Source organism: Cebidichthys violaceus, unplaced genomic scaffold (genome assembly GCF_023349555.1).
Source record: "Cebidichthys violaceus isolate CVI_PGR_0920_01 unplaced genomic scaffold, fCebVio1.0.p SCAF_31, whole genome shotgun sequence".
In the NCBI taxonomy this organism is placed as follows: domain Eukaryota; kingdom Metazoa; phylum Chordata; class Actinopteri; order Perciformes; family Stichaeidae; genus Cebidichthys; species Cebidichthys violaceus.
Window position 1 is genome coordinate 1,795,866 of NW_027176495.1, and position 66,455 is coordinate 1,862,320.

General features: G+C 44.4%; 6 protein-coding genes across 8 annotated transcripts in view; 3 read left to right on the top strand and 3 right to left on the bottom strand.

The window, feature by feature from the left end:
- Positions 1-5,602: 5,602 nt before the first annotated feature.
- On the top strand, positions 5,603-8,466 carry fam110c (family with sequence similarity 110 member C). Its single transcript, XM_068724588.1, has one exon. It carries the CDS (start codon positions 5,685-5,687, stop codon positions 6,720-6,722), a length of 1,038 nt encoding a protein of 345 aa, XP_068580689.1. The 5' UTR covers positions 5,603-5,684; the 3' UTR covers positions 6,723-8,466.
- Positions 8,467-10,034: 1,568 nt separating this feature from the next.
- On the top strand, positions 10,035-17,933 carry fbxo25 (F-box protein 25). 2 transcript variants are annotated; one of them, XM_068724590.1, is made up of 11 exons: positions 10,035-10,118; positions 10,807-10,986; positions 13,547-13,650; positions 13,839-13,888; positions 13,999-14,091; positions 14,176-14,269; positions 14,489-14,673; positions 14,956-15,138; positions 15,494-15,637; positions 16,567-16,593; positions 17,046-17,933. In XM_068724590.1, the coding sequence occupies exons 2-11, from the start codon at positions 10,868-10,870 to the stop codon at positions 17,133-17,135; spliced, it is 1,089 nt and encodes a 362-aa protein (XP_068580691.1). In that variant the 5' UTR covers positions 10,035-10,118; positions 10,807-10,867; the 3' UTR covers positions 17,136-17,933. The 2 variants fall into 2 exon arrangements, with proteins under 2 accessions (XP_068580691.1, XP_068580692.1); XM_068724591.1 differs by lacking the exon at positions 16,567-16,593.
- A 608-nt stretch (positions 17,934-18,541) lies between these two features.
- si:ch211-225h24.2 (uncharacterized protein LOC564539 homolog) lies at positions 18,542-30,948 on the bottom strand. The gene is made up of 4 exons (XM_068724648.1): positions 30,533-30,948; positions 25,774-25,830; positions 21,861-21,976; positions 18,542-20,912 (listed from the first exon to the last, which is right to left on the bottom strand). The coding sequence occupies exons 1-4, from the start codon at positions 30,617-30,619 to the stop codon at positions 20,474-20,476; spliced, it is 699 nt and encodes a 232-aa protein (XP_068580749.1). The 5' UTR covers positions 30,620-30,948; the 3' UTR covers positions 18,542-20,473.
- Positions 30,949-41,560: 10,612 nt separating this feature from the next.
- Positions 41,561-49,691, bottom strand: cmtr1 (cap methyltransferase 1). Of its 2 annotated transcripts, none has more exons than XM_068724610.1 (24): positions 49,524-49,691; positions 48,245-48,349; positions 47,830-47,981; positions 47,527-47,685; positions 47,112-47,204; positions 46,943-47,014; positions 46,691-46,785; positions 46,501-46,573; positions 46,213-46,411; positions 46,014-46,132; positions 45,817-45,913; positions 45,592-45,724; positions 45,048-45,227; positions 44,908-44,964; positions 44,759-44,816; positions 44,560-44,628; positions 44,324-44,455; positions 44,033-44,158; positions 43,731-43,822; positions 43,526-43,594; positions 43,297-43,344; positions 43,095-43,207; positions 42,877-42,985; positions 41,561-42,729 (listed from the first exon to the last, which is right to left on the bottom strand). In XM_068724610.1, exons 2-24 carry the CDS (start codon positions 48,342-48,344, stop codon positions 42,594-42,596), a joined length of 2,481 nt encoding a protein of 826 aa, XP_068580711.1. In that variant the 5' UTR covers positions 48,345-48,349; positions 49,524-49,691; the 3' UTR covers positions 41,561-42,593. The 2 variants fall into 2 exon arrangements, with proteins under 2 accessions (XP_068580711.1, XP_068580712.1); XM_068724611.1 differs by lacking the exon at positions 49,524-49,691 and adding an exon at positions 49,286-49,433.
- Positions 49,692-51,440: 1,749 nt separating this feature from the next.
- On the top strand, positions 51,441-54,355 carry hebp2 (heme binding protein 2). Its single transcript, XM_068724529.1, has 5 exons — positions 51,441-51,527; positions 51,805-51,908; positions 52,169-52,304; positions 52,817-52,997; positions 53,123-54,355. Exons 2-5 carry the CDS (start codon positions 51,834-51,836, stop codon positions 53,319-53,321), a joined length of 591 nt encoding a protein of 196 aa, XP_068580630.1. The 5' UTR covers positions 51,441-51,527; positions 51,805-51,833; the 3' UTR covers positions 53,322-54,355.
- Positions 54,356-55,391: 1,036 nt separating this feature from the next.
- The window catches only part of LOC137882371 (NHS-like protein 1), an 83,874-nt gene continuing 72,810 nt past the window's right edge, over positions 55,392-66,455 (bottom strand). The window contains 5 exon segments of the mRNA XM_068724649.1: positions 55,392-57,803; positions 60,587-60,719; positions 61,880-64,072; positions 64,075-64,341; positions 64,344-65,120. Of these exon segments, the coding sequence (XP_068580750.1) occupies positions 57,125-57,803; positions 60,587-60,719; positions 61,880-64,072; positions 64,075-64,341; positions 64,344-65,120 (4,049 nt within the window). The 3' untranslated portion in view covers positions 55,392-57,124.

The window sequence follows — 66,455 nt, forward strand, 5'->3', positions numbered from 1 at the left end:
GTTGAACCATTTTGCAAAGAGTGGTTTCAATTTTATTTGTGGCTGGCTCAACGAAAACATTAACTTGATCTTGGAAAATATGTTCCAAATGGACTGAGAAAACCAGTAAATAGCAGCTTTTCATTGCTGGTCGTAACCTCTCATTAGCGAGTTTACGTTCTTAAAACCTTGTATGCAGTGCACAACAGCTCTGTGTGGGCAAACGTGATTGTATTGCTTTGTACCCAAACCAACATGCAGCCCTGTTCTGTCTCACAATTACCCTCCACCTTCATGTGCACATCTGCAGCATGCTAAAAACATCTGCAAGCCCTCCAAACTGTTACAGTTGTGGTCAAAATCTCACAGATGTATGGAATTAAAGCCAAACTGGAACTTGAGCTCTTTTTGTGCGTTATAAATATAAACAATATTGATGCAGCTTTACAAAACAGTAGCAACAACTGCTCAACACACACTTGAATGCAGAATCAACGCCTCTCTAGAACAGTTTGAATTATATCCTTCACAAAAGGGATTTATTGCATAACAGTTGAATTAGAATTAGAAATGAGTTTTAGCTACGTGTGCCTAATAAACTGGCAACTGAGTCTGCATACATTCTGAACATCAGCTATTCGTCTTGATCGATCACAAGCATTCCCTTGTTGTCCCAGAGTTTGATTTTTGTTAAAATCTGCTTCACATAATGAGATCATCATTATCATATTATCATCATGATAACAGATAGGGAGGGAGGAAAGCTACAGATGTTCTTCAACAGAACTTGTCCGTCTGCCGAACACTTCCATTTGATGTCACTGACTTTATATCCACAGGGTTGTCTGGGAATGTGCTTCTTGTTAAAGCGAGCTTTTGTTTTTATGCAGAACACGTCTTACTTTCAAAGTCTGGATCTGACGTCGTCGTGTCACTGGATCATATTCCTGGTGTGTTGCAATGTTTCACTGCAGTGAAACACTATAATCAATTCATTGTGAACACGGCTGAAAGAAAATGGATTGGTTGTATTCCACAAAGAACTTCCTGGTTGTGTTTGTGCTCATTATCCTGCAAACTTTATATACACACCAAAGTGAGATTCTCTTATTTAGATGTTACATTAGTTTGGACCTGTTCTGAGTAGGACATAATTATCTTCTGATATTGTGACAGCTTAATTTAAATAATCACCTGTCTTGTCTTCATTGGAGATTTTATCTTTGATTTTGTTATTTGTACAGTTTATGCTGACCTCCAGTGGTTCCTCAAAATGCAGCAGTGTATGTGTGTGTCAACACAGCATGACATCACAGTTGGGTGTGGTTACAGGTGCAACAGAGCACGCCTCTTATGCCACCCATCAGTCATCAGTTGATGTGCACTTAAGGAGCCAGTCATGGTAGGGGTTTAGAGGAACCTGGTTTCCCCAGGAAGACTTCTTCTGCCAGATTTCTCGGCCTTGTAAGTGAACAGGTTCCTGATCAGCGTTATACTAGCATGCATACGCAAAGACCCACAGACAGGTAACAGACAGCAGAGCGGCTGGCTAACAGGAGAGATAATTACAGTGTCCTTTATTTAAAATAATCCCGTCCAAAGTCCGACTGCAACTGAAACTAACACAAAGTGGTGTAAGTCTAAATTAGTAGGTCACCATTGACTATTGACGAGTTAGTTGTGATTTGTGAAACAGCTTTGTGCTTCTGCCTGTCTGTCCTCTCAGCATCGTCAATCTCACAAACACACCAAAGCAGCATCTTCTACAACGCATACTGTTCAAAGTCAGCCCTGCTTCCACAGCGAGGTCCAGGGTACGGGAGGTTTCTTCTTCAGTTTAATTTAGTTTTGTTTATTTCCCAGGTTTTATTTTTTACGAACCTAACTCTTCCTAAAACATCCCTTTTTTTAAAGATCGCCAGTGCCAAAGCACTTCAGCTGACCTTTGTATTGAGTGGCAGCGCTACATTTCGAACCAAAACAGCAAAGAGTGGGCCGTAAAACCAAACTATGAGCTGACATACGTTCAAAAGGCTCCATAGAGCTGAGAGGAACTGTAGAGTCAGATAACGGTTCTCTGTGGCTTCATCATGCCAGTGACCCATGTCATTCATTCTATCAGTGTAATATAAAAACAGCAGTTTTACATTTTGACATTTTATCGTCTGTGAATAAAATGTATTCTCCTCACCGTGTTCGATCATTGAAGAAGAGTATGGTACGGTCTTCAGGCCAGAAGGAAAAGATGAAGTAAAACCGTTGATGAAAAAACACAGTTGTTTACTGAAATACAGTAAGATGAGCTTGTGATTAATAGACACAGACTAATGGAGTGGGAGGTGACCTTATATTCTTGGTAATTAGCGCTGCATACATAATCAACAATTATCAGTTGCTTTACATATGAGTCAAACAATAACTGCAAGCAAAAGATGCCTGCAGCAATTACATTTCATAATTTGCCAGCCTTTTTTTAATTGAGTCAGCCAGTTTCATTCACGGCTCAGTGATGAATGCTAATCATTGTGAATGACTCAATAAAAACACAATTAGCAGATGATGCAGTGTCACATTAAACTGTAGAATATGTTTTTCCAACCAGCAGCATGAGTTCCAAATTAAATAAAAATGAGAGGGCCCCCGGGGAGAAGTGACTAATGGTGACAGTGTTCATGTTCACTCTGATCCCCTCCAGAGTTTTTCCCTCTCTCTTTTATACGATTAAGAAGAAACAGATTTCCCCAATAAGTCAGAACACATGCCAAATGATTATAAATGCTGTTACTGCACTTAGTTTCAACTCCAACACTTAAAAGAATGTGACATGGGAGGTTTTTTGAAGTCGCGTTTCCTCAGATAGAGGGCAGATAGGTGTGTGTGTGTGTGTGTGTGTGTGTTATATTTTGAGATGCTTCTTTTCAATTGCCCCTTTTTTTTTTTTTTGCCATGCAGGTGGCTAGATGGCATCCCAACGATTCAGCACGCTTTTCATCTAGAACCATGATCAGACCATTATCAGACGAACCCAGCAGCGGGAGCTCGGTGACTGTTGTGGCCCCTTCTTTGCAGAGACCTGGCTCCATCGTGGCATCCTGGATTAAGCTGCGGACCTCAGGAGAGAGCAGGACTCCAGGGGGACGAGAGGAGGCGGACTCTGTGTTTACTTCAAGGATGCTTGGTAGTTAAAGTTTAACGTTAAGATATCTGCCCAGGGACTTGTTTTTGTTGCTGCTGTTTACATTCCGCCTTGTGCAAATAAAAAAAAAGAAATGCATTACAGTTTACTACTGTTTTTGTTTTGTTCTGTTATATTCATCTTGTGTAGCCAATGGGCTACAACTGCGTTTTGTTGTGCAACTCTGTGTTGCACAACAAAACGTACGTACGTAGTTGCACATATAAGACGATTGCATTGAAGCTTGGACTCGTAGTCCTGTTCAGCCAAGGAGCCAGTTTAAACACATTCTTCAGAAGAATGACTTGTGCTCATTGACAAAGACACATGTTGCATAGCGCTGCCTGAGCACCAGACCTCAAAGTCTGAGAACATCTCTCAGGGGCGTCAGATCATAATTCACTTGAAGCGGAGGTCGAGGAAGGATAAAGTACAAGTAAATACTGAGAATCCCCAAGTGAACTGTTCAGCCTGGTTTTAGGGAAGCCAATCAAAAGAAATCATAAGAATGAATAAATGCAACACCACAAAAAAACAGATGTGGTCTGATAATTATGTAAAAACATTGAAAAATGAGCTAAGCGATTTGAGGGAATTCTATAAAAGTGCATAAAGGTTGTTGGTTTCTGTTGGCGGTTTCTGTTGGGCCTGTTACACTAACAAGCATATGAAGTGTTGGCATTGAATATTATAATAAACACACATACAAGGTTGCATAAATTTATGGACATGCTTCTTTCTCTCTTTTTCATCTCAGCCCTCAATCAATCTGCCGTGTCCTTTGAAGGCTACAGCTAGAACACGTTTTCAACTCGTTAAGCAAAGAGATGGATGGAAATATCACCTGAGCCACCATTTCATTCAAATTATGTTCTATTCAGAAAAACTACACAGGCTTGTTCAAGTTACATTATTACCAAAGCAAAATGACATATTATTTAATAAGTACGTTTTAGACAAGAAAAGTAAAAAGATAATAACAAGATAACAAATATACTCTCTTACAGATGTAATCCATCAGAATCATTTAGTACTACTCAGGCCTGTGACATTGCTCTAGTTTGGTTTGGTTTCGGGGGCAGCATTGCCTGGAGGGACCACGTTTTAGGCTGAAAAACCCTCGGCCGGGTCAGCGGTAAAGCCGAGGAAAGTCGCCAAAGTGCAGTCACTCACTCAGCAACACTTGGTGGAAAGTGTGCGAAGAAAGAGCTCAGCTGTGCTGAAATGGAGCATTTTTGCTGTTGTTGCAAACTCTTATTCTGTTGCCAAAGTTTTAATTTTATATTTTGGTCAATTATCATCAATCGCAATTCTTTCATAACACACATGTTGCATATTTGTTTGATCAGCTGCTCTGGCTCTCCTTCAAGAGACCACTATGTGACGCCACACTCACAAATGTTTACAACGTTTACACACACACTTACACACGAACGCAATTAGACCTCATCAACGATGATTTTAATGATTTTATTTGTGTATTTATTTAGGTTACTTATATGCACATGTGGAAAAAAAAGCCAATATGTTCTGGTTCCGCAGACCAACAAGGCAAGTGCAAGCAGAGTCCAATAGCACATTATACAGAACACAAAAAGAAATGGACTATTCCTTGGGGAGTTATTGTTATCTTTATGAGCATTTGGGAATGTTGGAATCTATTAGGGTTTGTTGTCTTATATTATAACTGCTTGTACTGTTGCTTTGACACAATTAATATTGGTATTGCTAACCTTAAAATAGGAGAAGCGTACAAGACAAAGAACTACTGGTAGATTGCACAAATATCAAGTTAGTGTTTTATAGTTTTTAATAGTTAGGGTGTTTTTAAAGAGTGTAAATTTCAGGATCCAATCGAACCTCAAAATCAAGTTAGGTTCATTGTTTTTTCAAGACCAGTGGACTCAGTCACTGAGCAAATACAAAACCAAAATCTTGAAGTAATAACCCGTCAAATGTGTTTCCTCTTTGAGTCTTTAGAATTGCACGATTCTGTCTGTTTCGATAGCCTCGACAGATAAAGTCTAACGATATCAGAGGGAGACAAACTGAAAAAGAAATGTAAAGATGAGTTGGCAGAGGAAAGCATTTATTGCACAACATGTGCACCATATGTGAGCGGCAAGCCTATTTGATGAGTCAGTGTCTCTGGTGAATGTGTCGGTAAAGCAGAGAGTACTTTGGAGAAACATGCCATTTCACTTGGTACAAGATCACATAAGATGTGTATTGAGCAACAAGGATGAAGGCCCGCATTTCCTCCAGGACGAGAGCAGAAAATCTCTGCAGCAGTGTCAGCTTTCACTGTTCTCACCTGTGATGGTATCAGGTGTACTTTGAGCTGGCTTGTGTTTGGTTGAAACTAGCCTTGCGCAGGATGGGTGGGGTAATGTGATGTGTGTTTGAACAGACAAGGTGAAGTCTCCTGTTGTAATACGTGCTCAGGCAAAGGACGGGCTTGAATGGAATCTTATTCCTGGGAAGAACGTACGCTTGAGGATTACCCACTCTTTGGAAAGAACTGATTTGAATGTTGAGTCAAACCACAATGGAGGCAACCAGTGATACCACAAAAATCCTGGAGAAGGGTCCTGAATACCTCCGAAAACAAATGGAACTGGAGAGCGAGACAAAAGGAGGCATGACTGCTGTGGAGAGGCTCGCTGCGAGCAAACTGAAATATGTCAAAAGCAAGCAGGTGGTCAACTCAACTCAGGAGCCAGTGATCAGTCTTGGATCAGCCTCTGTGAGCAGCACTGGGTCTTCCAACCGGAGCTCGAACCGTGGTGGGAATCTTAACTTAAGAGCGGCTACATGTGGTGCACAAAACTCCAGCTCGCCAGGGCAGGTACGTCGGTCCAGCTCCAAAAAACGGCCGGACTCTCTGCTGCTTTACAGGCAGAAATGTGAGTTACTGAGAACGTCAACGAAGGACCGGAAACACCACATAACACGCAAGTTGCTGCTCGGCTCTGTGCATAAAAGTGTACCTGAGGCAACAGAAAAGGAGCGGGAAGGTGAGCGCAACAAGGAAAAAACCACCACACCCGAGGGAACAGGGAAGGAATGCAGCTCACATGCAGTGACCTCTCGGTCAGAGAGCAGGAGGAATGGAGCAGCAGAGCAACGCAGAACAGAAAACAGGGATTCTGGGTCAAAGGGGACGGCGGGTCTCCTAACAGTTCCTGAGTTTGAAACGAGGCCTGGCAGAGGGGTCAGCCGGTCCCACTCTGACATCAGCTCCAGGTACTCCAAAAACTTTGCTGACTTTGATGCTTTTTTCAAGTACTGTGGGCTGGGCGGTGAGGTTATTGAGTCGTTGGGGAAGGAGAACTTCTCGGCGCGCTCAGCCGAAATTGCAATAAACACCCGGAGTGTCAGCGTTTCTACATCAGACGACGGCTTCTCCAGGAACAGCGGAGACAGCGACGGACTGCTGGAGGACGAGTTGCATGAAACCATACGTCAGGGGACGTCAGTTATTGAGCGCAACGCAAGGATTATCAAATGGCTGTACAGCTGCAAAAATGCTATAGAAACTGGAAAGAAGTTAAGAGACCTCGACTGAGAGGCCTACCTAAGACCTCCACTGCTGTAGGGTTGATACTAACGCCTGCCTTTTGCCTGTGGGAAACACTGACTGTGTGTTTGTGTGTCTCTGTGCTTTTATCACCATTGTTTCCTGTGGTTTCTGTGCATAGTGTGTGTGTGTGTGTGTGTGTGTGTGTGTGTGTGTGTGTGTGTGTGTGTGTGTGTGTGTGTGTGTGTGTGTGTGTGTGTGTGTGTGTGTCAATTTCAGCACTTCTGGGAGAAAAGATTTGCTTCAGTTCAAACTGGCATGAAGCTGGCTGTTACATAAATTGCACAGAAAGCTTTGAGTCACACACAGAAACACGACAGCTGTTATCGTCCAAACATTTTTTTTAAATCTTGAAAATATGTTTATGGTTCACTTTTTCAATCAAACTGAGCACTCTTCCCAGATGTTCAGCTGATATTTTTAGAGTACAATCTTGCGTTAAAGATCCAAGCTTTGTGCAAACTTGAAGACACAAACAATGACGTGCAAATCCAGCAGATGCCGTGGATTCAGCAAAACTGAGCCACTGGCCAAAAAGACTGACTAAAACATCAATATTCACTGATATTAATATACTTTAAATGTCTTTATTTGAATACTAAATACTTTTGTTGAAATAATTCTCTACAACCTTTTGTCAATAGTGCATACCTTATTTGACCATGTTCTTGAAGGGTTAATAAATCCTTTAGGTCAGTCAGAAGCTATTAATAAGAAAACATTTTGAGATGAAAGATTGTGAAAAATACCTTTGGCTGGTGTTCTTCCTTCTCGGGGGTTAATAACGCATTCATAAATGTTTGTTTTGCTCTTAATAGTTCGATTTTGGCCGAGTCTTCGTCACTCAAAGACGTATAAAGGTTATATAATAAGGCTATTAGTGGCGTATAAATGGTCTAATTTTTTACAAGGCAGCACGATCAGTTACAACTAATAACCCATTTATAAAATGACAAACATTGTATAAAGTAATTCTAAGGCTTTGAGCTCATATTGTGGAAACATGTCATGGTGTTCAATATTCATTTTCATGAATGATGTTCTTCATGTAACCGGCTTCTTAAATTAATAATCCAACAGTGTCGCTGTACAACTTTTCACTTCATGCAGCGCAGCTCCATCGCAATTCAGCCACACCAAACGCAGTGTAGAGATATGAACATATTACACATTACCTTAAACAGCAATGACTTAATACGTATTGAGTCCAGAGCTTCAACCGAGTGAAACCATGTTGTCGAAGCAAACGTGCGCTTGCTTTTCAGGTTGACAGTGACTCTCTTAAAGCACATTGTGTTGACTCAAAGTGTTAAACGGAATAACCGTCAGCTCTGTAAGTTGATGGTTATGTAAGTGTATACTCATTACTCAGCTGCACCCATGTTTTAATGTTTTAGACACGCCTTTCACGTCTGCAGACGCCTGGGTGACTGTCTCGCATCGGGACAAGTCGTTTCATGCCCTCTCTTGTTTGTTGCCGGAACTTAGAGCTACTTCTTGCGATTAAGTTGATTTAGTTCGAGAAACGTTGCATTCGTGGTTCAATCTACAGAAATGTCATAAGTGCAGAATGTGTCATTATTGACTGAAAATGTGCCCTGCTTGCATTGCTGTAGGCTTATGTTACGTCTTCTTATGTTGGGATTTGTATTATGTAAAAGGCTTTCTGTTACTAATCTACCACTTCAGACTGGTTTTGCTGCTGCCTGTGTTACGAGTGTTTTATACTTAACTACTGTACATTTTGCTACACAAATAAAGTCAGTATTTTTTTAACATAAACTGTTGCTGAAAGGTATTAGTGGTGACGTACTACACCAGGCAGTCCTCACACAGACCGAACCCTTGATGATTTGTGTTTAAAGATTTTAGTTTTTTTAACTCTGGTTTGAGTAACAAATTGTGTCTGCTTTGGTTTTTAATCAAAAACAGTTCAATAACCTCATTTAACATTTGTGAAAATGACATCTGCCTCTTCTCCCTCATTATTAAATCCAGCATCTATATGCAAATATTTTTCCAATCAAAGATTAGACTTATGGATGCCAGATGTCTCCTACTTCACCAATCTTAGTGTATGAGTACAATATAGGTTTCAAGTTTCCAGACCACACTTGTATACTGTTAACTGATCATGACTGGCCTCCAAACTAGTTGATACAATATTGAATTAATATTAGAACTCTTTCAAAAGTTCCTTAATAAACCCCATCATCATCATCATCATCATCATCATCATCATCATCATCGCTCCCACAGCCACCCAGTCGTCTGTTCTCAACCCCCACCTCAAAATCAAAACAACAGCTACATGTGCGCAGTCCTCTGTCACGTGCAGAAGAAAGGCCCCAACAAAGCAGAACGGATTAAAAAGAAAAGGATTGACAGCTGCAGCAAGCCAATCAGCGACGCGACTCTGGGTCTCAACCAGAGCCGTTTAGTGAGAGTCACGTCACGTTTTCCCAGCAATGGCGGATCATGGAGCGACTCTGCTTATATACTGTCTATGGGAGCGTCTTACTAGTTGCTACACTACTGTATACTGTCAGTGATGCAGTTTTAAAAAGGTAAGTAATTTAAAGAAAATATTGAAATATCTATTATAAATATCTGTTATAAATAGAGTAGCTCCTTGTAGTAATACAATCCTAAAGATACCTCTACCTCAGGGCCACCGTAGTTCTCTTACACGTTTGATAAGGGACGGGTGAACCGAGGGCAATGTTGTGGATTGCAATGTACAACATCACCACTAGATGCCACTAAATCTCGCACACTGTTCCTTTAAACGAGGGAGCTTTAGCCTAAAAATAAAATGTCTACAAGGCAGGTATCTCTCTGGGTCTTTCTTATTTCCTCGATTCCTCGCTTCTCCATCCTCCACCTCGTGACCCGGATATCTATCTCAGCGCTGCATCTTGAAGGACTTCACAATTCCTAAAAATGCATCTGGAGGAGCGAGGAGGAAGGATCGAGGAGGCTTGACGGAGGAGGATTTAACCGTTCTTTTTAGGCTATTCATAAATAGATAGGTAAGGAGCTGTTCTATCCACATTTCTTGATTCATCCAAAACTGATGATACTGATGTTTTTATACTTGTTTTGAAATTCTGTTTCCGCGACTCTCGCTTTATAGCGCTCTGGTCTCTGGCAAGAACAAGATAAATCGAAATTTCGTCCAATCAGGGAGCAGCAAGGGGGCGTGGACGAATTACAGTAACACACTGTGTGTGTGTGTGTGTGTGTGTGTGTGTGTGTGTGTGTGTGTGTGTGTGTGTGTGTGTGTGTGTGTGTGTGTGTACTTCCGTCAATATCTCCTGCACGGCAGGCGATAGAGACGAGAAGCAGAAGCAGAGACAACAACAAACAACAAACGAGTCAAAGGTCTGTTTTGCACACGGTCCCAGTGCTGCTACAGTACAGTTCATATTCTCTATGTTCTGTCGTGATGACATGAAGCGACTGACAGCTCGTCTTGTTTTCATTTTCGTCGACAGTGTTTGTTGTCATGTTTTTCCAAAATGCTTTAGTGAGATGCGTCAGAGTCGTTGTCAGGGGGTGTTTTTAAAGCAATTTGCATCCGCGTATTTACCTGTAATACCTCGTTATTCTTAATATGGATACGATTCATAAATCTAACGGTCCTCTAGTTTATTTAGCAGCTGCTGTCAGACAATAACATGATAATAACCCACGGCTGTGGACTACAGACTGAAGCTGTGGCAGCAAAGGAAGGACATAATAGCTGCTGTTCTTGTCCTAATTTAACCACCACTGATCACTTATTGTGGAAATGTAAATATCACTGTATTTATAACAATGCATTATTTTCATAATCTGAATTCATGTGTTTTGCATTCTTCTCGTGCAATTTCAAAAACGTGGATCAAATGTCTGACAGAATATGATGTTCACGTCTTGAATGTTGGCGTTTAAATTACACTAATCCAAATTCAGTGGCAATATTTATATAGAAAATCAATTTGAGCTTGATTTATTATTGTCAGTTATGGCCTCTCTTTGCTTCCATATCAACCAGAGTAATAATTCCTTCATCTTGTTAACCCTCCAGGGGTTTTAGGTTGCAGCGACCCTCTCTGCTCAGACTGCCTGCCCCCCCCTCCTCAGCTAAAATGCCTTTCTTGGGCAAAGACTGGAGGTCTCCAGGATGGAGCTGGACAAAGACAGAGCATGGCTGGAAGAGGATCTTCCTCTATGGACACGAAGATAACAGAGAAATCGACTTGAAAGGGTAAGATCATATCTTCTTCACCTTGTGTCGTCTACATCTGCCTAGTAGTACTTGAACATCCACTAGGTTGAACAATACCTGCTGTAAGCTTTTATAACACTGTCCCTCCAGAAGCGTGTTGCAGGTTGAAAGACCTTCAAAGTAGCAGGAACCACTACGGAGGCAGTTTTGAGTCCTTTGCCAGGTGGTTATCTCTGTGGACCGATTAGGCGTCACAAAACTTTACAGGCGTGAAGTTGAGGTCAAAATGAAGTCAGAGTTGGAAGATGGGTGTGGTCTGAGCAAAGGTGCTGGTTGAAGGGGGGGTAGGAAGCAGGGAAGAGGCCATCGCCTTATTAGAAGAATAAGGCGATGGCCTCGCCAGAACAAAATATTAGAAGAATAGCATTCAAAGTTATGATGGATTTTAAGCTGTCACTGCAGCCCTGTACCACTTTCATCACCACACTACAGAAACCCCCCCCCAATGAACTCCAAAGGGAATCCGCTCTTCAGCCTAACAGGGACAGAACAGCAGCAAGTTACTCACCATGTATACAGGACCACCCGAACTCTGTTCCACAAAAAAATCACCAGCATATCACATGCTCAGTGACACAAACGCTCCTCAGGAACACTGATCACTACAGCCGCTCACAATAACAAACAGAAAGACAGACGACTCACCCCACTCGTCCAGGTCTCCCAAACAAACAGATCTCACCTCAGCACATCTCACTCACTTTAACGAGGTGCACCTGCCTACCAGGTTACAACTGCTACAGATTTTAAGTCAATGCAGACACCGGGTCAACTAGAAACGGACGAGCCCCCATATGTCACGACCCGGCTCAAAAGGCCATAACATGAGGGAGACAAGACGAGTTAAAAGTAATAAATACATATTTATTTAAGGAACCAATAACTAAACAAAACAAAACAAAACAAAACGGCAGCCAGGTCCTCCAAACAGGAGGCAGGGAGGAGCAGAGAGGATACCCAGCTGAAGAAGAGGGGCAGCCTTTATAGCTGGGACCAAACCAGGCTCAGGTGTCGCCCATCAGTGGCCGATTAACATCCTGAAAGACAAACTGAGGAGAAAACAGGACACAGACCCCTGGTGGAGGGGAGGGGTCGTCACAAAGGACATAAAACAAGAACAAAGACAGTAAAGTGCAAGAAGAGTTAAGTCGAGTCATACATGAAATGATGTGCCCCGTTTCTAATAAATATAAATATGCTTAAAAGAAATACTATTAATAACTGCTATGATAAAACAAAAGAACTTTACTAAAGACGCAAGTAGGTGTGTGTGTGTGTGTGTGTGTGTGTGTGCGTGTGTGTGTGCGTGTGTGTGTGTGTGTGTGTGTGTGTGTGTGTGTGTGTGTGTGTGTGAGAGGATGGAGTTGCAGTGTCCAGCGGGGGACACAACAATGCTTCAGCAGTGAGCAGCAGGCTGGTGTGCTGCCTGGCCGGGTTGACTCGGCACCAGTCGGCGATATCTCCCTCGAGCCGCTCGTGTCGCCTCATTAGCCTGTCAGCTGTCTCTTCACGACATCAGCAGAAGAACTAATGACATCATCCGTTCAAATTGGCTGCTCTCCAAATGCCTTGTCGGTCAGAAAGGACAGCAGAGGTACAGTTGGCAGACTCACACACGTGATGGCCGCTGGCGTGGTGCGTCTATTTATTTAAGATCAGTGTAACAGCTTTAACTCGTGTCTTGCAGGGTAATATTGAATCATTCATAAATCCTTCTGAACATTCCAGCTGCTGGGTCTTTTATTGGCTCTCGTGGAGGCCGGTGCTCCGCATGCAACCTGCGTTAAAAAGCCAGAGCTGGTTTCTGTGCTCGCATGTGTGTTTGTGTGCATGTCTGTGTAATTGGATGAATGGATTACTCTCCTGTTGACTTCACAGACAAGCAAAGCCATGCCTTCCGCTGCGCTGGAGGAAAAAAAAAAAGTAAATTAGTTCCATAATCCAAAAGCGCGTGTGTTTAAAATCAGCCACATTGTGACTCATCATTTTTGGTGGAGCGCACACATTTCTTCCAGCTTCTGAAAGCTCACAAACGGAACATAAGCGCTTTGATTTGTCGTCACAATAAAACCCCTCGTTGAGTGAAGTCTGGGATCTGTTGCAGGGACAAAAGGTTTGTATTTGTTGCAACCATTTCATCATTTCCTACAGCAGCAAAGGCTTACTATCATCTGTATCGAATGAAAAGAATATGGTTTTATATGAGATCCAGAGACTGTGTTATGATCCGTCTACTCTGTGGGATCCTGGGCACCGAGTAGATAAAACACCACCAGCACTGCACAAACAGAGGTACAGTCTTGTACAGTTATTTATGTGACTTATCTGTCTCTGCCTGCTTATTTTTACAATGAAGCCACTAGATGTTTCACCAGAAGAGCTGATGGACCTTTACATTCTGCTTGGGTTCTTCTCTGCCGTTGAGGATGGACGTCAGGAAGAAGTCACCGACTTCCTCCTGGCTTCTTTTCACTGGTTCCTTATTGTGTCTCAGGTGCAGCAGTCACACTGAAACGGTACGCCTTCTGTGTCCCAACAGGCTCTGCAACGACAACAATGACAGTCTGTTTGTTGGAGATGTGTGTGAGCTCGCCACCACGAAGAGGAAGAAGGACCTCTACAACAATAACACCAAATCTCAGTGTGAGTTTCAGCAGCAACATAATCCCTATTTTGACTTTAGGAGGAGTCTGTGGTACAACAATGAAAGGCCTTTTGTATTTAAAAAAAGCAGCAGAAATAGCAGTAAAGGGAGCAGTGATGTTTATCGGTAATAGGTTTTGAGTTGAACTCTGATGAATTATGCGCTTGTTTGTTTTTGCCGTGTCCAGTTGTTTTCGTGGATAAATGGATCTTCGTGCAGAACAGGAGCACAAAAGAAGTGAGAGCGCTGCAGCTGTTCCTGGAACATTTCACATGACGGCTGTCGGTTAAAACGGAAGAATTTACTAACACAAATCTTTGCGTGTGTATTTGCATGTTGACACACAGCGACATGTTTACTCCACGCTTGGCGAAGCCCTCAACCGTCTGGACTTTTCCAGTGCCATTCAGGACTTGAGAAGATTCAACTACGTTGCAAAAGTGAGCGGTTAAGATCACGCATGTTGATTTTGAAACTGTTTCGCAACTCTTGCTCTGACAGTATAACTCTGTTGTCTCCCACAGCTTTTCCAGTTAATAGCCAGGTCCCAGCTGACCTCTTTGAGTGGAGCTGCACAGAAGAACTATTTCAATATCCTGGAGAAGATCGTACGAAAAGGTGAGGAGGCCTGAGACGGAGACGCTTTGTCAGCACACTTCTCTTTGCACCCTACACTTAATTTATTCCCTTTTTGTGTTTGTAAAAGTAGCAAATATAATGTAGGGTCTTCTCAGCAATTCATTTATAAAGGATTGACATTTCCCTCATATTCAGTTAAAGGTATTTTGTTCGTTAAACATTCGTGTTTTTTATGTTTTTTTTAAATGTGACTACTAGTTCTAGACGACCACTACAACCCGCGCCTTGTCAAGGATTTGCTGCAGGACCTGAGCCTGACGCTGCACAATCTGACTATCCATGTTGGCAGGTGTGTCCTCGTGGGCAACGTCAACATCTGGCTGTGCCGACTGGAGACCATTCACAAATGGGAGCAGCAGGTCAACAACCTGCAGATCCCCGAGGTACGAGGAGTACCGGTGTTGGTGTTTGTGCGTCTGCATGTGTGTCTGTCATCGTGTTCAGTCCATCCCGAGACTTGCTTCGGCGCACTCAACACGCCTCCGGGTCCAATTTGAGCTGCCTGTATGTAAATGTGACTTTTAAAAGGGAACAAGTGCAGTAGGTTTCATTTTCAACTGTGTATGAATCGTAGCACGTCGTTATCAGTGGTGCACTACTCCATGTCATGTAGGAATATCTGAGTTTTTGAATTTGAGTGTGTCGCTCTTAATCGTCTTCCCCAGCAAATGTGCAACGGCATGACATTCAACGACTTGCCGCTGCACATGCAGAACAAGATTCTCTGCGAGTTATCTGATGCCTATGACATCATTAACGTCGGGCAGGCCATGCCTACGCTGCACAGCCTCAGTGAGGACCGCATACTGTGGAAGAAACTCTGCCACTTTCACTTCTCTGACAAACAGGTGAGAGAACATATGTGGTTTAATATTAGAGTGTTTGCAGCAAAATCTGACATTTGAATCATGATTTTAAAAGGGATTAAAACTTACAATGATAGTTCATGGTTACCCATCCAAGGAGATGTCTGCTAAGTAGTTCACCTTTTGACCACTAGAGGACAAAATTGCCCCATTTTTTTTCTCGGCTCACACACACACACACACACACACATCGTATACACACCCACTCAGGATTGGTGTTAATGAGATATTGTTCTCAATTATATCTAATTACATGTTGCTCCAGTTCTAATTGCATTGCCTTCCCCTGTGCTTTAGTTGTTTTTTGAACTGTGTGTGTTTCCTTCCATTCATCCAGTTCTGTAGGAGTTTGGTCCTATCCAACAGTGAAAAGGTGGACTGGAAGCTGATGTACTTCACCCTGAAGAAACACTATCCAATGAAGGAGCAGTACGGCGACACCTTGCACTTCTGTAAAAACTGTAACATCCTCTTCTGGAAGGTAAAGGAACACACACACACACACACACACACACACACACACCTGCAACCATGTTCTTATTATCTAGGAAACACCATGAGACCAGCCAGCACAAATTATAGCTGTACATTACACTAAAGGAAAATCACATGAAAGCACAGATAACAGATAAATAAAAGAAAGAAAGAAAAAGATCATTTTTTCCTTGCAGCAAAAGAAAAGCAGCCTTTGGTTCTAGAGTGGAAAACTAGAAGCGTTCAGAGAGACGTTTCTCACAGACCTGATGTATCTTAAACTGTACATAGGTCAGGGTTAGACTCTATCAAATCAAATACCAAGTCTGTACCAGAGCACATTTCATTCCTTTGGCCAGAGACAAAACATCCATTATCGTTTGTTACAGTCTTTGGTCCACACTCTATCGTTTCACAGCCTCTCTCACTCTGATGTCTGTCTGAACGGGTTTCAATAGCAATTGGAATCTCAACTTAATACTGTAAATATTTAAGAATATTTTGAAAAATAAACCCTGACATGACCTTTCTGCTTTGACTTATTACAGATGAAGTTATTGTTAGAACTTGAGGACAGTGTGAAAAAAAAAAAAGCTCCATGTTTGATTATTCATCAGGAACTAATGAGTCACACAGACAAGCACACGTTATCAACGTTTGTCTTTACGTATCGGTCAGAGATCAAACTGCTTTCATTGACACGTGAGATGTGACCTTCAACCATCGACACACACTAACACTACTCGGATGTAGAATGCAGCTTTTCCTCTAGATTCTATCCCCTTCCTTGTGATTATTTACTCAACACAATCTTGTTTTCCTCCTTGACTGGGTCCCTCTACTTTTTAACCTCTGCCCTCTTTGCGCCCCTCTCCTTGCTTGTCTCCTTTCCTTCCCGGCTCTCCTCCTGGTTCCCCTTCTCCCTGATTCCTTAAGGATCGTCACCTGGCTTTGTTATTCAAGGTACTTTCCGTCCCGGTTTGTGTCATGTTTCCCCGATTGGCCGCACTTCTTATCTTATTCCATGTGTTGAGCTTTGTCTGCTCTCACTTTCTCTTGGTCTCATCGTGTTTTGCCCGAGGTGTGTTCAGTAAACAATGCCGCTCTTTCTGCTGTCTTTTTAATGACCTCTCACCGCATTCTTACAGTTCATCAATTCCTCTGAATGTTGAGTTCTTGTGTCTGAAAGAAAACGGTCTGTTGCCATTTCGTTTAACACAAATGCTTCTCTGTGTTTACTGATGTCAGGGTTGCACCACTTATTTGTAAATCCATCACTAAGTCTGTGTGGAAGTCCTTCTGTTCTCAGTAGCTACTGGTTGCTGTGTCTGAACTGTAAGCTTCTGTGCTCTCCTGGTCTCCTGGTCTCCTGGTCTCCCTTCATCCTAACATTGTGGTTGTTGACTGTCTTCCAGGACTGTGGCCATCCATGCACTTCCAACGATCCGGACAGCTGCCTGATGCCCATTTCTCCACAGCACTTTATCGACCTCTTCAAGTCCTAGACCCTCCGCGTCGGTCCTCAAGAGAACCGCCGTTCACTCTCACTCCCAAACCAAGAGTGTGTGCGAGACCTTGAGGTCGTTCACCCAAATCTAAAGGGCTTCACCTGAAAGAGATGACTCTTTTTAACGTCTTCGTTTCCTTACGCACAAGTGTTTCCAGAAGACAGTTTGTAGATTTTAAGAATGTTGAACTATATAAAGTACTTTAATGTGTTTCCTCCTCCTGCACAAATGTTTGTCTTTTTGACCAAAAAAAAAGGCTATTCATGAGAGGAAAGACAAAAATAATATTTAAATGTAATATGTGAGAGGATTTACATGTAGAAGGAATTGTAGCATGTTTATGGTAGGTACGTGCTGATAGGTCATGTTGTCTTTTTAATGGAAGAAGGGAGGAATATTTACAGTGTGGCAGAATAGGATGACTGGTGTTATCTGTTTATTTAATGGGGTTGACTATTCTGCTTTTTGTTCTGTTCTGGTGGTATTTAAATAATGTGGTGGTATAACTGAATGCATGTCATGTTTGAGTCTCTGTTTACATTCTGTATGCTGTCCTTTGTGAATTCTTGCTGTCGTCTGTGTACATTAAAAGAAAAATAATTTTAATTTTAGAATCTACTTTAGTCAGAACTGTGACAGACAAGGAAACGTTCCACGTTATTTATGGGGAAAAACTGTTTTGTATCTTTCCTCCAACTTTTGTAACGTTCCGTCGCCGTCCCGATACTGCTGGTGGAACCATCGTGACTTTTATGGGACATGAACTATGAATAATTAAACATTTCTAAAAACCTGCTTCTGTTCTTCACTGTATACTGCCGAGACGCAGGGAATTATCTGCTCTGTTACCTGTATAAAAGACTTAGACTCGACCTAATTGTAGATTCCACTCCTCGGATTTCGACATAAATGTCTTCCCACTTTAGCAACGAACACTTAAAATATATTTTTTTCCCATTTTGATCTATTTTTTTGCACTATTGATAAACTCTCCTCTCCAACAGGGAGTTGACGCTCTGCTGCTCTGCACATGTTGCTGTTCTTTGCCACTAGTCAAGAAAAGTCATCATTGGCACGTTTTGCTATAATTATCTTTTGAAGCTGCTCATAGGACTTTGACCTGTGTTGATTTTAGTGGTCCCTGTGGACAAAAGTGGTAGTTCCCGAAAACCCAATGTCCCTTTAGAAAAACCTCTAATTTTACTGCTGCGGAGTCTGACAGTTTGGTTCTGGTTCTCCTCATTCTCTCTTCCCTCGAGGTTCAAGGTTGTATCAAAGTCAGAGACTCCAGCATGGTGAAAACTGTTGGGATTCTACCTCTCTCGCTGCGGAAGGCCGCAGCTCACGCTCTCTACTGTACCTTTTTGTCAACAGAGTCGTATCAAATAACCAGCTGGTTCCGATTTACAATCAAAAGTATTTAATAACTAACAGAAGCTAAACAATTACAAACTGAATTACACTATCAATAACAAAACAAACATATACATTTCATGAAAGTGAGGCCCCGTCCGGTCCACGAGACATGTCTGCATCATGGTCAGGAGGAGGTCTGATTCTGAGGCCCGGTCCGGGCCACGAGACAGATCCGTATATCTGCATCATGGTCAGGAGAAGATCTAATTCTCTCCTCCGATTTACAGTCCTTTTGTCCCCCCAAAGTTACATTCCTCAGCCTATCGATCTGCTCCACGATTGGCTGAAATCTGATAAGCTCCCCCTTGGATCCTGACCCATCGTCCTGGGCAGACACCTCCGTCAACTACTTTCTTCCACGCAGGTTCACACCTCACATTCCACAAACCCCCCTCACAGACACTCAATATACATACAATTCCTCACAAAACACTTCTATAGACTGCAGCGTGTCGAATAAAGTCGAGCCAGACAGTCGGACTAAATCTTTATTCTGCTTGAGAGAATGTGACCCAGCTGTTTAATGAATAAATACAGAATACATGCATCCCTGGAGGTGCACCAGTATCTGTGTTCACGTCTGGCTGCAGTGAAGCAGACTTCCGTGTCAAACAAATTCAGTAAACAGAACAAAACAAAGAAGAGAGAAGCAAAGACCAGCGGCGTGACGTTTCTTATTCTCCTAAAAGACAAATCTGAAGAAATGAAATGACTCTTCATTGTCTCAGTCCTACACAATATACAGATATACAAACAGGACTTTTCATAATGTAGCTTGTGCTGCTCCTGCTGCTGAAGCTAACAGCATCCAGGGATTGTAACCGGAAACCGGTCTGAGTCTCGATGGCTGATGCATGCTGGGTCGACCCATCTGCACATGCATAGATGAGCTCATCTGTTTGGTGCACAGAGGATGATGTAGTTCAAATTTACAGCACACACACACATGATGTCATCGTATTGATACAAGGCACAGCTGCATGAAGTCTCTGCTTTTCATCGAGAAACAGGTACACACAGAGTTTGGCTTTTGTCTTGTGAGCATTACAAATGTTATCAAAAAATGATTCAGCATCAGATTTGAACGTGTATCACACTGTGACGCTGTGAGGGTTGCTTTGATTGGTTTCCCTCACATGCTCTCAACACAACAGAACTTCAAATCTCTTTAGCAATGCCGACTGTGATTCACGCAGGTCCATCAAACTCACTCCCTCTTAAGCGACCTCTCTTTCACACACGCGCAGATGCAAACACACACACACACACACACACACACACACACACACACACACACACACACACACACACACACACACACACACACACACACACACACACACACACACACACACACACGCACACACGCACACACGCACTAATATTCCAGACCCACATTTTTTCATCAGCCGTTTCATGATTGCATATATTTTAAGTCCATAATTGACGTGTAAATTAGGGCTCCAGACTCACATTCTTCACTAAAGACAGGAAGGAAAGTGAAAACCAACGAGTCTTCAGGCGGTTTGCATATTCTTCATTGATTCTCAGCCACTGACAGCCGCAATAATTATATGAAAATCACTCTTCTCATTTCTTGGCAATACAAAAATATCTAAATGCTAGGCCAGTGGATATCACAGTTAAAATGGTAAAATAGTTGAAGGCTTTTATTTGTTGTTATTTACAGTTGATGTCAGTGATTCAGAAGCCCGTTGATAGAACCAGCGTGTTGAGGGGCTTTAGCGCTAAAATCACATTATGTGTTACGTTCAACAGCATCTCAATACCAGTTGTCGTTAACACCGGTTTCGTCCAGTACTAGACTACAGAGACAAGCAGATTTTTGGTTCAGGTCTTCATCCCCTTTATTGACGGTACATAGGCGAGCAGGGAGGGTATCGGAGGCGGACTGGCTCCTATTTGAACCCCTCCCAAGCGCTTTCTGACACGATCCCTCTGCTCATCCTGCTGATGCCAGCCAACTTGACTTTGGCGCGGGCTGTCCACCTGACGGCAGCTGTTGAATCCTTGGAGTCCGACAGATTAGCATAGCGGGAGGAGTCCTCCTCGAGACCCTGGCCCGCCCAGGAGGCCAGTTCCAACGGGAGGCCTACGGAGTCGGGGAAGGACGCTGGCGAGTCCCCTTTCTGGCTCTTGTCCTCCGGGGCTTCGTCGGTCACAGTCTCAGTTAAGTTCTCCAGGTGTGGAGGCTCCCAGCCCTCCATCTTCTCCAATTTTTTGGCGGGGGAGATCTGCCTCATGGTCATGGTAACGCTCTCCCAAAAACAGTGGCCCTTCTCTGGCTTTTCCTTTTTTTCCTTCTCCTTCTCATCATCCTTGATTTTCTTGAGAGACCTTAACAGGAAAAACAAAACAGAGGAAGAGAAGCGCACACTTAAACAGCGGCTTAAAGTTTTAGCATATAAAATAACCAGTCTACCGCTTTCATCCTAACTATAAATAGCACTGACTGGGTGGAGTACCAGACATCTACACTGGAGACAGGAACTTTCCCCATACAGAAAGTCAAGGAATTCCCGGTTGTTTGTCACAGAGATGTGATTAATTTAGGGTTTCCTCCTCATACACGTTCCACTTCCTCAAGTTAGTAACTCCTGGCAAATTAAGCTTTGTCTTACGTTCAAACAAATACAAGTGGCTGGACGTGTTTGTACAAGTAAATAGTAAATAGTTTTGCTGCATTCAAAGTAGTAGATGCCACTTACATTGATTTAAACCAGCAACAATCTGGGCTGGTCTGACACACATTCTATTTACTGGTAGTGGTAGTATGGTACCGATTGAAATGCGGACCACTTCAGTGCACAGAGGCTCTTCTTCTGGCTTCATATCCACCTGGCCATCACTATCAGAATGTCTTGTTTGGCCAGCAAAGTTAAGACTATTACCTAGGGGATTTTTCTTTAAAAGGCACCAACGTTGTTTCACCTCCTTTTAACGTAGTATTAGAGTCGTATGGACAGTACAGTGTGAAGTTATGAGCCGGCGGTCTATACTGCCTCGGTGGCGTCATGGCTGTGTCACAGGGACTCCCTGGGGTTCCCGTGGCTCTCGTCCAATGAGGCACCAGTGTTGTGGTTTGAACCAAATCTCACACTGTGATGTTTTGACACCTGCTGGGTGTCATGCGGGCCTCTCTCTTTGTTTCAGCAACATGGTGGAATCCCAACAAACTGTGATGCTGTAGGCCTACTACGTTTAATTATTAACTTTGTGATGAAGACAGCGTGTTTCTTTGCAGTGAGACAAGTAATGAGAAAGTTGTTGTGCGTGTAACCTCACCCTCTGCGGTCAGCCAGCTTGACTCCGGTCAACAAGAAGTGCTCGTCATCTTTAGAGGAGAACATCTTCTTCTCCCTCCTCTCTTTCTTGGACATGATCTTCTTCACCTTGGCCTCCTGACAGAAATGGACAGACATAAGAGCATTTGATTTTGAATCGCAGAGCGGAAATGATTACCAGCATCTGCTGCACCTTAGCTTGTTATCTCTAATGTCTTCTTGTGAGTGATTTATGCTTCACGAAGAGGGTAAAGTCAACTTCACAGGAATTTAGAAAAACAGCCTCATGCTCAGATTGATGAATGTGCACGTTTTGAAATTCTGCTATGGACTTCATTGGCTCTAGGTTCACATTTACCGCACAGACAAGAGGGTGTTATGATCTAAGCGAACTGGTCAGTAGCTTGTTAGCTTAGCTTAACTTTCTGTTGGACAAAAATCCATAAATAAAGCTACACATTCTGTGTTATAGAGAGATAAATACAGAGAGAGAGAGCTTGAACGGCATTGACTTGGCAATATCGTGCGGCACATTCCAGTGGAAGACCCTCCACCTTCTGCGAGACTCCCCCGGTCTCCCACGTCACATCAGAATTCCTCCCTGCCCTCGCTGCTTTCCACCGAGCACAGATACCGCCCTCCTCCGCGATTATGGAACAAACTTTTGGCTTCGTTTCTCTCCGTGCCTGGGAAGAATTCCCAATGTCAACTGTCAAGGCCATAACGTTTACTCCTACTCATATCCGTGCCTTGCTTTGCTTTACCGCTGTCAAAACATTCTCAGCTCTCACAACACTATTTGATGAATGCGTCCGACCATGGCGACCCCCGAAACTGCTTCTTCTGCATTTGAGGAGGCGATCAATTCAAATCGCTGTATGCACGCGCCAAAAAAACACAAACACATCTCTCTTGGGGATGTGACAGCAGCTACAACAAGCAAACAACAAACATGGAAGCAGTCGACCTAAACAGGAACATGTACAGCACCAGGTCTGAGCTCACGCTTCACAACGTGAACCTAAACAGGTCTGCTTGTTCTACAGGCTACACAAGCTCTACGGCTCACACACACACACACACACACACACACACACACACACACACACACACACACACACACACACACACACACACACACACACACACACACACACACACACACGATTATTCATCCTCCCACTCGTGATATCTTCTCATATTCAAGAGGACATTTGATGGATTTGTAAACACTCTGCTCATAAGGAGGCAGGCACTGTTGCTGATAAACGGAAAATTAGGTCCTCCTCGTCTCACATCTCGTCATCGTGAACATGCCGGAGGGCAAGAACGCTGTCAGTTTTTTATCAGTTATTATCATCAAAGAATATTTACCAAAGATTCTTCTCAGCTATTTGAACACGGCCTCTACTGTGTCTATCGCTCTCCTTGCTCCGCTTCTCGTTTCCTGTGTGCCATCAAGTGGAAACCGTGGATCAGATTCGCTGTAGTTCGAGCTTTGCAGTAAAAGAAACCAGAGATGCCAAAACAGATTGAGTGTATCTGTGTGTGTGTGTGTGCATGAATTGTAGCTAAAGTCCAGCAGTGTATGTGCATGCATGCATGTGTGCACATACAGAGGCCTGCCTATTCACCATTCTCTTCAACATTAACCTCCGGGCCTCCAGATCCAAAGCAGCTCAGTGCCCAGTAATCTCTTCGGCCAAAAAGTAGGTAAAGCCAGCAGCTCACTGAGGCTCGCTGTGTGCGGAGATTTACCTACAGCTCCACGCCTGGCAGAACAATAGAGCTCTTATTGGACCGAATTCCTCCATCCATACGCCAGAGATGGAAGCTGGATGATTAAAGAGGCATTTGAATTTGGAAAAGTTACTAATCAGACAGTTTCTTAACAAACAGCAACCAGGTCATTGATTTTCTACTGCAATGACTTTGTCATATTTAAAAAAGTCTTTCCCACTTTGAAATTACACGTGATTTCCTCCTTTTACAATATCAAACACTGCACTTTACTGTGTTTTATTACCTTCTTCGGTAACACCTGTCGTATCTAAGAAAGGTTTTTTTTTTGGTTCATCTCACTTTTTATATGGAAATAAACTGAAATATTTATTTCCAACATCAACTATTTACTTTTACTTGTTTAAGTCATCTATAGTGGTGATTTGCATAAAAGCTCAAAATTCAAATGATTAGGAAATAAAAGATGATATTCTTATTGATAAAGAAATCTTTGAATTAGCATTTTTAACGATGTATTATAAGCTGCTCGGAGCTATTGTTAAGCTGTTAAACAAGCCACAAATCAATCTCTAGTTTGTTTTATTGCTGTAAAAACATTTCCTTCAAACAATTGCATATACTTCTCACCAAATCAACAAAAACCTTTTGTTCACACTATGATGGTCAAAATCGATTAGAAAGTGTAGTTATGCTGCGTTTCAAATGGAATGTAAATGAATGGAATCAGCCTGTTACAGTTAAAGCTAACCTCCACTTCCAGGACGCCATGTCTACTCTGTGTGTCCTAATATGAGCATAAAGCCGCCGCTAGTGGAAGAATTGTAGCTTTCCATGGTATCAGAGCGGTCCGTAGCTATTTTCAGCCTTGTTTTTCTTCCACACTGATTGTTCCCGTCCAAAAGGCCCAGCTCCTCCAGTGAATGCTGCGTTTCCTTCCCTTCTCCAGCCCAGCAACCGCTGTCAAGCCGTAAAATATGTCCTGCGAACTTAGTCACCTACAGTAGCCATACATACACAAAGGGAAGGCTGCCAGAGTTCAAAGACAATGCAGTGTTCAGACAGGACCGCACCTTAGAGCAAAGGCTTGTTGTCGGTATACAAATCCAGGAGATGTGACATATGTCTCACACACACACACACACACACACACACACACACACACACACACACACACACAGTGTTTGGAGTGGGCACAACTGCAGATAAAGTTGCCTGCACACAAAAAGGCCACTTGTCAAACCTGCATCACAAAACCAGTATTTACAATTCACAGGTTTACAGAGATGATAACATAGTCATTTATTTCCATCAAACTCACGATGACCTTTGACCTGATTCACACTTTCTAAGGTGTAAACTGAAGAGCAATCAAGAGCAAACATCTTTTTATCCGGTTTGTTTAAGTCTTGAATGATTGTCTGACTGCTTGCGTCTCTTTCCCCGTCTGACGTTGTGCAGCGTTCCCAGATAGCAGCATTTAACTTAGTGAGCACAGCGTTGTTATTGCTGATACAAAATGATGGTCGAGACGTTAAATCTGTACCCTGAACTACAGTGACCTCACTCCTCTGTTCCAAACTGTGGGCTTTAGGATAAGGATAACAGTACAAGTACACAAACATGCGCCACAACAACAAACAAAAGGGTGTTCCAGTGATAAGGTTGAGGATAGAGCAGGACATGACAGCTGAAAGCTGCCGTGTTTACAGATAAACGCAGAAGTTCTCCTGATTTACCTCAGCTGCACCGAGAAACACTTTGCGGTCATCTAACAAGAAGAAACTGCCTGTGCACATGAGTGCATTGTGGGTATTGAGTTAATCAAAGGATTAGGGCTGTTCTCCACCAAAGGCATTCTTAGTCGACCAACAGCTACGATTTTAAAGAGTTTCTCCACAGAGAATCATTCTTGTTCTGCTCATAAGTTTCTTGGAAATAAGTCATTCAGCGTTCACAGATTATTTTAGGGTTACACAACCATGAGTCAAAAGTGCAATATTGTGAGTTTGTGAATAATGTGCACATGTGTGTGTGCAGTCAATGTGTGAGACGATCAGAGCATGTTGGACAAGTGCGTATCTTTAGGAGGGCAACTGAAGTGAATTTGGAAGCAAATAGTCTGTGTGTGTGTCTGTGTTATGTCCAAATAGCTGTGAAGTTGTGCTGTTTACCTTGGATACTGCAGTGACAGCTTCCTCCTCCTCTTCCTCTCCTTCTATGTCTTTGTCCTATAGGTGACACACACACACACACACACACACACACACACACACACACACACACACACACACACACACACACACACACACACACACACACACACACACACACACACACACACACACACACACACACACACCAGCAGTGAGTTAACTCAAATAGCAACCCCCCCAAAAACAAACACACACACCATCCACACTTTGTGGCAGGGGTGTGTGTGTGTGTGTGTGTGTGTGTGTGTGTGTGTGTGTGTGTGTGTGTGTGTGTGTGTGTGTGTGTGTGTGTGGGGCGTGTGTGCAGGGCTTCCTGTAAAACTGAGGGCAATCTTTTTCTAAGGTGTAACATAAACATGCTGTGATTGGAGGGCGAGATGGAGGGATGGAGGGATGGAGGGATGGAGGGATGGAGGACTGGGCAGGATGAAGGGAAGCCACTGAAGTCAGAGGGCAGATTCAAACAAAAGAGAGAAAAAATAAATCCGTGACCTATCGCCTCAACAGTACATGATTTGGGTATATAAGTGGAGCTATTTTGGCTCCATTGTGCTTCAGTCTCCAGGCTTAATATTCTCATTTTTTTCCTTTGTTTAAAAACGGTGTAATAGTTTCATTGTTTTGATCATCTTATGTGAAGAACGTTGTTACTTTGTTTGGATCATACAGAGCTGTAACTGCAGTGACATGTACGATATGTTTACAGTGTAAACAACAGTGTACACTGTAGTCATCCTGCATTTTGAAATGACTCATTTCATCATTGTTATATATATTTATTACAGCTGCCTCCATTTTTATTTTCTTCCTTTGTCAGAAAGTCGCAGCAGACAATAAAGTTGGATCTAATTGAATTACGGAGACTTGGCCCCCGAAAAGACTTCACACTTGAAAGCAAAACATTCAAGTCATAAAGTTGGCCCTCATAAAGTCCATGAACAAACAGAAAGTTAATAAGACCTTTCATAACCTGAAGTGAACAGTGTCGGCACATCGTCACCTAGATATCTCTTGGCAGTTTGTGATTACAAAGTCAGTCAAATCCATTTTGACTGACTTTTACGGTTGTCATTGACTTGTGCTGCTCTGTCTGTTCAGACGTATGACTTGACTTGGACTTGCTCCAAAAGATTTAAAAACATTAAACCATAAGAAGAAGGGCAGCAAGAAGTCATCAGACGAGCAGCTGAGCCTGAGATTACTGATGTGGAGCCAGGATTCCTGTAAAATCATCAAAGCTGTAAGAAGTTCTCACATCTCAGAGAGAGAGAGAGAGAGAGAGAGAGAGAGAGAGAGAGAGAGAGAGAGAGAGAGAGAGAGAGAGAGAGAGAGAGAGAGAGAGAGAGAGAGAGAGAGAGAGAGAGAGAGAGAGAGAGAGAGAGAATGGTGGTCGGACATGTCTGAACAAAGTCTAATGGGTCTCCGCCACCTGAGCTGATCAAAGACACGCTCACACACATTGATTGCAAACTACTGTTTGAGCATAAAAGCATTAACAACTTGAGACAGACAGAGAGAGTGAGGAGAGGGGGAGGAGAGGGGGAGAGAGAGAGGAGCGTTTGAGGGAGAACAAATGTTCCTAACAACAGAAAGCAAAGAGTTCTGCTGACGCACCTCAGGGGGGCATTTCTTCTCTGTCTGCCTTTCATTCTTTGACTGGGTTTTGTGTGCAAGTGTGTAAATGTTACCACAGTGTTGTCTTTTAAGAAGCCAGATTACTAGGCAATAAAGACACACAGTGAATTTAAATACCACGCCAGCAGTCGTTTCCAAAAAGCACACCAACAATACTCCACGTTCTCCAAAAGCAGGGACTCAGAAGATGCGTTTGCCTGCAGCAGGCCTGCCGCTACAGTTCATCAAACACTTGACCAATACTCAGACAATGTGCCGATTCACTTTCTTCACGGATTACATGAGAATGTTGCTTCCACTCATACATGTGCACTAAATATGAAGCTACACAGCCAGCCAATGGTTATCGTAGCTGATCATAAAGACTGGGAACAGCCAGCATATGAATGTAGAATCTGTTTCTAGATTAAGGGGGATCAACCTCCTGCTCTACATCGTTGTAAGAAGAATAATCCTATTCTTAACGTCGAACCATTGCATTAAACGTAAAAAAAAGAGGCTTTTTTACGTCAACATGATTTGGTTTGAACTAAGGCAAAACTCACATTTCATTTCCATGATTTTAACCCTTACTCCTCCAACACACGATCCACTCAGCTTCACTTTTCTCTTCCTCTCCACTCATGAGTTATATGTGAGGCCGTCTGAAGTTTTTGCTCAGACCTGATCTGTTCTCTCGTGATCCCACTTCACAAAGCGGGCCCCAGCCGTGGCATTGGAGTGGTGTTATTGAAGTATTCAGGTGTGTCACCGCTTTAAGCCACAGACAAACAGGCACACACGTACCTCCTGCAAGCTCACAGCTGCCTCTGAAGCCTGTTGAACTTCAATAGTGAGTGAAAGAGCCTGTACTGTACTCACCCTAGAGCACTGTGGAGGGAGGACAGATATTAATTTCCCCCTTTATGCTCTCCCTCTTTTCCTCTGTGTGTCTATGGATGTCTTATCCCTTAATACGTGTCTCTATCTGTCTGCCTGTTGGTCTCTGTCTGTGTATGCGTGACGCTGATGTACAGTTTGAACTCATTTGAGCGGCACGACATGGAGACCATCTGCTCCACCATAAATAATAAAAATAAAGAAGTACAGCAGAAAGAGACCTACTGTATCTTGTAATGACAATAAGAGAGAAACTACTACTTTGTGCAGGAGTCAGACAAGTTAAAAGTCGTACTTGTGGGTCCATCCCTGTACTTCCAGGATAAATGCTGGTGGAAAAAGTGAAAAAGCAGCTTGAGGTAACCTCGAGCCAAGAACCCTGAACCTAACTGCTCCAGTTGTGAAGCCCTGCAGCCACCAGATCAGACTGTGGCTGTGTGAAAACAAGTCACTGCAATAACGCTCTTCTAAATGACTGTCATGTAAAACCTCATTTATGAAGTGACAGACATTAAAAAAATGACAGATGCACAGTTGTTCCACCTTCTCAAATGTGATTTGATGCTTTTCTTTGTCTTCTAAGATTGTGAAACGTATGCATTTGGTTTGTGAACCGATGTTCAGACAAAACAAACAAAATGAATACGTCAACTTGCATTCGGGGATCACTATTTTCTGACGATTCATTGATTATTCAAGAAAATAATGGGAAGATACTGAAAATAATCACTATTCATAAACCTATTCGGAACCCTGACTTTTCCTTTTTAAATGTTCCTTTGTGTAGCTTTAAAATGGATTCAGCATTATTCTTTGGACTCCTAAAGAATTTAAAAGAGGCTAAAATACTCACGCGATGTGATTGTGACGCAAAGAGGCTCATCTATCTCGCCTCACTATCAGCCAGCCTGTCCAGACTGCGTTATCATAACTGTTCATCCTCGCTTCATCCTGTATCACTGCTGGGCTGGATCTGGCTCTTCACTGTGTTTACAGCGTTTTACGATCCGACCCCTGACCCCGGCATGTACTTAAATCGCCACGGTGACTTTCCCAGGAATTGCGAGGAGAAGCTGTCAGCTCCGATCTCAGATCAGCTCTCGTCATCCAAAGTAGTTCTGGTGACCACCGTAGACGGCGTCACCGACTGAACTCAAGTCTGCTCTTTGGGGGTGAGGACCACATGTGTTGGTTCCCAGGGTGGAAGTTAAGAGCGACCAATAAAACCCAGCCAAGGGTCACAGATCTCAGCATTATCACAACAACAGATGAAAAATGCTGTTGATGTTGGCTGATCTTATTTAGACAGTCAGTACGGCACTAAAGGAGGTACAGGCAGTGGATACAATCTGAAGTCCTGCATCACAAGTTTCACAATGAACTTTTAAAAATGATTTTTCTTCCGTTTTAAAAACTATCTTCTCTGTAGTTTAGCTGATATGTAGTTTTGTTAATTCACGATGCTGTCGACATGTCAGTACGCCCCCGAATGCTTAAATGGGTTGATATTTATTCTCACCATCAAACCTTGATTCATGACAGCACATTATTCTTACTGCAAGAAGCAGAAGAAATAAACATGTCAGCTAGCTATTTCTTATGAGACAGGACTGTTAGGTGCTTTTGAGTAAGTGTGTGTGTGTGTGTGTGTGTGTGTGTGTGTGTGTGTGTGTGTGTGTGTGTGTGTGTGTGTGTATCCATTCTCTTTTTCCAAAAAACTAGTGCTGTCTGTCAATCCAAACTCTGATCTTTGAGCTTTAGAGGATACAAATAAATTCAAAGTTGACATTAATTCACGTCACAGTATTTCTATGTATTCCTGTTTTAATGGCACACAGATGGTTTGCTGTTGTTAATGGTTTTCTTTCTAGTGTTGTATCGCAATTATTTTTCCTGTAGTGTGAGCACTTGTCCTCCTCCTCCTCCCTCTGCTCCACAGTCTCAATTTAACAGCATGAGGTGTACTTCACCACTTTTTAGGAAGTTTAGCAGCTTTACACGAAAGAAAACATTGTTGAAAACCGGGGTTGTAACATTTAGTCTAGTATTTAATGGATTTATTATTCATTGAATACTTAATCAATGTTAGCCGTTTTAAAATGTGTTTATACATTACCATGTTGTCACTTTAACCCCGTTATTTAAGGAAACACAGCAATCATAATTGACTGTCATTGTTAGTGGTGACTTGTACTTTCCTTACCTTGTAGGAGTGATGGTAGCGCCAGGACATGTCGTCTTCCTCTGACGCGTAATCCACCAGCACTTTGCTCTTGCTTTTCTTGAACATGTCTCCACTTCTCGCGGAGACAAGCCGTCTTGGTCTCGTGTTTTCAGGTTACCTTCTTTGGCCAGAAGTTCCCGTTTTGCCCGATTTCTCCAGAGAGATCGCAGCGACGCACCACCGAAGCGCGTTCCGCTCTGTTGGTTGTTTCTCCTGCACAGAATCCACGAGGCTTTCTCTGAAAACAGCTTATTTATCCGCAGCAGTGCCAGGAACTGCGGGGATCGAGTTCTTTTTCATGACGCTCACTATTTCGTAAACTGCTTTGCGTGTGTTTGATGCGTTTTTACGCAGACTCGACCACCTGGACCTCCAGCCGTCGCTCCTCCCATAGGCCCCCGTCCGCTCAGGTTGCCATGGTGGAAGGAGGAAGGGGTCATGCGTCTCATCGCTGGCCAATGCAAGCATTGAGCTACGCACTCGTGCTAATTAATGTCTCCTTTTCATATTGTGAATGACTGGAAAAACAGGGAAACGGATATTTGGAAGATGTTTGACAGCAGGGAGTCAAATGGTATAAATAGATAAATCATGTTTTTTGTTTGAATTACATATTCTGAGCTTTTGTGTTGTATAAGAAGTACAGAGTAACTCATAATCCTTAAACAAAAGTACCATGTGAGTAGATGCATCGTCATCAGAATATACTTCAGAAATAAAAGTACTTAAATTCAGCAGAATGTCGCCTGTCAATGCTATTTCATTATAGTGAATATTAATGGATTATCATTACTTATTCATGAACATGTGATTTTAGGCACTTCATATTCCATTAGGCAGGTGCATCTTTAACAATTCAGCATATTTTATAAAATGTTCATAGTAAACTCTTAATTTGCAAAGTAACTATAGCTTTATGTACTGGAAGTGAGATACGTTACTGCAGGAGGTCTGGAAAGATTCAGAGCAAAACTAGGAAATCATAGTTTGTTTGTTTGTTTGTTTGTTTGTTTGTTTTTTCAGAAAGGCTCACAGCTCCACATAAACAAAGGGACATAATCAAACAATCTAAATGTGTGTGTTGTTTTTTCTTTAAATCTAGTCATTAGATGTGGAATATTAATTGTTCATTATTTGGTCTCCACTGTTATCTCCCAAATCATTTCAGCTTCTTCACTTCTTGGAGTCCTTGACATCAAAACAACTGGATGTTTGTTTTCAGCTTATCTTTTTGTACAAGGCTGCAGGTTCATATGTACTATATAGACAAAGACTGTTTGTTGAATAAAATAAAACCATGTCTCTGTATTACAGGAACGTCACAGAGTTACTCCGTGTTCAATCAGAGTAGAGATAAAAGTATAATATCTTACTGTCTTACACAAACGAAGACTGATGTATGAAATCTCTCTCTCTCTCTCTCTCTCTCTCTCTCTCACCTCTGACGCCAGGGGAAACAAATGACACATTATGCTGGTGGGCTGACCTCTTAAAATAGCCACAGTTTAGCTCCGGTTAAGACCACTCACCTGATTCAACGGTTCTTAAATCTCCATGTCAATGTCCACATTATACAGTAGAGTGGATTGTTAGATGTCTAAGAACTTACAGGAGTGTGTGTGTGTGTGTGTGTGTGTGTGTGTGTGTGTGTGTGTGTGTGTGCAACAAGGTCCTCGTTCAGTACTGTTCATAATTCATTGCTTACGGTTCGGTGCAGCTCTTCATTAGCGCCAGCTGACACGAGCCATGACTGGCTGTTACTGTAAAATGTGTCCATCACCTGTCATCAGGCAGGTCAGTGACCTTTGACCTCGGAGGTCATCGGTGGTTCAACTGTCCATTTGAGGAGCCTGTCTGGGACATGTGTTCCCACAGTATCTCCACAGTGCTTATCCACAGTCTAAGTGGTCCTGGTTGCCAATATGGATGTCTCTAATCAACAACTGACATCATTCATACTGCGTTAGAAGGAAGAACACCAATTTATGTGTAAGAGCCCACATCTCAAGCCCATCCAGTGGGTTAATCCAGCTCTGCCTAGCAGCTCCAGCATGTCATGATGTACTGTTTATGTGTCGTTAAGGGGCACACAGTGTAAATCACTCCTACGTCAGATGTTCTAATCATTGAAACAGCAGGTCAGGTCTGACGGGGTCACACAGCCGTAGTGGGACACAGCTGGGATTATCCAGACTGCCTCTAACGTCTCACATGGACACAAACATTCTGTACATCTTACACTAGGCCTGAAGAACGTTAGGGCGGTGTGCTTAGCTTCTTAAATGCTCAACTGAGCCTCGCCAACATGCTAGAATAAGAAGTGGCAGAAGTTCCTGTATATGAGTTTCATTTACAGGAATTGCTCCGTATCAGCTGGTCACATGTCAGTGTTGTAAGTGTTTCCTTAGCAAACAAGTGGCCAAAAAACAAATGCAAAGTCTCTTCATTTCACAGTGATATCATTACCGAATGAAAAGTGAAGGCCACGATGAGGTCTTAGCAGGCTACATGACTCTGTGCACCACACTGTGCATTCATAGTCCAGTCTTTTTTTTTTCCACATAGCATACAGTCCTGTCAAGGTTACTCAGCAAACGGAAGGAGGCAGCTGAGATTAACCGTGACTCAACAGCTATCTGACGAGACTCACAGGTCACAGGGTTCTCCTGCACAGACCAGCGGGACTGTCAAAACGTGTCAGCCAAGAACACAGATTAAAGCTTCAATTATGTTCGCAGGCCAACTCTCGAAGATGTTCCTTTGAGGCTCTCTACTGTAGCTCTACTGAACATTTGGTATCTGAACAGCTGTAGAATTTAAATTGCTCTCTACATTTGACATGCTCATTTCCTTTAAGAGTTTGATTTGGGAGCGTTGTAGAATATTTTGTTTGTAACTTCAATTCAAGGCTTGTTTTTATTTAAGTTATAAATCTACAAAATCAACATTAAGATCAGGCAAGAAAGCTTTAAGGTAAATCACTGAGTGAGAAGATTGTTAGTGGTAGAACACTTGTTTCAACAGGAGACATTGTACCGCAATTATAGATTGCCCTGAAACCTTTTAACGTGTTTAAACAGCAATTTAGGCAAATATTAGGGTACCGAACTCTACAATTACAATCCAAATGCCACTGCACTTTCCCCTTTTAACAGTAGTTCCTGCTCAAAGCCTTGCTGTTTGGTTTAGTTAGTTAACTTAGTTAAACGATGGTTCTGGTGCTCATCTTTCTCTCTCTTCTAGATAAGAGTGCCTCCAGTATCTATTGAGGGAGAATCATCAATGAGCGGCTCGTAAAACTTGGACAGAGGGGAAAAGAACGTGAGACAGAAAATGTCAAAGGTCAGCGACAGAACATCGTGGGGGGTCCCGAGGCTGTAGAGCAGGTATACCTTGAGTGTCAGACTTTTGAATTTGAAGCGCTGAGTCATGAGTGCAGCTTCAGCACAGCAACTCGAGGAGAGTATGTCCTCTTTTACTAACGTTGCATTTTGAATACATACAACTTTAGATTTATTTCCGTTGGTCCCTCAGGCCGTTGAGCTTAAGAGTTGTGTGTCTTTAAGGACTTCAACCTTCCACTCCAGTTTTAGACTTGGAAGAGGACAAATAAAAAAAAAAAAAAGCTTCTTTAAAGACTTGTAAATGTCTCCTTAACATTCACAACCAGGTCCTTTCAGTCTCGCCTCATCAACTCTGCACAGCAGACCTAAAATAGATTGGATGTGTCTCGGAATACGCACCTCCTTGTGTTTGGTAACAAGCTGCCAGGTAACATCACGCACCCACACAGCTGCTGCTTCCTCTCAGCCCGTAAATAAACCAAGAACACAACGCACAGCTAATCACACTCTACCTACAGTAGCTAATAGCATCGGTAAGTATCTTATACGCATGTATCTGCTAATATGTGTGTGTGTGTGTGTGTGTGTGTGTGTGTGTGTGTGTTTTGTCTTTGTGTGAATGACGGCACGGAAGATGACAGAAAATAAAAAGAACACGAGAGGAGTTCTAATGAGCTCAAGGTAGAGAACTAATTTAAACCAGGCTTAAGCTTTTCCTCTGTTTAAGAAGAGCCATTTAAATGTGCTGCGTCACCTAGGACACACACACACACACACACACACACACACACACTCACACACACACTCACACACTCACACACACACAAACAGATAAATCCACCACGCTAAAAAAGGAATTGTGCTTCATCATGAAGGACCGTGTGTTTGCGAGTGTGTTTATTTTTATGTGTGGATAAAGAGAGACAGACAGAGTATATACAGTTATTGAAATACACTAAAGATATTAAAGCCGTTGTATTATTGTTGAATTAAATCCTACATTTGTGTTGACAAAGAGTAATAACAGATTTGAATTAGAATTTCTCAAGTAGAATAACTTATTTTGAAATCTACTAATCGAGATACTTCAACCTGCAATAACTTTTTTTGCCACTTGGCGACAGCAGAAACACGTTTTGAACACAACATTGACATATAATAATAACCTTTGAGGTATACTTGTTAGCTTAGTCACACATTTAGCATCTACAGAGCAACATAATCATTCTGTTGGAGTTGCGTTTGTGTCCGTCATCCTGACTGTGAATATGTCAGTGTAGGTAAACACTGAAATAAAGAGGTGATTGTTCTTTTATAAGAAAACCTTCTCATAGATAAGTGTACTTTATGAGGGAAATAAGCAGTACATAATTGACCATAAGTAATGTCATTCTGTTATATTTAGATGAATAACCTACAATTCACGTCAAAATACAATGATTTAGAAACAGATGATTTCATGAAGAGCATAAAAAGCGCAGTGAAACGTTAGCCTCTGATGATGATCTCTGAAACTAAACTGTTGCTGTAATCTCACATACTGTGTGACTCCTGAGAGACTTTGATTTGTGAGTCACCTGAGGCAGCTGTCACAGACTCTAACACAGGTGCAGCCAGCTGTATATCATATAGCATATTGGTATTTGCTCTCATTTGATGCAGGTATAATAGTGTACGATCAGAATCTAAGGGACATAACACCGGTGACTCCCGGAAGTCATACACTGCATGAACATGCACATATACATATGGACACACACACACACACACACACACACACACACACACACACACACACACAGCTTCTAAATGTCTAAAAGACCATGTGGATGTGTCCCTCACTCGTCCTCATCCAAAGACATTCAGCTCTTTGTTGTTGGCAGTAAGAGACGGTAACAAGAGCTTCCTGAGGAGAAGTCACTGAAACAAATACACAATGGACCTCTGTCTCTCTGTGTGTGTGTGTGTGTGTGTGTGTGTGTGTGTGTGTGTGTGTGTGTGTGTGTGTGTGTGTGTGTGCGCATTATGAACTTGGAGAGTGAGAACTTGTGTCTGTCTCTGACTCCTGACTCCTTTCCTCCCTGAGGCTGGAAACCTGATGATAAAAACCCAGACAAACAGGTGTGTTTCTCTGCACTGAAGACAACCACAGGGATGTTTGTAATGTTGCCAACTAGTGGTCAAACCCACGTTTAATCACTGCCGGTGTTTGGAGCTCCCAGTATATTTCCACACATTTTCTCTGTAAAGCTAAACCCTTAAACCTTGAGCTCCTGTTCAAACCGGAGCGGCACAACTGTAACCCTGACTGGTTTCCAAAGCAGCTTAGATGTGTAACTGGGTCAGACCGCTGTGTCTCAGCCTTGAGCTTGACTTAGTTTGCTAACTAACAACACTGGAGGTGACTGTCTGGTGGGCAGATCAACCTGCCTGGATTGAGAGAAGGTGATTCAGCAAGAAAACGTTTTATCGATCTTCAGGTGTAGAACGACAAACCACAAAGATCACAGAAAAAAAGTGAGACACTAATTTAAAAGAAGTTTTTCATTCAAAGGTTTTGAAATCACTAAAGCAATATTGATGCATAAAGTTTCCCAAAATGTTGCTTTGTACATCAAAGACTTAGCAGGTTTGCAGCGGAGGTTTATGAAATACAACTTGATTTAGAACATATTTAGTTCACTAATCAAAAGCCGCTGCTTGTGTAGGGCTCATTCGGCTCACGTCCATCAGTCACATACTCTACGTTACGCCCTAGTGGAGAACGAATGGAGCTCACAGACGTGTCGCCTCAGTGAGAGCAAATGGCTGAAAATCTATGCTGACATCTAGAGCATGGAGGAAGTATTCTTCTGCTGTCTTCAGCGTTCTTCAGTCACGGGAGACGCATACAAATCTGCCAAGTTCTTTACAATCTTGTGATTTATTCTTGCATACAGAGTGATTAGATAATACAAAAATAATGCAAGTTCAAAGGTGCTTCGTTATGAATTTGTAATGCGTTACATCACTCAGGCAAATCTAACGAACAAACACGGAAAACTAGTTTTAAGACAAATCAAGAAATCAAACACTTCATTCATTGATCTAATACTCGATCTGATACAAGCCTAGTTTAACTCCCTACACAACGCACAAGAAATACACATTATTAATGTTATTAATTCACTACATAAAATCCTGAACATCTGCAATACGTTAGGGTAAATATACACAAGGTAGATTTCAATACGAACTCAAGATAACAATATCATATAACCAGAATCCCAGTCCCAAGCTTAAATGACAGAAATAACCAGACTTCTTGCTTTGTCACACTCTTACGTACTTGTCTCCATTTCAGGGTTGGTGACTCCTCTCACATGTATAAGCTGGTCTAAAACAGACATGTATCGTAAGAGGATCTGTGAGGGATCACCGTATCAACACCTTGCGACCTGCTAACATGCTAATCTTTTCTTATAGATTCAAACTATGGAGACAACCTCTCTTTCGTAGAACACACAGTCATCTTCACAATCACATTCTAACGTCGGTGATACATTCATATGCTGTCAAAGTCATGTCTATTCCATTACAAAACGTTGTGCACAAAAGATATACAGCCCAAAAAAAAAAAGTTCTGCCTACGTTAGGAGACCGTAGTGGTCATTCATCTACGTTCCTCTCGTCTGACGGTGGTGTGCCACAGGGAGAGGTCCGGGTGGATTCACATGTTGGTTCAGGTGGTGTCCAGGGTGGCCGTCCTGGTTCCTTTGCCCGACAACAACACAGCAGTGTGTCAATCCAGCTAGATGTCCCCCAGTCCAGCTCACAACACAGGCTGGCAGCAGCCAACGTCTCGTTCTACTAATCTCATCGAGCATCAAAGTGATACGTACATGATTATGTACAAGATATGTACACAAAGAAAAGTGCAAAGTAGCGTTATTCATACATCAATAAGGTAACACGGTTCCTATATTTCTGTTTGTTGAGTGTTCTCTCTGTGCATTTTCAGGAGTTGAGCCAAACGGATTGAGAGCAATGCCTTACTGGTTCCTCACTCACAGACAAGAGAGAGAAATCAGAAGAACTCATTCTGCCATTTCCAGAATCAAGAGGGGAATCAGCCTGAAGTGAAACTGCTTTGATTCTCTGAATTGAAGCTGAAGTGATATCTCTCTAGAAGTCCGAGCAGAGCAAACATCACAGGACGTCACAACAGGGGCTGTTTAATTAAAAAGGCAGGTTTAAAAAGTCGTTTCAAAAGGTGAATTTGGACTGAATACTCCCATGATAAGGCACGGGACCTGGGGGGGGATTGTGGATCATCAGAAACATCAGAAGCTGCCTCTCTGTTCCGCTGCATCACAGGAATATAACTGCACTTAGCTTAAAAGGGCAGATTTAAATAAGGAGGATTTGTTTTTATCTTTTACTGCACAAACGAAGCCTTAAGGCAACAATCTATTCATCTCAAGCACAACAAAATCATAATGAAATCCAGAACCAGGATGACGCTGCATTTGAGCCACGCTGAGGGGATTATTAGCAATAATGCACAGAAAAAAAGCTAAAAACAGAAATATAAAAACTGGTAGCATCGCTTCCTTCAATGCCATTGGTCTTTTCATGTTTCGTTAATAATTTGACATTTTGAGATATATGCTCATTTGCTTTCTTGATGAGACAATTAGCTTAGCATAAAGACTTGAAACACAAAGAAAGGGCTAGATTGACTCTGTCAATTTGTAATAAAAATCCATCTACCCGCACCTCTTAGCTCAATAATCAACACGCTATTTTCTTTTTGATAACTCTGGACAAAAATGAATGTGTAAAAACAACACTTGGCTGTTTTACCGGGAGTTCTTGGCCCTGGTTGCCGCGGCGTCAAGAAACAGTCTGAATGAGTATGTTTCCCAAAATGTCAAACTTTAAGCAAAAGATACGTGTGTGTGTGTGTGTGTGTGTGTGTGTGTGTGTGTGTGTGTGTGTGCGTGTCTGTGTGTGTGTGTGTGTGTGCGTGCATATGCCCCCGTCCTCCATCCGGCTTATCTAAAGAGGTGGCTCGCCGGCTTGTAGTTCAGCGTGAGTTGGCGGGAGCTGTAGCCGGACATGCCGATCCCCATGAAGCCCAGCAGCATGGCCATGCGCGGCATCAGAGGGCCCTCACGGCTCTGCAGCACAGTCTGAGCTGCCTGAGTCTGAAAGAGAGAGCAGGGGTCACCACCCACGAAGCCACGACACACCTGGTGCGTGATCATCGCCTGGGATGATGACGACGAGGACCAAGGCAGTGTGCCGGCAGCCTTCCTCCTGGCTTTGGTAGCGGTAGAGTCCTTAAAGAGGTGACCCTGGTCGCACACCTGCCTCATCCCAGCGATAGTCTTACCATAAGGGAAAAGCCGCGCTAGAGTCTCCATTTCATAAAGTTTCAATACACATTCATCAACCTCATGTCACTGTCAGTCCTGTCCAGGTTTGGAGACATCTCAGAAATTTGAGCCAGTCCAAGACAAGTCCTGAAGTCAGATATAAATTCAGTTATTTTCTTAGCTCATCACCGTTATGTTAGTCGCTGTCCAGTGAAAGCAGTGGGTCTCCAAATGTGGTGATTTAAAATGTGAGTTAAATGTTTGTTAACAGATTACAGAATGATCTGAAATGCATCGTTACAAAGCTGAAAATATGGATGTTTGTCATAGTTCAGAGTTCAGACATTGTTGTAGAGACACGATCTTCACAGGACAGCGACAGAGTTGATTCTCCTCAGTCATAAAAGTACACAACAGTGACATAATAGTAACTTTGTGTAATCCTGACCTATTTCATCGTGAGTGAGAATAATCTGACATGAACTCTGATGAGCTGAGACACAGATAAAGAGGTTTGACACGGTCCATTTTTAAAACAAGCACAGGCCACACTGTAGGTTCCTAAAGCCAGTTGCAGGTCTCTGAAATACCCAACAGCTTGATTGGGAACATGGATCTCATGCTATTCCTCTGGAGATCCAATTAGAGGGCATTTAGCTGAACCTGAAGAGCTAAGGCATCTCTGATCTAAATCCATTTAAAGACAGGCTGCTGCAATCCTCTGTTCTAAGCCCTGTCATGGCACACACACACACACACACACACACACACACACACACACACACACACACACACACACACACACACTGGGGCACTTTGTGTACAATGATGAGTCACATTAGTTCAAAATGAGTTCTTAGAGCATGTGAAGTGACTATTCAATACACATCTCTTTTCTATTCAGGTATGAATAAGATGGTTTAACAGTTTGAAAGCATACCAAAGGAAGCTTTGAGAGAAATCTTCAGTTTGTTTTGTTTACAATCAATGCAACACCAGCGTTTTACTGAAGCAGTGTAGAAGGGGAAAGGCTCTACATCGAACACTGTTTGTTGTTCGAGGCTCTAATGAAATTTGCTCCATGTCTACACTACTGCAGATGTCTCTTGATGTCCAAGACGAATCATTAATCTATCTAAAGCAGAAAATTGCCCCAAAGCATGTTACGCACCTGGAGGTATCTTATATATCCAGGGGTCAGTCGAGGGATGCGGAAAAACATCGTTGTTGTTGTTCTTTCCAGCGCTGCACAGCAGAGACCACAGGAGACCCGTCTGCAACCAGCCCTCAGGACTGTCTGCTCAGCAACTTTACCACAGTGAAGCCCTCTGTGCCTCGCTCCTCCGTCTCCACCGGGCCGAGTGTGGAAACACACTCACCTGCACTGTGATGGTCTCCCACAAGGGAGGCCGGTCCCTGCAGGTGGAATATAAAGCCCTGGTTTCATTGCGTAAACTGGTCACATGGTGTCGGATTGTGTTTGTGTGTGTGTGTGTGTGTGTGTGTGTGTGTGTGTGTGTGCCTTTGAGTGAATTTGCATTTGTGTCAGCGGAGGATTAGCAGAGCAACTAGTAGTTGTGGTGGATTAATATACCTGTGATGTTCTAAATCCATTGGCCACCAATTATGTGGGGAAAAAGCACACAACCCCATCGACAGAAGACAAACGACGGCGTAACGACGTCTGCCGAGGTCACCGACAGGCACTTCAAGAATGCAGTTGACCTATTAAGCCCTAAGCCTATTTGTAGGCCTCTCCTCGACTTTTGCATACCCATAGTAAAGAGAGTGATTTTCGTCTAAACATAAGGTGTATTTTAATAGTTTTTATATTTTAGAAAGCTGACACTTGTGAGATTTGTTCAGATTTGTAAATATCAGTATATATGTTACTGGTTAAAAGAACATTAAAGATACTAAACTATGACTTTTTATGACATACTATACGAAGACTTTTTTTTAAAAATATAGTTCGATTTTTGTATGACTTTTAATGATACTATACTATAGACTATATGACACTTTACTATAACTTATTATAACATACTATACTCTGCCATTATCATTTGATGGTGTTTTATGACAAACCATACAGTGACTTTGTTTGACTTTTTTGACACATATTCCAAGATTATCTCACTATGAATATTCATAAAGACAAAGCGGGGGGGTAGTATTATTCCAGTGTAAGAGAGCATGTTGGTAAAATATAATGCCGTTTCCATCTAAGGCAACAGGGTCCTTGGAACAGTTTCATCACTCAGATTATAATCTGAATCAAATTTGACCAAACAGCTGAAAGGTATTTCTGGGAAGAACATCTCCCATTTATTTACTACATTATAATTATTTACATCAGAAGGATTGATAGCCAACTTTACAAGAACAGAATAAGTCATTTGCAGTATTTAAGAAAAACACAGTCCAGATGATATGAGGCACAATCACAACGAGGAGTAAAAACAGCCTAAAACCTAGCGGGACACACACACACACACACACACACACACACACACACACACACACACACACACACACACGTGTGATAACTTATGAGTGGAGAAACAAATGCTACATCAGTAACTGATATGAACGTTGCAGCGATGCTGGGGATGAGTGGGAACATGAAGGACGTGTTTGTTGTATTTCGGCTGCAGCTACAGTTTCACAGGAGGTGCCGGCTGTCGAGTTGCGAGACACGGAGCGAACGCCTCCTGGTCTCTGAGGAGAGGAGCGGCAGGAGGGCAAAGCAAGCGAGACCGCGTCGACAGACATGGATGCATAGTTTTAAGATTTGTCCAAATCGCAGACGCGGCGTCTCTCTCGTCGCGGCGAACTCGCCGTATGCTGGAACTGTACAGGGGGGACATGCACTCCAATGAAGAAACCACGGCGGGACATTGTTCTGAGGCGAGTCCTATTCATTACAATCCTCAGAGCCGAGGAGGGCAGTGGACAAAAGAAAAGAAGCAGAAAGACAAAGTGGTTTATCAAAATGTCCAAATGTCACCACTGGAAAGAGCAGCAGACGATGCATCCCTTGAGCTCCAGAAGTCCAGTTACAACCTGTCAATCATTTCTTTAATACAGAGGAAGGAGAGAGGCTGGGTCATGACACAGTTTACAGATTGATATTTAAGTGGACAACAAAAACAGGGATTAATAAAAGCTGAATATCCTGATCCATGTATTGGTGGATGTATTTATTTATTAGGCAGTATTTTATGAATCCCTCTTTTACTAAATATCAATGAATGCACCGTATGACAACCTTCTCCAAGTCTCTGAATCCTCATTCCTTGTCTAAGTTGTAGCCGATGGAGCTCTGTGAGCATTTCAGTGCTGGTAGTTCTGGTGGACGAAGGACAAAACGTCGTCTTTGGACAGTTTCTCAGGGTCCATCCGTGTCTGAGAGTCGTGAACTATCACGCCCTCCACCCAGGCCCAGAAGAGCCGCTCGGAGTGGCAAACGCTGAGGACGAAGACGGAGAACGGATACGCTTCAGTCACAACATCATCAAAGCTGCTGTTACATGCATGCATGCCTTCAACTTCTCATATACAATTCAACTGATTTAATCAGAAATGAATCAATATGCGCAGAGAAGACGCGACATACTTGAAGGGGGCGGCGGCGTTGGGAGGCATTTCGTAGGTGGAGTCCTTGGTGGTCTTATTATAGAAGAACTTCATCTTGGAGTTTTTACTGTAGGCCATCGTCCACGGCTCTGAGGGACGGAGAGGGAGGAGACGGAGACATCTTTAATTGGGTTTGTTCCCCATATCGGTAACGCTTTAGAGACGATTTTACGTGACTGCGCGAACAGAAATGCGCACCGTTGACGGTCTTAATGATGTAGAGGCCGGTGGGGAGGAAGTGTCGGTCGTCTCTGCCGGTGTAGGACAGACGTGGGGCTCCTCCTGAACTCTTCGTCACCTTCATCTCCAGCCTGGACGAGGAAGGGAAGAGCAAACAGAAGAACAACATTAAGTGAACGATTATTTAAAACGTGGCCTGTTATTGGTGGTCCCGTCGTACCTGACGAAGATTTTCTCCATTTCTTCCAACCTGTAGACCTCCTTCACTCTGTTTGGGAAAGAGACAGACGTTACATTGAGGATCTCCTGCAGACATGTTCTGAGACATAAAACACATTCTCCTTTGAACATGATTTGTGTCTAAGACGTGTTTACCACAAATGAGTTAAATCAACTAATTCAAACTTCTTAAAATGAAAGCCATAACATTCCCCAGTGTTGTATTATACCTGATGGGGTTCATGTCTGGTCTGCTGGGTTTGGCTACGGCCTTCACAAACTTCTCAGCCATCTGGATCCTGGACATTCGATGTACATTGCATTGAAATACACGTCGATTTATTCATAAACATCTATGTATTTATGCTTCACGGTGAGATGATTTTGCAGTGAATGAATAGAAGCTGATCTATGATTACGGCGACGTTGTCCTACCGCTGGTTGAAGTGCTGCTCTCTCACGTCGGTGCCGTTCAGTATCAGAGCGTCCATCACGTGAACCGCGTTGATTCTGCGCTGAGCTTTGCCCTGAAGACCAAAATAAACTGTGTTCATGCATGTGAAACCAAAACCACGAGCAGCTTCTTCAGCTGCATTTCTAAACAGGAGAAAATGATGAAAAAAAAAAAGCACCACACTCAACAAAAGTACAGAACAGTTATTATTTCAGAAGGAAACGAAATGGAGCCACGCTTAAAGCTATTGGCTCGCTCGTTTCCTCCGCTTCCCTCCTCTCACCTCGCCTTTCAGCTCCTGGACAATCTCCACACTGAGAAGCGTATCTCTCGGCAGCTCTAGCTTGAAGTTCTCCAGCTTCCTCCAGCGCAGAGGCATCTTCCCGTCCCATGTGTATATCTGAGACTTCTGCGAAGCCGAGGAGAAAAGAGAGAGAACCAATGAAAGACACGAAAACAGCTTCACCCACAGGCCTGTCGGGTCACAACTGTCCATCTAAAGAAACACAAAATAAAGGACATTAGGGGCGAACGGATTGATGATGCCGGCCTGGGCGTCCCATTACTGACTCACCCCCAGCGCTAGAAGGAAGATCTGCTCTCCACCTCCCACAATGCACCTGTGGTCCATGATGTGACGTAACTTCTCGATTGTAGTGGAGTTGAGAGTGGTGAGCTTGTACTGGAACGAGTCCACATCGGAGTGCTGAAGCGTAACAGACGTGAAGCAGAAAGACAGATGTGGAGACAGTTAGCACAGATGTATTAGAATTGCATTATCCTCAGTAGGGTTTAGATTTATGAACTAACCCTAGTCAGTTCGTAGAATTTGGACTTTGGGTCTGAGGAAGCAGGAGTGACTCTGGCCTTGTCTGGGACCTGGGAATAAACACACAGTGTTCAACGGAGCGGAACAACAGAGAACACAACTGCTTTATCCAGCACACTCTAGTCGTTCTGTTTTAGTCCGACTTAAATTCAGTACGCGAGTCACAGTCTCTCCGCTCACCCCCCACAGCTTCAGACACTGCTTTCTAATGTCCGCTTGCTTCGGCTCTGAAAGGGTTCTAGAGAAACAAAGATCAGACGTGAACACCTCACGGCTGCTCTGCAGCAGAGATAGACGCACACGAACAACTAAAGAAAGAGGTTACTCACGGCTCCACGACAAAGGCGTGGATCTTAGCCAAGGCCTTGATCTGGACCACACAGAGGCTGCGCAGTGAGAGTTAAACCAACTTCAGTCACTCAGTTTGGAATGTGACGACCGTTACGCAGAGAACATCGTGCGTCTTTACCTTTCATTGGAGTTGACCATGAACTGGTAGAAGTCGGTGTCTTCCTTGATGATGCTCAGAGGCACCACCTCATTAACGTCGCTGTCCGTGTTCTTCAGCTGGTTCAGCTTCAGGTTGACTCTGAACATGTACTCCCTGACGGCTTCTGAACCGGGCTTCAGACCACGACACACTACGTACCTGCGGGTGTGAGCGGGAAGAGTTGAACGGATGCAGGAATCGACTCTGTTCTGACGACTAAATCTAGAATTGGATCACTTACACTAATGCAGTCAACTGTCCTGCCTAAACCTAAAAGTGACAAAACCAAATCTTCTACTTAAACTGATCTATTACCCGTTTCAGGCTTTGATTTGTCTTTAATTGGCTAAATTCTTTACACACTTGTTCACACAGAGAACATGCCGCTTACACACGTTACACAGGGTCTTTACTGTCGTATTTATATTCACTTAAAATATAATAATAGCCCGACAGAAGTAACCGAGTCCACACCGGTCTTCTTGCACATACTGCAGGCATTCACACGCAGACGCAGCCCCACCTCTCAGAGTTGGCAGGCCTGCTGGTGACGGGCTTGAAGAGCGAGATCCTGTCGAAGCAGAGGTAGAGCAGGTAGACCAAACCCACGCTGAACGGAGTGAAGAGGTCAAACGTCTTACAGACAAAGTTTCCACCTTGAGGAGACAAAAAGGCACGGTCAACATGATGAAGATATATCACAGTTTTGTTTAGGACATTTAGAAACACCAGAAACACACACACACACCTGTTCTGAGTGAAGAAAGAGCAGTGAGCAGCTGACAGAGCAGCAGCTGTTTGCTCAGGATCTCCTGGATGTTCTCCTGGCCTTCCACAGAAAAACCCTGACAAAGAAAGTCATCAAACCAAAAGGGATAAAACGACTCAACAAAAAGCTGAAAATCTCATATATTCCACAGTTAGAACTATGTGAACTAGACTCACCCCATCCGCCATGAGGATGTGCAGCCCTCTTCTTTCTGTACTCTCCAGGACAAAGTTTCGGAAGGCCGTCATGTTTTCTGGCCGAGTGATGTCTCCATCCCCGTCCACCCCTCCCTCACCTGGGGACACACACAAAGGTCGGGCTTTCACCGAATCGTTCATCCACCGAGACGTGACCAGCTTCTGTTCTCCTGCCTACCATAGTAAGGCTCAAACAGCTCGCTCGGCGCCGCAAAGAAATCTTCCAGTTTGAAGTCACAGGGTCCCTTCAGCGTCATGCCAAACCCCTTGGCATGCCAACGCCTCTTCCACAGTATGTACTCCGAGAAGCCTCCGGGCCCCGCGCACACGTCACCGAAGTACAGCAGCTCACCCTCGCGGTCCTTCGTCAGCGGCTTCTACGTAATGAGAGAGGTTTGTCTCAGCGTCTGTGTAGAATGAGCCTGAGTGAACGACAGGTTCAGCTGCTGCTTTACACCAAACTCACCCCTTGTGAATCCTTTGGGTTGGTGAACATTTGGTCGAAGCAGTGGTCGATGTTGGACATTTTCATTGCTGCTCTGAATACAGAAAGAAGATAAAAGTACGTGCAAAATATCAAAATGTGCAAAAGAAATGAAGCTAAATGAATCCTGAAAGAAGCAAATGACTGATATGTTAACTATCTAAAGACTGACCTGTTGAGGAAAATACCTCCTCTGATCGTCTCGTAGGCGTTGGAGCGTGTCCGTGCTCTCCTCATCTCCTCGCCCTCCAGGTTATCAAATACTGACTGAACATCAGGCAGACACAGTGGTTCACACAAAGACCGTCGACATCCTCACTCAGCACAATACAGTAGTTAATCAACAGCCGCTGAAGTATTACGATTATGTTATCTTATGCATAACATAAAAAGGGAGTAAAAGTAGAGAGAAGTTAGAACTCACCTTGCACCGTAGTAGAGTGTGAAGAAGGTCTTCGGTGCAAAACTCTGTCTCGTCCTCAATCTTAAGTTTTCTCTGTAAGCAGTCAAAATAAGACAAATAAAATGTGTACATTTGAGGCAAGATGTTCCAGGGTGAACATGGTGTATAAGTCTTAAGTGTTTGTGTTTACCCCTCCTAGTTTCATCCAGTCCCTCAGCTCATCTGCATCTGGTGTCTCTGTGGTGCATTCTGGAAACCAGTCTACCTTCTGCACGGCGCTGGGCTGGACAGACCAACAGACAAAGAGACGAAACAATAGAGATGGGAAACGTAGACAATCAATGTTCTCAGAGTTCTCTCTGCTCATTCTCAAACTCTCCCCGACTTAAAGTTTGCATTATTAAAGATTAGGTTGCTTCTAAGAGCTTTCATAAAAGGGATTTCATCTCCCAATATAGTGGATTTTATTATTAGCATTTGAACCATGCTGAACGGTGATTCTGCACTTTTAATAAAGTCAAATAAGATCGATTTGATAGTTTAATTATAAATATTTCACATCATTTACAGAAAGCGTCACACGGTTATTATTTGCTCCGGTGTACCTCTGGTTCATCGCGCCAGTCCACATTGAGCTCCCCCTGAAAGCCCTGCAGCGTGAGACCGAGACCCCTTCTCCCTCGCTGGTTGGAGGCCTCCACGATCTCTTTGCGTCCCTGACCAAACTTCCCCAGACCTTCACCCTCACGGAAGCCCATCTTGGCCTAAATGTAGAAAATGTAGGAGAGATAAAGGGAGTTAAGAAAAGACTGAATAAACTCAAAATGTCCTAATCTAAGAAGCTCATATGTACAAATGACAATTCTGCAGTTAAATATCTAGAGTTCTTTAGGGTTTCAATATATTACCATGAGTTTCTGTGACACAGTGTTGTACATAGAGAAATCGGAGGAGGCCTGTGTGGGGTCAGGGTCTTGGTCTTCAAAGGATGATATGGAGGGCATGGAAAATCCTGGTCTCTGATCCTCCTGGTCACTGAGGGAATCATTTTGGCTGGAGTCTAGAAAGGTAAAGAACAGACAGACACATAAGTACGAGCCATTCAAATCGACAGCAGCAGGAAGAAACACCAACGCGAACAAGCAAACTTCAGCTTAAAACCATAATAACTACTTTAGTCAACAGCCGTGGATCTTCACGCTCATGAACTGAGCTCTATCTACCTCGTGGTCTCCTCTGGGATTTGACCACACTGTGGACTAGATCGTTTTTTGAGGTTGCAAATCACATCTCTACTGACAGAACTCAACTTTATATATCTACCTTGTCTGGATAACTGGGACTCTTCATCTGAGCTGCTGTCTTCACGAGGCCTCCTCGTCCCCTGCAATGCCGTCGACGCCGCTTCAGCTCTTCTCTTCATCGTGGCTAAAGCAGAGCAGAATAGACAATAAGAATTAGATCCTCTGTATGAGGTGCATATATATATATATATATATATATATATATATATATATATATATATATATATATATATATATATAAACATGAAATGAAACAGAGCAGCAGACTCTCACTCCATGTACACGTCAAGAAAACAACAAAGACGGACTAAAACACAACAGCAAGTGTGACAATAACGCATGTATGCAGCCAAAGGCATTGTGACAGACGGTGCTGAAGCTTAAACGATTATTAAATGAACTGATTAATGGTATATCGCATGCATCTGACATTTACTGAACAAACAAACAACATGTTTAAGTATGAAAACAAACGTTTAGTTGGAGCTGTAATGTCTGCCTGGTGCACGGTTAGAGATGCATAAGCACCGAGTTGCATACTTTCCTACATATGAATATACAGTATTTAAGTGTGTATGAAGACATACAGGAACAACGGATCATCAGTCATGTTAACAGTGGATCACCACAACAGTGGATCACGCCACCAACTGTCTGCTCTGAACCCATTCATGTTTGGTTTACGTTCAGTAGAACTTTGTTCTCTTTGCTGCTGGATTTGTAACAAAAGGAATTTGAGGAGATCACGAGGAATCCCACAGGCGAGCACAACCCGAGCCATGTATGTTAAGGTGTTTGGTGGTATCAGATGTAACGTAGGTAAAAGCAGCACTTCCATCGAACGTGTATATATTATCAACAAGTCTCGCTTGGTTATCTTGGGTCGTCTAGCTCCAGTTAGCGCCTTCCGTGTACGAACATTACATTCAGAAAAAGGCGTAAACTGTGGCTAGTCCACGTTACACACAACACAAGCGATGTCGTCACCCTCCACGTTGCCAGAACTTGACAATCATAATGTTACTATCTGAGAATAAATGTCCTGCAAATACGAAGTTACCTCTGTGGTTATGTTGTAGTTAGCAGCAGTCAGCTATCAAAGTTTGTTAAAGTCGGCTCATGCCTCTCTCCAAGATGTACTATTGCAGGAAAACAACAGAGCTAAAGTAAACAGACTTGTCTGGTTAGTGTCAGTGTGGGTGTTCTCGGTGTTTTCTGTGAAACGAAACTGCGCAACTTTAGCTGTTAGCTAGCTAAATTAGCCAGCTAGTTTCTAGCAGCTCAAACGAAAAACTCACTTCTGTGGCCACACAGCAGCGACACAACGTTAATTCCGCATATATGTCGAGCTTTCCCCGTTGGATTTGTATTTGCATGGAAACTTTTGTTATAAATACACGGTTTTTTTGAAGTTTACATTAGCCCGCGTTCTGCTTTTACAGATTTCAGGGGGGGTCCTTCCTATTTTGATGATACGCAGTGATGACGCGCATGACGTGGCGTCTGCCTAAACAAGTGCCTGTGTGTTTTTGTTGTTATTACTTTATTTGCTGTTCATTTGTGACCCCCGCTTTTATTACTTTTTCTATGTGATTGTATCTAATGTAACATACAAAGATAATGTCTCTATATTGTTGATTAAATGCTGAAATAAAGAAGATGTGTGTATGAAAGAGAACTAACTTCATGGTTGATCTTGGTGATATGACACTGTTGCACACAAGTGACTACAAACAGGCTACTTACGCAATAACAACTTCTCTAGTTGAGTATTTATTCAGATCTTTTTGTTGTTGTTGTTGGTTAAAAATAAGGGAATAAGAGAAAAGGATTTCATTCTAAAATCTTTTTTTCCTGTGTGAACATTTTTCTACTAAAACCTCACTTTTTTGTGGATGCGGACAGTTTTGATTTTATTGTACCTCAAAAAATACCATTATCTTGGACTAATTTCCATAAAACATGATTTGCATTGTTTTGTGTGCGTGTGATAAAGTGATTAGATATCCCTTTGATCAGTCTCACGTGTGTCTGGTACGTTGGGCTAATCCGTCCTTGGCATGAGAGCGATGGGATCCTGAGCTCCCCTTAAAAGCCATTGTTATTTCCAGTAGTGCTTTACAACGGTTTATGAAAATAGCCCTCTGCTTTCCTGTGAGAAAGAAAGGCGCTGACACACATGTCAGCATGACCTGTATGGCTCCAGACTGTCTGCACAGTGAGTGGAAATCATTTTTTGCCCACAGGCTAAATTAATCATATTTTCAGTGTATTTACAAAATGTGAGCGCTGAGCCGGGTACAGTAGATCCTATGGGATTATTAAGTTTCAAGTTTCAAGCTCTTCCTCTTCGTGATGGAGCTTGAAGTAAACCTGTCAGTGCATTGCATGCCTTCATTGATGAGTCTGTGAAATCCTTCTGAGAAGAAACAGCGTCACTACCTTGAATTCGTGACAGAGACAACTAGAGGAAGCAGTCAGGCTCTGCTTCCTGATGGTAATTTCATCTATAATCTATTTTAAAAGGCTGGGGGTTAATTTACACATATTTACCATGTCTTTTTAAATGTAACACAAATTGTGTTGACAAAGCTCACATCTATTCATTCAGCTTCACTTCTTAGGAAGGTGATTACTTTATTATTTACTTCATTGTTTTGAGATTATTCAACATTGTGCTGTAAAGAGAACTTCAGATTATACCTTTTGGTAAATTGTTTATTAACTGAAATGCTTATTCGATTAAAATGAACTCTGACAGAATGCATGTTTGGTGTTTGTTCTGCCTATCCATAAAAAATAAATAATATAGTATGAAATAAAAAGGCATATATTAGTATGTCCTTAAACTATGTAATTGTGTAGAATGACTTAAAAAGTCATAGTATAATAATTCATAACACGTCATAGTATAATAATTCATAACACGTCATAGTATAATAATTCATAACACGTCATAGTATAATAATTCATAACAAGTCATAGTATAATAATTCATAACACGTCATAGTATAATAATTCATAACAAGTCATAGTATAATAATTCATAACACGTCATAGTATAGTTTATAGAATTTGCAGTGACTCGAACTCACCCAAACTAATTTGAAATTGTGGCCGAATTGAACTTCTCTCCCTCAGTGACCGGGGACGTTAAAGATCCGAGCTCTTATTGTGAAGGTTATACTCGCTCAGCCCATCCTATTTCCGGTTTATGTAACACGAAGCGATCGCGTGAAAACAAACACTCACGCTCGTGCTCCACACCTTGACGGCAGGTTTACACAAGCGTAACTCGACAGGTAACTTTAATTATGTTGTATTATATTATTCAGTAGTTTTACACTTTAACAGGTTATTACGTTGTTTCAACAAAATAACGACAGAGTCGATTCTGAATTATTACCTGTATTTCTACAGTTGTTTTGTAAACAAAGTGCGTTGAAATGACTAGTCTCGTGACTAGCATGAGACTAGCAGGTTATATATGTAACCTTCATTTGGTTTTATAATGCCTTACGATTCATCCTGACTGTTGGTTGGAAAACGTCCTAAATGTTGCTATTGTTCCGTAAACAGACATTGTGGGTCATAACCTCACAGCAGTCATGATGAAAACCTTGGGACAAGCTCTGTTCTCGTCTGGACTGCAGACCCCGAAATACACAGCAGGGGACAAACAGGTAGGAGTCTCCAGAGTAGCTCGTATAACAGGACAGTAAACCTCTGGCCTGGTGGTTGTCATGGTGACTGAGACAAGTGACTTCATGTCACTTATTACAGTAGAACTCGTGACTTCTAACAATTCCACCACCTCCAACGTGGGGAAATACAGACGACATTCAGTTCACAGAAAGTGACGTAGATGGTTAATTGATTACAATAATCACCAGTACTCAATACATGACTGTGTGTGTGTGCGCGTGTGTGCGTGTTTTTGCAGGAACCAGACTATGAGACTCGCACCTACCATGCCACCAACTGGGTCAGCACCACTCTGAGCGGGACGCAGTGGGATGCGGCCATGAACACCGGCTTCCGCAAGCTCTTCAGCTACATTCAAGGCAACAATCACAACAGTGAGTTTCATCCGGTTTGTTCCTAAAGTCAGGTTAATAATGTTGAAATGTTGCAGAGTGAAGTTCTGGGTAACTTTGGCGTGAAGACAAGCGAGTCGATGAATAAATGCAAGAGTCAAAAAAAAAAAAAGGAAAAAAAAGTGCACTTTAGTTGTTGCTCAGCAGTTTGTAACGGCGCTGCTGCCTTTTGTCTTACTCAGCAGTTTACAGCTGCATTATGTATGAGAGCGGTGTGTGTGTGTGTGTGTGTGTGTGTGTGTGTGTGTGCGTGCGTGCGTGCGTGCTGTGGACTACTGCGGTCTGCATCGTGAGGAGGGTGAAGCTGCTGTTCATCCTCTTCATCTTCCTCACGTTGTTCTTCTATGTGTACCATCTGCTCAGGTTTCATTATTTACTGAAGCTCAGATCCACCAGCTGGCAACTGAGGGTTTGTCTGAGGGTTCACTTCTTTTCACGTTGTACGCCGGTCACCTGTGAGCTCTTTGTGTAAAATGAATGCTTTACTTCCTCAGAGGCGAAGGTGGAGATGACGGCTCCTGTGACGTGCCGCGTGGACCCTGGAGCCGGCCCGGCGTGCGACTCTCAGTTCACCGTGTCCTTCTACGTCCCAGAGGAGCACCAGGACAGTCCGCCGGAGCCCAGCGACCCGGAGGTGTTCTTGGAGAACAGGAAGGAGTTCACGGCTTATGTCAGGTAGAGTACAGCCGAGGCTCATCGTGCAAAACTCTTTAGTCATGCTTTGGTTCTTTTAAATATTTCCACCTGGTTGCACACACCATAAAACAAAAAATCTGACATCCTCTTGTTCCTTCTTTCAGGACGTTTGGTGGTTTTTCCAATGAGACTCTGAAGCGTGAGGAGCTCCTGAAGCTGATGGAGAGCCTGCAGAGAGATGGAGTCCAGTACGTCGACAAGCCGTTCTACGCAGCCGGGTACGACAGTCCCTTCAAGCTCATGAACCGCAGGAACGAGGTCTGGGTCCTCAAGAAGGAGCAGGAGCAGGAGCAGCAAGGTTAAGGGTCGCCCACTAGAACCGTCAACTAGTCCCAGTTAAGAAGGAATACAATGACATGATCATTTGACAACACTCAGCACAGAACGTGTCCAAAGGGAATCAAAATCAGTTCTATTATAGAAAGAAAAAATACTTTTTATATACATTTTTCCATGTCTTACTGTCTTTATTTGCTTTATTTAGTTTGATGAAAGGTTACTGAATTATACTTTCTTTTTATAAGTCTTGACAAAGAGACCGAACACATGATTACAGTCTAAGAGGTCGTCATATTCATATAAACCTTACAGATGCAGAGGGACAGTATCACCAGCAGGTGGAGCCAAGTAGTCAGGAAACGTTTCGGTCATCTGGACAAAAACCACAAATGCCTGTTTTTTAATGAACGACTTGTTGAAAATCCGCTCATTTCTATTTATTCAGTTATTTTTAAAGGTTCTTTGTGTTGCTGCAGCTCAGTGAACTCAGTGAACTTACTCTGTAATCGCCTCAGGATGATGTCTCTGATCCGTTTGGACAGGACGAATGAACACAGAGACCTGTAACGCCTTATTTTACAAACATGAAGCCATCTTTTGACTTCCTCGCTGGTCTCCTGCAGACTCAGACTGCAGGTTGTGTCTCTTGTCCGTCAGTTTGACTCAAAATGTTGGTGAATGTCAGTTTATCTGATCTCAGACGTCACTCGCCGTCGCCGCTATCGCACTCATGACGGATGAGCGACTGAGTCATTGTGAATCTGGACCAGTCGTACCATCGTGAATTCATGATTGTAGTTATCTGCTCGTGATTTGAAGCCGACACACACCAACGCTTGTGGTGCCTGGTGAGAGACAATAACAAAGTTTACATCCTTTTATACATTAACTCATATTAATCATCATGTACTAGAACGTGTGTTCTGGGTACTTAATGAGGGAATGATGACATAAGCACTGCACTAATGTATGAATCATGGGAGATATTACTCCCCACTAAATGTTTAAGAATGAAAAATGTATGATCTAATTAATAATAAATATATCTCAGCGTCAAATGATTCTGATCATTTATTACCTCCACGTTCGTCGTGTAACTGTGTTTTCGTCGTCTCTATTTAGTGACGTTTGAATCACAAACAGGCCGTCTTTCACTCTCCGATCGTTGTGACCTTTCTTCATCCTCTCCAACCTTCTCTCTCTCTCCGTCAGGCTCACGTCTGCTGAGTCCATCTGTTTATTTATGGCACGATTGTTCCCAATATCATGTTCAGAAGCTCAGCAGAAATGACACCTATTTTATCCTCTGAAAACACACACACACACACACACACACACACACACACACACACACACACACACACACACACACACACACACACACACACACACACACACACACACACACACACACACACACACACACACACACACACACACACACACTTCGTCTGTTGTTCACCGGTCAGATCGATGTCATTGGCCGTGCTCAGTGAGGTGAAATGTTGCTGCGGATAGGAAATGTATAAAGAGGCTCGCTGCTTTGTTCCAAACACCGGTAGTTTATTTTAACTTTATCTTTTAGTAAAATAAAAGGCGGCGAGGTTTCAGTCGTGGGCCACGAGCAGGAAGTCGCCCCGCAGTCTATTGTGGGCTGAGCCTGTGATGCAGTGTGTGCTAATAGGACGTCCAGCAGGAGACAGAACCGATGGGGCCGTGTGGGGGGGGGGGGGGGGGGGGGGGGGTAAAACGTCTGCTGCTTTCCAGATGATGGACGAGTATGGGTGCCATGGCGACGGAGCTAATGAGGCTGCGATTTAGGGTGCTGGGGCTGTCAGATGACCGTGAATCACACACACACACACACACACACACCACACACACACACACACACACACACACACACACACACACACACACACACACACACACACACACACACACACACACACACACAGAGAGAGAGAGAGAGAGACAGACAGACAGACAGACAGACAGACAGACAGACAGACAGACAGACAGACAGACAGACAGACAGACAGACAGACAGACAGACAGACAGACAGACAGACAGAAATGACACAGAACTCGCTCTTTAAATATCACCTTGTTTTTTATTACAGACAGACACAAGAGCGTTCGCAGCTCCACTCCAACTTCTTCTTCTGTCCTCCCGTCTTGTCCTCTCTACGATCGAGACGTTGTCCCGTCATGAGACGAGCGCTCCAGAGCGCTCAGGTGTGGGAGCTTGGAGACACACTTTGGTCACAGGCGATTAATCCACGGGTGTGACGGCTGTTAGGAGGTTATTAAGTCACCTCAGTGTATGACTCTCAGGAGACCACATTTACTCAGCTGTGAGCAGCGGCCTGGGGTTCGCATGACTCAAGATTAAGGGCAGTAGAAGGCTTTAGCATAAATAATAACGTTATTGCATTATTGTGTCACTATAAAGCACCTTTAAATGAAAGTAAAGGCCTGGTGGGATCAGATGAATGTGGCCCTGTGCCTCCATCAGCTGGTTGACTCCGATCACACCGTCTACAGTCCTGCTATGAGAAAATAAATAAGCTACAGAAACAGGAAACCAGCAAATACAGGGCTCTACAAATGTACAGTCAAAATGATACTTAAAACCTCTTTCTCTATGTATTTACATACAGGATGATATGAAACTGCAGAAGGATAAAGTTAGCAGAGAGGTCAACAGAAGCATAGAAGTCCTTTAAGCCCCAAGAAGCTCGTGGTCCTGGGCTGCATGCAGGGTGTCACACTGTGGTCCCTTCAGGTTCACATTCAGCTCTCTGGTCCCCGACGTGATCACTAGAAGACCCCGACAGTAACACGAGTTCTTCTGCTCATCTCATCTCCGTCTTTACAGTTATAGATTCATACTTAACTCCCAAACACGTCATGACATCACTTGTTTATTAAAACAATCTTTAAAACATAGTTTTCAAGTCACAAACAAAGAAAACGATCTATGCACAATGCAAAATCTACAAACTAAAATTCATCTAATAGAGGTTTTATGAGCCTTTTTTTTTTTACAGAGTTTTATAAAGTTTTGGTTGAGTCTCTTTACGCTGTACAGCTGTTCACTTCCTGGCCGTCACTAGGTGGCAGCACTGAGCCCTCTGCACTTCCACTGAACGTTCCAGCTCCGCAAACTAACCCTCTGACCTAAGAGCAGCAAGCAAAACCCGCCGATAACCGCAGCTGAAGCTGGACTGTGGAGCGGAGTGTTGCACCACCTCCTCCGGGTTCTTTTCACGATATTATGGGCTGTTTGAAGCCAACGCTTCTCGAACACTTTCCAGAGCCAACAGAAGAGAAGCAGAAGCTGAGAAGATCCACAAGGCGAGAGCGTCCAGCACGCCTCTACATTCCACTCTCTCCTACCGCCTAGCACCACAGCAGACGTTTCACTTTCTTCAGCTCACTGCCTTCTCCTCGTCCTTCAAAGAAACTAAAAGATTCTTGCACGTTAATGACATAAAAGTAAAAAAAAAAAAAAAAAGCAACACAAATGGAAACAAACTGGGCGTAAAAGCACCGCCGTTCTTTGAACACAATGGGTGAGTCACCAAACGAAGGACAGAGTGAGATTCATGGGAGCAATGCAGCAGATACAGCCTGGTCCATGACGGGGCGACCTCTGACCTCACACCAGCGCCTGACATTTAACTGCCTCGGAGGCGACGCCGAGGGGGGCGGGGCTCGGGAAGGTGTCTCTGGAGGGCCTTCTATTGGCTCCTCCTCCTGCCCCCTACCTGGTTATGACGAGTGAGTTCAGCTCCTTGTATCGAAGGGGCGGTCCTTGCTTTTTAACTTCTGCTCTCGTCAGATAAAGTGCCATTGGAGTTACTGAATAGAGGGAGAGTCTGAGCAGAGGGTGTGGACAGACTCTCTGCAGTGTCCCCGTACTCGCTCTCCGCCAGCTCGCCCTCGCGCTCACAGATCACCGTCATTGGGCTGCTGAGGATCCGGTTGCGTGCGTTGTACTTGCTGCTGGCAGCAGAGGGCGGCGTGCGCGAGCGCCCGTACCTGAACCCGCTCATCGAAAAGGACGGCGACGTCGGCGAGGACAGGGCCAAGGCCTCGTAGCGGCTCCACTCATCCGTTGCTCTCTTGCCACGGCTGGGGGAGTTACAGGGGCTGTGTGGCGCCATCAGCGAGGAGGAAGGCGAGGCCTCAGGGTAGTCCAACGCCGACTCCGAGTACGGCCTCTGGGAGCGAGGGTCGGTGGAGCGGAGCATCTCAGTGGCCGACATCCTGAAGCTGGTCTCTGAGCGGCTGCCCTTCTTCAGGAGAAGGGCCTTGAAGCTGTCGCTGCTGGTGGAGGACTTGCGAAGGTTGCGCTGGATGGAGCCCGGCGGGCGAGGCGAGGGGGACACCGTCACTGGGGACCCGCCTGTCGGAGTGGCGGGTGGAGACTGAGGGCTGCTCCCGGCCCGGGACTTGTCCTCCTCAGATTCCTTGCGACCCAGGACCTTGCGCTTCGACCTAGGGTAAAATGGTGGATAAGCAGATTAACGGCACGCTCGTCATTCTGCAAAGTGAGTGAGTGCAAGCAGGGTTATTGAATTTGTAAAAAAATTGAATAAATTAGGGGCAATTAGATGTTGAACTGATGGAAGAGCGAGTTGAAATGCTAGGGATGGGGGCAGTTTCATCAAATCCAATTATTCAAATTGAAATCAGGCTGCAGAATATGGGATTCCATATAAATGAGCAGGAACCTTGTGAATGTTTCAGCGCTGTAGTAGCTAAAAAAGAAAAGAAAAAAAAAGATGCTCTTCAAATACTTGGCCTACGCGCCTCAGTCTGTCCCAAATTTGCCATATGTCAGCACTGCCCCCAGCAGTCATGCGTCACAGCACGGATCTTGAAAGAGGTAAAACCATTGAGTGGCGTGGATGCTCCAAAAAATAATAAAGCGAGGGCAATGAGAAGAGTTACATTTACGTTAAAGGAATCCAATGAGTTTTTACCAGAAAAGCTGCAGACGCTGCAACTCTGCAGCAAAGCTCAGACGCGGCACAATGAAATTAATCAAAAACACAAACTGGGAAAAGTGCCCAAAGCAGTTTTAATCACACAAGGACGACTCAGCCTCCTCTCAACGGGGGAAGGGGGGGGGGGGGGGGGGGGGGGGGGGGGTTGTGTATCGGAGTGGTTGACTGCACCGCTCAGCCCGCACTGTCAATAACTCCTACAACCAAAGCATAGCAATACAGCTGCAACGGGCAGAACACCGGGGATTAGGGCTAGCAGGGGAAACAGCCTTATTAATCTGTGGTCCAGCGGGTTTGCACTGTGGGATTACTGTTGCTAATCCACAGGTAGCATCGCCGCGATGGCAGAAACAAGGCTCGCTAATTAAAAGGGAAGCGGCTACCTGCCACTTCGCACCGCTCTAGAAAGGATGCTCCCACCCACTGCATGCCCCCTCTGCACGAGGAGGGAGAGAGGGGGAGAGGGGGGGAGACAGAGATGGTTAAAGGCATCACAAATTGAGATTCTGTGATATGGAGAGCAATGTGATGCAAAAAGCAAAAAAGAGCAGTGAAGGAAAATCCTTAATCCTCAGATTAGATCTACAGAAAACAGTTCTTTCATACGGGACAAATAAGCTGAATCTACTGGTGAAGGTCAAACGAGACGGAGAACTCGAGATGGTCTGTGAGGGAATCTGATTTTTGTTTCAGAAAGACTGCGTTTTAGTCGGTGACATAAACTCAGCCTACATCCAGCGCCGTCCCCGGTGAGCTCCCTCGCCACAGTAGCTCATCTGCATTACGTAAGACCTTTCTCACACAACATTTACACGTGCACACACACACTCACACACCTGAACTCAGCCAACCAAGACGGCTGCATACGGAACTCACGGTGTGTTAAACTCACGGCCGCACCGGATCTAGGTTATCGAGGTAAACCAGGCTGCAATCTAAGACACGTCTCAGAGCGCTCTATCGATCTCTGTGTTTGTGTCACGTCTGGTTTGGAGCGTCTCCCTGCAGACAGCTCGTATTTTATGCTGCAGATGTAAGAGCAATTCATTTAGAGTGTTCCAGAGAGACGGGGGGAGAAGACGAGGAATGTGGGGGCGAAATGACGGAGTTGAAAACAAAAGGTATCGGACAGGTGATGAGGGGAGAGGAGACGTGTCAGAGAGGAGAAGAAGGAAACACAAACTATACATTCAGACATAATGTCTCAATCTGTTGATAGTTCAAAACAATGTATCAACTCTCCATTCCGTCGTCGCTTCCCACTCATGTAAAATGATTCTAAACATTCTATTCTAAGGAGGCAAACAAACCGCTCCACTGTGAGGTTTAAGCACACACGCGTACACAATCCCGTCATCCAATTAAACGGCACAATAAATCGCCGCTCGCACACGTGACGCGCGCGCCATAAATACATCAACAATCTGTCGCCAGCAGAAATAAAATCCCGTGAAATTAAATCCTGCGATGCTCAAGAGAAGTCCAACCGCCGGCGCACGTGACCGTGAAACACAAACTGGCGGGCTGCATGCGAAATTTATGTGTCCTGCCTTTGAAGCGCGAGGAGCACGTATGCAATATATATATATATATATATATATATATATATATATATATATATATATATATATATATATATATATATATATATATATCAGTGTGTACGAGGACCGGAGAGATGGAAGCAGAGAGAGAGGGAGAACGACAAATCTCTCTGGTGGCCTCTAACCTAGATTAGGACACGAGGGTGTCGAGTAGTTAAATAATGGATGAAGCAGCCGCCTCTTTTCCTCCTGCTGAGAATGAGCAACGCTAATGTGACTTTACCAACACAGATGCCTTGATAAACATGTGGCTACCGACTCACTGACAGAAAAAAAAAACGCCACTCTGGAGACTCCAGCTATGTGACGGATGTGCATGCTTGCAGATGGGACAGCGCTGGGTAAAGTTATGACTGAGAGGTGGAGGGCAGAGGGAGAGGAGGGGGAAGGAGATGGAAAGAGAGAAACCATGGGGTCGAAGGAGCTTGGACTTCAGGGTGATACATTGTGGTTTATGAGGGGGGGGGGGGGGGGGGGGGGGAAGTGAGATGTTGACAGAGAAGGAGGGGGGAGGAAGAGAGGAGAACAAACAGCAAACCGATCGCTAGAGATGAAATAATCTAGCTCAGTGGAATAAATGATGTATAAGGAGTTGAGGCGGGTTGGGAGTAAAGAAGTTGGAGTAGATGAAGAAGTGACGATGAAGATGAGAAATGCATCATGGTACCTGTGAATGGCGGCAAAAAGGTCCTCTGTGGTTCGGGGCCGCGTGGGAGTCGGGGTCACCATGTTCTCCTCGGGGCCCCCGTTGGCTGACGGGACCGGAGACGATTCGGCCGTACTGGAGTAGAACACCTCACCTGAGACAGAGAAACACACACACACACACACACACACACAGTTACAGGAGAGTGAAGACACACACACACACACACACACACACACACACACACACACACACACACACACACACACACACACACACACACACACACACACACACACACACACACACACACACACACACACACACACACACACACACACTTCAGGGTTACTCAGTGAAACACACACTCATGAATGCAGCATCTAGTCGCATTAACCTGGCTGTCTATGGAATCTGAAGTGGTACGGAGGAGGTGCTGGACTGTCTTCTTACATTCTCTTTGGGTCTCTAGATATCCTGTCTTTTCTTCTCCTCTTGTTCAGCCTCTCTCCTCCTCCTCCTCCTCCTCCCCCTCCTCCTGTCAACCTCCGCGCTCACGTCTGCGCTTCGACTGCCTGAGCTGCTGCAGGCAGTCTCACTTTACGCTCCCCCCATCCTCCCCTCCATCCCCGCACCAGATCTGTTACCCTCCCCTCCGATCCGATAGAGCCCCTCCCCCCCTCCCCTCCAACCACAAAAAAGCAGCCCCCCTGGACACTCCCCCCCCCCTCTTATCCCAGAGAGAGAGAGAAAAAAAAGGATAGATAGGGAGCAGGACAGAAGGAGAGAGGGGCTGAGTAGGACAGACTGAGGATGAAAGATTAACAGCAAAGAAGAGGAAAAGGCAAAAATGGATATTTGGAAATAAGGATGGATGGCGAAGAGGAGTCGAGTAGACAGTGGAGTGGGGGGGGGCAGAGGAAAAAAAGCAATGCGGGAAAAATGAAGGGCAATAGCAACAAGAGATGTCTGCATATGAACATGTAGAAGAGAGAGTGAGAGCGGTGCTGTCCCAGTGATAAGCCGTCTCTCCTGCGCTATTTTCACAGTTTTCAAACCTCTAAGAACTCGTGGTTTCAGGTCTGGATCTGTTGCTTTGAAAGGCAAAATGAATTTCACAGCTGCCTGAGGAGCTGGCCGCACAGCTCGCAGGCAGCAGCACCACTGACCACATAGGATTATAGTAATGAGCTGAACTAATAAGTAAATGAAGATTTTGACTGACACATTTAAAATGAGTGTTCTCTCTACACACACGTTATATATGTCTAACTTTGATTTGATGATAACAAAAAGTGTTTAAGTCAGACTCACTGGTGTCGTCCTCCTTGGAGCTGATGGATCCAGTCGTGCTACTTGTTCCATCTCCCTCATCCTCGTCCTCTTCTTGGGCCTCTCCATTGGTGTATAGTCCGGGGTCAAGACTCGACTCCTTCTGGGTTACTGTCGTTTCACAGCTCTCTGATGGAAGCTCTGAGCTCTCTGAAGTCTCCTCTTCTTCCTGTCGCTCACTTTCTTCCTTCTTTTCTTTCTGTATTTGTCGTTGCGGCGCATCAACTTGGTCTTCTATTTGTGACAGGCTGGTTGTATCCTCATGCCGAGATGGAACCCGTTCATTGAATTGTGGGAGGAAAGAGATTTGGGGTTTCTTGGAGACCACTGGGGGCTTCCGTTTGACAGGGCTCTGTTGGGGACTGGGCATCGATTCCCGTCCTTCAACCTTTTCTTTTCTGTTTAAGTTAAAGTAACTTTCATCCTCCGCTTTTCCATTTATGACGACGCTATCTGGTGTGTCATGTGTGATACTGCAGTCTAAAGACAACTCTTCTAAGAGCTTCGACACGGGTGATGGTGAGGAGTTGCGCGAGTCTTCTTCTGGGGAGCGGTTTGACCCGGGCGTCACAGTAGGTTGCTCCAGGGGGTGAGACGTCTCCGGGGTCTGGGGCTTTAGAACCTGAGCTTCGGTGTGGTCCGATTCGCCGTTAATCTCCTTCTCTGGCCGTTTAACGGAGCGGAGCTGCACCCTTTGCAGCGCCAGCGGCGTGATCAGGGGCTTAGGTGACTTTGTAGGGCTTTTGCAAAGAGCTGGTTTTGGAGCATCTTTCACTGCCTTCACAAAAGATGGGGAAGGTGGGACAAAAGCCGGCAGTGGAGGAGGTGGAGGGGGACCCATGGAGGGGATGGGAGGTGGGGGTGGAGGGGGAGGGCTGAAGCTCCCATTGAAGGATGAACTGGGGTGGATTAGCATTTCAGGGGACGGAAGAGGAGGGAATTCTGGGGAGGTGGAGCAAGCAGCGGGTGGGCTCAGAGTTTGAGTCTGAGGGGTGGTTGGTAACGGGGGAGCTGGCGGTGCAGTGCCGGCACTGGAACAAGGCGGTAGAGGGGGAGGGAAGGGTGGAGGTGGGCTGAGAGGGGTGTTGGGAGCTGAGGAGGAGAGGAGCAAGGGTGGAGGTGGCGGAGGAGGAGGTCCGGAGCTCTTAAGTGAGTCCGAGGTGGTGGAGGAAAGGGAGGTGGAAGAGGAGGACATGGATACAGAAGAGAGGAGAGAGGACTTTCTCTCGGGCACTTTGGGCTTTGGCCGGCTGCCCGAGGGAGACATGGACCTGACAAACGAGGGCACTGGGGTTCCAGCTGTGGGGGTGTTGGACTGGCTGGAGTATCCGCTAGATGGGGAGGTCAGCCGGTGCACCCTGTCCGGTGAGGACGTTGCCATTTTGGGCTTCACTGCCACCCCTCCCTCCTGGCCCGGAGCACCAGGGGCCTGGCTGTTGTTGAGATGCTCACCTCCGTTCTGTAATTCTCCTGGGTGAGCCCCAGCCGACATGTTGTCCGTGGCATGGACCGGAGGGGTCTGCACCCTCTGATCGTGGTTCCGGGGGTAGTCCATGTAGTAACCCCAGGAATCAGCGTATTCTGAGCGCAAGCTGCTGGTGTCGCTGTGAGCCGGCGTCACGTGGCACAGCGAGTAAACGTTCGACACACCGCCACAGTTGGCGTTAGCTGCTAGCGATGCCGCAGAGCTACCTGCACTGATGCTACTCTGGCTGCGTGGCCGTAGCACCCAAGGGTCATCGTAGTCACTGCTCGGGCTGTGAGAGGGTGAAGAAGGCGAAGCCCCTTTTCCTTTCCTTCCATTCAGCCCCATCTGGAGGCTCTGCTGCAAGCTGGCAATAAGAGTCTCATTGAGCATGGCTCCGTTTGCCTCCTTAGCACCGCCGACGGCGCTAACGCCCCCGAGAGGCTTTTTAGCCGAAGTCTTGCGCCTAAGAGAGTCTGTGCGAGCCGGTGGCAGAGGAGGCTTCTTGGCCTTGCGGAGGGAGATGCTGCGGGACAGCGAGCGGTCGCTGTACAAGCTCACAGAGTCTTCCCGATTGGCCACCTCGCGGCACTCGTACATGCTGTGCCTGGTGGCCCGTCCGGGTGCTGCACCATGCCCGCTGCCATGGCTGCGAGAGCGCAGGCCTGAGTCCAGGTGCATGGAGGTGTAGTATCCATCATTGTCTTGGGATAGAGGGAGCTGGAGTCAGTAGTGGTCCTGGAGGAGTGATCCAGGCTGCTATACAACTGGTTTACAGGAATGGAGCAGCTGGAGGTCAGAGTACGGTGTGGAACCACCACGTTTTCGGGCGTGTCGTAGATCCACTGCTCCTCCGGCAGACAGGATGGAGGTGTGGGCGCCAAGGTGCTGTGGCTGTGTATGCTGCTGTCCGAGAGCCCCGACTCACTAGCAGGTTTTGCGACTTCCGGACCGCCACCCTTTGGTGTGTGAGTGGGGTGGAAGTGGCCAAAGCTGGGCAGGTGAAGCTGTGGGTGAAGGCTATTGGACTGGAGATTCTGGGGTCAGCGTTGGCGGAGGAGGCGAGGCTGAGCGGTCGAGCCGTGGGGTAAGCTGATGCTTGGGAGTGGGGGAGCTGACCGGAGGTGTTGAGGGTGATGACCTCAGAGGAGCTCGACAGGGTGGCGTTGGGGATGAGTGAGGTGGAATAGGCAGCATGAGGGGAGACTACACATGCTGGACCACCACCCCAATCACTGGCCTGTGTCCCCCTCACCTCCTGAGACTTAGGCCGAGGCAGGGTGCCTGTCCTCGGGGCGTTTCTCATGTGCACCACTGTATCATCAACTTGAAGCTTGCCAATCTGCCTCGGAGGCGTAATTTGCTCCTCAGACCTGATGGGGGTGCTGCTATAAATGGGGTCAGCGCTGAGGGACACCCTGGCTCCCTGTCGGGGCAGACTGTGAAAACGGGAGAGATCTCTGTTAAACTGAGGCAGCATCAAGATCCCGGAGCCGTCGCTGCTCGAGACGGAGATACTTCCCGTTGAGGAGGAAGCAGAAATGCCGGCCATTTGAGCAGCGATTCCCTGTCCTCGTTGAGCCCGGATTCGTCTCATGGACGGGGGTACAATCTTGATTGTTTCTGTCTGGCAGCCGGAGTCTCTGGTCTCTGAACGTCGGAGCGTTGAGTTGACGCTCCCAACTCTACCCAAGGTGGAGTACTGTCCCGGGATGAACATGGAATGCGGCCGGAGCTCTCCGCCGTGTCCTTTTGCTGCTGTCAAAGGAATAAAGAAAATGAGATAAACACAGGATCGATCACAACACCTCGTTTCCTTCTCTTGCACCACTACCCTTCTCTTTCCTCTCTATAACTTCATAAACAATGCTGTCTGCTCTTCTGGACCGGACTGTTAAGATAAACTGTGGTCACATGGACGTTAATTAATTGAATTAGCTGTCTCATGCGCTAATAACTTCTGGTCTTCTTCATGAAGGAGGAACGGGTATGAGGGAGGACAGAGAGACTCCCTCCTATGCCTCCCCTCCTCTTATGGCTCTGGCTCAGTCCGATAGAGCAGCAAACAACAACCTCGAGGTCCAGGACAGGCAGCCAACAAACACACACACACACACACACACACACACACACACACATACATACATGGCCACAAACACACAGTGTTGACATGGTCATGCACCGTCATACAGGACAGAACACACAGGAAGACATAGAGACGAGGACACGCAGAAATGCAGATATCACTCACACACACACACACACACACACACACACACACACACACACACACACACACACCGAACATACCGGCTTGTAAACAAACAATTTGAAGAACGAGTTGTAAAACGAGAGACGATCTTTAGTGCGTTCTCCCATCTGTGGTGCCTCTCCTGTTGACGCTCGTGTCCCAGAACATACACTCACTTCCTTTTTCTTCTCTCTCTCTCTCTCTCTCTCTCTCTCCCTTCTCGCCGTCTCTCTCTCTCTCTCTCGCTAAACCACGCATCCACTCTCTTCCTCCTTTGCTAAAAGCTGGAGTGACAGCTTGGCTGCTGTTGCCGCCGCTGCTGCGATGGATTAAGCTGCAGGTCTACTTCGCAGGCAGCTCTTGTGCTAGGAGAGGGAGGGATGAGGCACTGGGACAATTACCCCGGCCCAGTAATCATGACATTCAGAGGCTGTCGTCAGCTGGTCACTAACCACACTTTAAAGCTCCTTTCCTATCAGCCCCCGGAGATCTTATCTCACAGAGAAATGACATTCTCCTTAAACACTGCTGTGTAACTAAACATCAGCCATGCGGCGCCGTCAGCACAGCTTAAAAAGCTTAGTGCTCGCTTAACACCCAGCTCAGCTCAGTGGAGGACCTCTGAAACTTCATATCTGTCATGTACCCCTCATCTGTTTGGAGGGTTTGAGGATCATACGTTCTGAAAATGACAAGAGTGATTCTTAGGTGTTTGTGATCAGGGGCCCATTGTCTCATAATCGGTGCATGTCGGTAAGTAAGACACTCATGTGACACATGCTAAAGATCATCAATAAGGCCCCAGGATTAACGCTTATACACATAATTAACACACACAATTC

What these genes read in the sequence shown, in the direction of transcription:
- fam110c (XM_068724588.1), top strand. Translation starts at nt 5,685, where the DNA reads ATGTTGAGTCAAACCACAATGGAGGCAACCAGTGATACCACAAAAATC.
- fbxo25 (XM_068724590.1), top strand. Translation starts at nt 10,868, where the DNA reads ATGCCTTTCTTGGGCAAAGACTGGAGGTCTCCAGGATGGAGCTGGACA. An exon ending in GATTCAACTACGTTGCAAAA is followed by an intron (nt 14,092 to 14,175) that starts GTGAGCGGTTAA and finishes TGTCTCCCACAG; the next exon opens with CTTTTCCAGTTAATAGCCAG. An exon ending in GGAGAAGATCGTACGAAAAG is followed by an intron (nt 14,270 to 14,488) that starts GTGAGGAGGCCT and finishes TGTGACTACTAG; the next exon opens with TTCTAGACGACCACTACAAC.
- si:ch211-225h24.2 (XM_068724648.1), bottom strand. Translation starts at nt 30,619, where the DNA reads ATGTTCAAGAAAAGCAAGAGCAAAGTGCTGGTGGATTACGCGTCAGAG. An exon ending in GCTACCATCACTCCTACAAG is followed by an intron (nt 25,831 to 30,532) that starts GTAAGGAAAGTA and finishes TGTCACCTATAG; the next exon opens with GACAAAGACATAGAAGGAGA. An exon ending in AAGCTGGCTGACCGCAGAGG is followed by an intron (nt 20,913 to 21,860) that starts GTGAGGTTACAC and finishes TTTCCTGTTAAG; the next exon opens with GTCTCTCAAGAAAATCAAGG.
- cmtr1 (XM_068724610.1), bottom strand. Translation starts at nt 48,344, where the DNA reads ATGAAGAGAAGAGCTGAAGCGGCGTCGACGGCATTGCAGGGGACGAGG. An exon ending in CACGCCTTTGTCGTGGAGCC is followed by an intron (nt 44,817 to 44,907) that starts GTGAGTAACCTC and finishes TTGTTTCTCTAG; the next exon opens with AACCCTTTCAGAGCCGAAGC. An exon ending in AACGCCGCCGCCCCCTTCAA is followed by an intron (nt 42,730 to 42,876) that starts GTATGTCGCGTC and finishes CTTCGTCCTCAG; the next exon opens with CGTTTGCCACTCCGAGCGGC.
- hebp2 (XM_068724529.1), top strand. Translation starts at nt 51,834, where the DNA reads ATGATGAAAACCTTGGGACAAGCTCTGTTCTCGTCTGGACTGCAGACC. An exon ending in TCAAGGCAACAATCACAACA is followed by an intron (nt 52,305 to 52,816) that starts GTGAGTTTCATC and finishes TTACTTCCTCAG; the next exon opens with AGGCGAAGGTGGAGATGACG. An exon ending in GAGTTCACGGCTTATGTCAG is followed by an intron (nt 52,998 to 53,122) that starts GTAGAGTACAGC and finishes TCCTTCTTTCAG; the next exon opens with GACGTTTGGTGGTTTTTCCA.